Source organism: Homo sapiens, chromosome 21 (assembly GCF_000001405.40).
Source record: "Homo sapiens chromosome 21, GRCh38.p14 Primary Assembly".
NCBI lineage: Eukaryota > Metazoa > Chordata > Mammalia > Primates > Hominidae > Homo > Homo sapiens.
The window spans coordinates 12,729,114-12,801,202 of NC_000021.9; the positions used below are offsets into that span (position 1 = coordinate 12,729,114).

Consider the following 72,089-nt stretch of genomic DNA (forward strand, 5'->3'; position numbering starts at 1 on the left):
GATATTTGGATTGCTTTGAGGATTTCGTTGGAAGCGGGAATTCGTATAAACACTAGACAGCAGCATTCCCAGAAATTTCTTTCGGATATTTCCATTCAACTCATAGAGATGAACATCGCCTTTCATAGAGCAGGTTTGAAACACTCTTTTTGTAGTTTGTGGAAGTGGACATTTCGATCGCCTTGACGCCTACGGTGAAAAAGGAAATATCTTCCCATAAAAAATAGACAGAAGCATTCTCAGAAACTTGTTGGTGATATGTGTCCTCAACTAACAGAGTTGAACTTTGCCATTGATAGAGAGCAGTTTTGAAACACTCTTTTTGTGGAATCTGCAAGTGGATATTTGGATAGCTTGGAGGATTTCGTTGGAAGCGGGAATTCAAATAAAAGGTAGACAGCAGCATTCTCAGAAATTTCTTTCTGATGTCTGCATTCAACTCATAGAGTTGAAGATTCCCTTTCATAGAGCAGGTTTGAAACACTCTTTCTGGAGTATCTGGATGTGGACATTTGGAGCGCTTTGATGCCTACGGTGAAAAAGTAAATATCTTCCCATAAAAACGAGACTGAAGGATTCTGAGAAACAAGTTTGTGATGTGTGTACTCAGCTAACAGAGTGGAACCTCTCTTTTGAAGCAGCAGTTTGGAAACACTCTTTTTGTGGAAACTGTAAGTGGATATTTGGATAGCTCTAATGATTTCGTTGGAAACGGGAATATCATCATCTAAAATCTAGACAGAAGCCCTCTCAGAAACTACTTTGTGATATCTGCATTCAAGTCACAGAGTTGAACATTCGCTTTCTTAGAGCACGTTGGAAACACACTTTTTGTAGTGTCTGGAAGTGGACATTTGGAGCGCTTTGATGCCTTTGGTGAAAAAGGGAATGTCTTCCCATAAAAACTAGACAGAAGCATTCTCAGAAACTTGTTTGTGATGTGTGTACCCAGCCAAAGGAGTTGAACATTTCTATTGATAGAGCAGTTTTGAAACACTCTTGTTGTGGAAAATGCAGGTGGATATTTGGATAGCTTGGAGGATTTCGTTGGAAGCGGGAATTCAAATAAAAGGTAGACAGCAGCATTCTCAGAAATTTCTTTCTGATGTCTGCATTCAACTCATAGAGTTGAAGATTCCCTTTCATAGAGCAGGTTTGAAACACTCGTTCTGGAGTATCTGGATGTGGACATTTGGAGCGCTTTGATGCCTACGGTGGAAAAGTAAATATCTTCCCATAAAAACGACACAGAAGGATTCTGAGAAACAAGTTTGTGATGTGTGTACTCAGCTAACAGAGTGGAACCTTTCTTTTTACAGAGCAGCTTTGAAACTCTATTTTTGTGGATTCTGCAAATGGATATTTAGATTGCTTTAATGATATCGCTGGAAAAGGGAATATGGTCATACAAAATCTAGACAGAAGCATTCTCACAAACTTCTTTGTGACGTGTGACCTCAACTAACAGAGTTGAACCTTTCTTTTGATGCAGCAGTTTGGAAACACTGTTTTTGTAGCAACTGTAAGTGGATATTTGGATAGCTCTAACGATTTCGTTGGAAACGGGAATATCATCATCTAAAATCTAGACAGAAGCACTATTAGAAACTACTTGGTGATATCTGCATTCAAGTCACAGAGTTGAACATTCCCTTACTTTGAGCACGTTTCAAACACTCTTTTGGAAGAATCTGGAAGTGGACATTTGGAGCGCTTTGATGCCTTTGGTGAAAAGGAAACGTCTTCCAATAAAAGCCAGACCGAAGCATTCTCAGAAACTTGTTTGTGATGTGTGTACTCAACTAAAAGAGTTGAACCTTTCTATTGATAGAGCAGTTTTGAAACACTCTTTTTGTGGATTCTGCAAGTGGATATTTGGATTGCTTTGAGGATTTCGTTGGAAGCGGGAATTCGTATAAAAACTAGACAGCAGCATTCCCAGAAATTTCTTTCTGATATTTCCATTCAACTCATAGAGATGAACATGGCCTTTCATAGAGCAGGTTTGAAACACTCTTTTTGTAGTTTGTGGAAGTGGACATTTCGATCGCCTTGACGCCTACGGTGAAAAAGGAAATATCTTCCCATAAAAAATAGACAGAAGCATTCTCAGAAACTTGTTGGTGATATGTGTCCTCAACTAACAGAGTTGAACTTTGCCATTGATAGAGAGCAGTTTTGAAACACTCTTTTTGTGGAATCTGCAAGTGGATATTTGGATAGCTTGGAGGATTTCGTTGGAAGCGGGAATTCACATAAAAGGTAGACAGCAGCATTCTCAGCAAATTTCTTTCTGATGTCTGCATTCAACTCATAGAGTTGAAGATTCCCTTTCATAGAGCAGGTTTGAAACACTCTTTCTGGAGTATCTGGATGTGGACATTTGGAGCGCTTTGATGCCTACGGTGAAAAAGTATAATCTTCCCATAAAAACGAGACAGAAGGATTCTGAGAAACAAGTTTGTGATGTGTGTACTCAGCTAACAGAGTGGAACCTCTCTTTTGATGCAGCAGTTTGGAAACACTCTTTTTGTAGAAACTGTAAGTGGATATTTGGATAGCTCTAATGATTTCGTTGGAAACGGGAATATCATCATCTAAAATCTAGACAGAAGCCCTCTCAGAAACTACTTTGTGATATCTGCATTCAAGTCACAGGGTTGAACATTCGCTTTCTTAGAGCACGTTTGAAACACTCTTTTTGTAGTGTATGGAAGTGGACATTTGGAGCGCTTTGATGCCTTTGGTGAAAAAGGGAACGTCTTCCCATAAAAACTAGACAGAAGCATTCTCAGAAACTTGTTTGTGATGTGTGTACCCAGCCAAAGGAGTTGAACATTTCTATTGATAGAGCAGTTTTGAAACACTTGTTGTGGAAAATGCAGGTGGATATTTGGATAGCTTGGAGGATTTCGTTGGAAGCGTTAATTCAAATAAAAGGTAGACAGCAGCATTCTGAGAAATTTCTTTCTGATGTCTGCATTCAACTCATAGAGTTGAAGATTCCCTTTCATAGAGCAGGTTTGAAACACTCGTTCTGGAGTATCTGGATGTGGACATTTGGAGCGCTTTGATGCCTACGGTGGAAAAGTAAATATCTTCCCATAAAAACGAGACAGAAAGATTCTCAGAAACAAGTTTGTGATGTGTGTACTCAGCTAACAGAGTGGAACCTTTCTTTTTACAGAGCAGCTTTGAAACTCTATTTTTGTGGATTCTGCAAATTGATATTTAGATTGCTTTAACGATATCGTTGGAAAAGGGAATATCGTCATACAAAATCTAGACAGAAGCATTCTCACAAACTTCTTTGTGATGTGTGTCCTCAACTAACAGAGTTGAACCTTTCTTTTGATGCAGCAATTTGGAAACACCCTTTTGGTAGAAACTGTAACTGGATATTTGGATAGCTCTAACGATTTCGTTGGAAACGGGAATATCATCATCAAAAGGTAGACAGAAGCACTATTAGAAACTACTTGGTGATATCTGCATTCAAGTCACAGAGTAGAACATTCCCTTACTTCGAGCACGTTTGAAACACTCTTTTGGAAGAATCTGGAAGTGGACATTTGGAGCGCTTTGATGCCTTTGGTGAAAAGGAAACGTCTTCCAATAAAAGCCAGACAGAAGCATTCTCAGAAACTTGTTCGTGATATGTGTACTCAACTAAAAGAGTTGAACCTTTCTATTGATAGCGCAGTTTTGAAACACTCTTTTTGTGGATTCTGCAAGTGGATATTTGGATTGCTTTGAGGATTTCGTTGGAAGCGGGAATTCATATAAAAACTAGACAGCAGCATTCCCAGAAATTTCTTTCGGATATTTCCATTCAACTCATAGAGATGAACATGGCCTTTCATAGAGCAGGTTTGAAACACTCTTTTTGTAGTTTGTGGAAGTGGACGTTTCGATCGCCTTGACGCCTACGGTGAAAAAGGAAATATCTTCCCATAAAAAATAGACAGAAGCATTCTCAGAAACTTGTTGGTGATATGTGTCCTCAACTAACAGAGTTGAACTTTGCCATTGATAGAGAGCAGTTTTGAAACACTCTTTTTGTGGAATCTGCAAGTGGATATTTGGATAGCTTGGAGGATTTCGTTGGAAGCGGGAATTCAAATAAAAGGTAGACAGCAGCATTCTCAGAAATTTCTTTCTGATGTCTGCATTCAACTCATAGAGTTGAACATTCCCTTTCATAGAGCAGGTTTGAAACACTCTTTCTGGAGTATCTGGATGTGGACATTTGGAGCGCTTTGATGCCTACGGTGAAAAAGTAAATATCTTCCCATAAAAAGCGAGACAGAAGGATTCTCAGAAACAAGTTTGTGATGTGTGTACTCAGCTAACAGAGTGGAACCTCTCTTTTGATGCAGCAGTTTGGAAACACTCTTTTTGTAGAAACTGTAAGTGGATATTTGGATAGCTCTAATGATTCCGTTGGAAACGGGAATATCATCATCTAAAATCTAGACAGAAGCCCTCTCAGAAACTACTTTGTGATATCTGCATTCAAGTCACAGTAGTTGAACATTCGCTTTCTTAGGGCACGTTGGAAACACTCTTTTTGTAGTGTCTGGAAGTGGACATTTGGAGCGCTTTGATGCCTTTGGTGAAAAAGGGAACGTCTTCCCATAAAAACTAGACAGAAGCATTCTCAGAAACTTGTTTGTGATGTGTGTACCCAGCCAAAGGAGTTGAACATTTCTATTGATAGAGCAGTTTTGAAACACTCTTGTTGTGGAAAATGCAGGTGGATATTTGGATAGCTTGGAGGATTTCGTTGGAAGCGGGAATTCAAATAAAAGGTAGACAGCAGCATTCTCAGAAATTTCTTTCTAATGTCTGCATTCAACTCATAGAGTTGAAGATTCCCTTTCATAGAGCAGGTTTGAAACACTCTTTCTGGAGTATCTGGATGTGGACATTTGGAGCGCTTTGATGCCTACGGTGAAAAAGTAAATATCTTCCCATAAAAACGAGACAGAAGGATTCTGAGAAACAAGTTTGTGATGTGTGTACTCAGCTAACAGAGTGGAACCTTTCTTTTTACAGAGCAGCTTTGAAACTCTATTTTTGTGGATTCTGCAAATGGATATTTAGATTGCTTTAATGATATCGCTGGAAAAGGGAATATGGTCATACAAAATCTAGACAGAAGCATTCTCACAAACTTCTTTGTGATGTGTGTCCTCAACTAACAGAGTTGAACCTTTCTTTGGATGCAGCAGTTTGGAAACACTCTTTTTGTAGAAACTGTAAGTGGATATTTGGATAGCTCTAACGATTTCGTTGGAAACGGGAATATCATCATCTAAAATCTAGACAGAAGCACTATTAGAAACTACTTGGTGATATCTGCATTCAAGTCACAGAGTTGAACATTCCCTTACTTTGAGCACGTTTCAAACACTCTTTTGGAAGAATCTGGAAGTGGACATTTGGAGCGCTTTGATGCCTTTGGTGAAAAGGAAACGTCTTCCAATAAAAGCCAGACAGAAGCATTCTCAGAAACTTGTTCGTGATGTGTGTACTCAACTAAAAGAGTTGAACCTTTCTATTGATAGAGCAGTTTTGAAACACTCTTTTTGTGGATTCTGCAAGTGGATATTTGGATTGCTTTGAGGATTTCGTTGAAAGCGGGAATTCGTATAAACACTAGACAGCAGCATTCCCAGAAATTTCTTTCGGATATTTCCATTCAACTCATAGAGATGAACATGGCCTTTCATAGAGCAGGTTTGAAACACTCTTTTTGTAGTTTGTGGAAGTGGACATTTCGATCGCCTTGACGCCTACGGTGAAAAAGGAAATATCTTCCCATAAAAAATAGACAGAAGCATTCTCAGAAACTTGTTGGTGATATGTGTCCTCAACTAACAGAGTTGAACTTTGCCATTGATAGAGAGCAGTTTTGAAACACTCTTTTTGTGGAATCTGCAAGTGGATATTTGGATAGCTTGGAGGATTTCGTTGGAAGCGGGAATTCAAATAAAAGGTAGACAGCAGCATTCTCAGAAAATTTCTTTCTGATGTCTGCATTCAACTCATAGAGTTGAAGATTCCCTTTCATAGAGCAGGTTTGAAACACTCTTTCTGGAGTATCTGGATGTGGACATTTGGAGCGCTTTGATACCTACGGTGTAAAAGTAAATATCTTCCCATAAAAACGAGACAGAAGGATTCTGAGAAACAAGTTTGTGATGTGTGTACTCAGCTAACAGAGTGGAACCTCTCTTTTGATGCAGCAGTTTGGAAACACTCTTTTTGTAGAAACTGTAAGTGGATATTTGGATAGCTCTAATGATTTCGTTGGAAACGGGAATATCATCATCTAAAATCTAGACAGAAGCCCTCTCAGAAACTACTTTTTGATATCTGCATTCAAGTCACAGAGTTGAACATTCGCTTTCTTAGAGCACGTTTGAAACACTCTTTTTGTAGTGTCTGGAAGTGGACATTTGGAGCGCTTTGATGCCTTTGGTGAAAAAGGGAACGTCTTCCCATAAAAACTAGACAGAAGCATTCTCAGAAACTTGTTTGTGATGTGTGTACCCAGCTAAAGGAGTTGAACATTTCTATTGATAGAGCAGTTTTGAAACACTCTTTTTGTGGAAAATGCAAGTGGATATTTGGATAGCTTGGAGGATTTCGTTGGAAGCGGCAATTCAAATAAAAGGTAGACAGCAGCATTCTCAGAAATTTCTTTCTGATGTCTGCATTCAACTCATAGAGTTGAAGATTCCCTTTCATAGAGCAGGTTTGAAACACTCTTTCTGGAGTATCTGGATGTGGACATTTGGAGCGCTTTGATGCCTACGGTGAAAAAGTAAATATCTTCCCATAAAAACGAGACAGAAGGATTCTGAGAGACAAGTTTGTGATGTGTGTACTCAGCTAACAGAGTGGAACTTTTCTTTTTACAGAGCAGCTTTGAAACTCTATTTTTGTGGATTCTGCAAATGGATATTTAGATTGCTTTAACGATATCGTTGGAAAAGGGAATATCGTCATACAAAATCTGGACAGAAGCATTCTCACAAACTTCTTTGTGATGTGTGTCCTCAACTAACAGAGTTGAACCTTTCTTTTGATGCAGCAGTTTGGAAACACTCTTTTTGTAGAAACTGTAAGTGGATATTTGGATAGCTCTAACGATTTCATTGGAAACGGGAATATCATCATCTAAAATCTAGACAGAAGCACTATTAGAAACTACTTGGTGATATCTGCATTCAAGTCACAGATTTGAACATTCCCTTACTTTGAGCACGTTTGAAACACTCTTTTGGAAGAATCTGGAAGTGGACATTTGGAGCGCTTTGATGCCTTTGGTGAAAAGGAAACGTCTTCCAGTAAAAGCCAGACAGAAGCATTCTCAGAAACTTCTTTGTGATGTGTGTACTCAACTAAAAGAGTTGAACCTTTCTATTGATAGAGCAGTTTTGAAACACTCTTTTTGTGGATTCTGCAAGTGGATATTTGGATTGCTTTGAGGATTTCGTTGGAAGCGGGAATTCGTATAAAAACTAGACAGCAGCATTCCCAGAAATTTCTTTCGGATATTTCCATTCAACTCATAGAGATGAACATGGCCTTTCATAGAGCAGGTTTGAAACACACTTTTTGTAGTTTGTGGAAGTGGACATTTCGATCGCCTTGACGCCTACGGTGAAAAAGGAAATATCTTCCCATAAAAAATAGACAGAAGCATTCTCAGAAACTTGTTGGTGATATGTGTCCTCAACTAACAGAGTTGAACTTTGCCATTGATAGAGAGCAGTTTTGAAACACTCTTTTTGTGGAATCTGCAAGTGGATATTTGGATAGCTTGGAGGATTTCGTTGGAAGCGGGAATTCAAATAAAAGGTAGACAGCCAGCATTCTCAGAAATTTCTTTCTGATGTCTGCATTCAACTCATAGAGTTGAAGATTCCCTTTCATAGAGCAGGTTTGAAACACTCTTTCTGGAGTATCTGGATGTGGACATTTGGAGCGCTTTGATGCCTACGGTGAAAAAGTAAATATCTTCCCATAAAAACGAGACAGAGGATTCTGAGAAACAAGTTTGTGATGTGTGTACTCAGCTAACAGAGTGGAACCTCTCTTTTGATGCAGCAGTTTGGAAACACTCTTTTTGTAGAAACTGTAAGTGGATATTTGGATAGCTCTAATGATTTCGTTGGAAACGGGAATATCATCATCTAAAATCTAGACAGAAGCACTCTCAGAAACTACTTTGTGATATCTGCATTCAAGTCACAGAGTTGAACATTCGCTTTCTTAGAGCACGTTTGAAACACTCTTTTTGTAGTGTCTGGAAGTGGACATTTGGAGCGCTTTGATAACTTTGGTGAAAAAGGGAATGTCTTCCCATAAAAACTAGACAGAAGCATTCTCAGAAACTTGTTTGTGATGTGTGTACCCAGCCAAAGGAGTTGAACATTTCTATTGATAGAGCAGTTTTGAAACACTCTTGTTGTGGAAAATGCAAGTGGATATTTGGATAGCTTGGAGGATTTCGTTGGAAGCGGGAATTCAAATAAAAGGTAGACAGCAGCATTCTCAGAAATTTCTTTCTGATGTCTGCATTCAACTCATAGAGTTGAAGATTCCCTTTCATAGAGCAGGTTTGAAACACTCGTTCTGGAGTATCTGGATGTGGACATTTGGAGCGCTTTGATGCCTACGGTGGAAAAGTAAATCTCTTCCCATAAAAACGAGACAGAAGGATTCTGAGAAACAAGTTTGTGATGTGTGTACTCAGCTAACAGAGTGGAACCTTTCTTTTTACAGAGCAGCTTTGAAACTCTATTTTTGTGGATTCTGCAAATTGGTATTTAGATTGCTTTAACGATATCGTTGGAAAAGGGAATATCGTCATACAAAATCTAGACAGAAGCATTCTCACAAACTTCTTTGTGATGTGTGTCCTCAACTAACAGAGTTGAACCTTTCTTTTGATGCAGCAATTTGGAAGCACCCTTTTGGTAGAAACTGTAACTGGATATTTGGATAGCTACTAACGATTTCGTTGGAAACGGGAATATCATCATCTAAAATGTAGACAGAAGCACTATTAGAAACTACTTGGTGATATCTGCATTCAAGTCACAGAGTTGAACATTCCCTTACTTTGAGCACGTTTCAAACACTCTTTTGGAAGAATCTGGAAGTGGACATTTGGAGCGCTTTGATGCCTTTGGTGAAAAGGAAACGTCTTCCAATAAAAGCCAGACAGAAGCATTCTCAGAAACTTGTTTGTGATGTGTGTACTCAACTAAAAGAGTTGAACCTTTCTATTGATAGAGCAGTTTTGAAACACTCTTTTTGTGGATTCTGCAAGTGGATATTTGGATTGCTTTGAGGATTTCGTTGGAAGCGGGAATTCATATAAAAACTAGACAGCAGCATTCCCAGAAATTTCTTTCGGATATTTCCATTCAACTCATAGAGATTAACATGGCCTTTCATAGAGCAGGTTTGAAACACTCTTTTTGTAGTTTGTGGAAGTGGACATTTCGATCGCCTTGACGCCTACGGTGAAAAAGGAAATATCTTCCCATAAAAAATAGACAGAAGCATTCTCAGAAACTTGTTGGTGATATGTGTCCTCAACTAACAGAGTTGAACTTTGCCATTGAGAGAGCAGTTTTGAAACACTCTTTTTGTGGAATCTGCAAGTGGATATTTGGATAGCTTGGAGGATTTCGTTGGAAGCGGGAATTCAAATAAAAGGTAGACAGCAGCATTCTCAGAAATTTCTTTCTGATGTCTGCATTCAACTCATAGAGTTGAACATTCCCTTTCATAGAGCAGGTTTGAAACACTCTTTCTGGAGTATCTGGATGTGGACATTTGGAGCGCTTTGATGCCTACGGTGAAAAAGTAAATATCTTCCCATAAAAACGAGACAGAAGGATTCTGAGAAACAAGTTTGTGATGTGTGTACTCAGCTAACAGAGTGGAACCTCTCTTTTGATGCAGCAGTTTGGAAACACTCTTTTTGTAGAAACTGTAAGTGGATATTTGGATAGCTCTAATGATTTCCTTGGAAACGGGAATATCATCATCTAAAATCTAGACAGAAGCCCTCTCAGAAACTACTTTGTGATATCTGCATTCAAGTCACAGAGTTGAACATTCGCTTTCTTAGAGCACGTTTGAAACACTCTTTTTGTAGTGTCTGGAAGTGGACATTTGGAGCGCTTTGATGGCTTTGGTGAAAAAGGGAACGTCTTCCCATAAAAACTAGACAGAAGCATTCTCAGAAACTTGTTTGTGATGTGTGTACCCAGCCAAAGGAGTTGAACATTTCTTTTGATAGCGCAGTTTTGAAACACTCTTTTTGTGGATTCTGCAAGTGGATATTTGGATTGCTTTGAAGATTTCGTTGGAAGCGGGAATTCGTATAAACACTAGACAGCAGCATTCTCAGAAAATTTCTTTCTGATGTCTGCATTCAACTCATAGAGTTGAAGATTCCCTTTCATAGAGCAGGTTTGAAACACTCTTTCTGGAGTATCTGGATGTGGACATTTGGAGCGCTTTGATGCCTACGGTGAAAAAGTAAATATCTTCCCATAAAAACGAGACAGAAGGATTCTCAGAAACAAGTTTGTGATGTGTGTACTCAGCTAACAGAGTGGAACCTTTCTTTTTACAGAGCAGCTTTGAAACTCTATTTTTGTGGATTCTGCAAATTGATATTTAGATTGCTTTAACGATATTGTTGGAAAAGGGAATATCGTCATACAAAATCTAGACAGAAGCATTCTCACAAACTTCTTTGTGATGTGTGTCCTCAACTTACAGAGTTGAACCTTTCTTTTGATGCAGCAGTTTGGAAACACTCTTTTTGTAGAAACTGTAAGTGGATATTTGGATAGCTCTAACGATTTCGTTGGAAACGGGAATATCATCATCTAAAATCTAGACAGAAGCACTATTAGAAACTACTTGGTGATATCTGCATTCAAGTCACAGAGTAGAACATTCCCTTACTTCGACCACGTTTGAAACACTCTTTTGGAAGAATCTGGAAGTGGACATTTGGAGCGCTTTGATGCCTTTGGTGAAAAGGAAACGTCTTCCAATAAAAGCCAGACAGAAGCATTCTCAGAAACTTGTTTGTGATGTGTGTACTCAACTAAAAGAGTTGAACCTTTCTATTGATAGAGCAGTTTTGAAACACTCTTTTTGTGGATTCTGCAAGTGGATATTTGGATTGCTTTGAGGATTTCGTTGGAAGCGGGAATTCGTATAAAAACTAGACAGCAGCATTCCCAGAAATTTCTTTCGGATATTTCCATTCGACTCATAGAGATGAACATGGCCTTTCATAGAGCAGGTTTGAAACACTCTTTTTGTAGTTTGTGGAAGTGGACATTTCGATCGCCTTGACGCCTACGGTGAAAAAGGAAATATCTTCCCATAAAAAATAGACAGAAGCATTCTCAGAAACTTGTTGGTGATATGTGTCCTCAACTAACAGAGTTGAACTTTGCCATTGATAGAGAGCAGTTTTGAAACACTCTTTTTGTGGAATCTGCAAGTGGATATTTGGATAGCTTGGAGGATTTCGTTGGAAGCGGGAATTCAAATAAAAGGTAGACAGCAGCATTCTCAGGAAATTTCTTTCTGATGTCTGCATTCAACTCATAGAGTTGAAGATTCCCTTTCATAGAGCAGGTTTGAAACACTCTTTGTGGAGTATCTGGATGTGGACATTTGGAGCGCTTTGATGCCTACGGTGAAAAAGTAAATATCTTCCCATAAAAACGAGACAGAAGGATTCTGAGAAACAAGTTTGTGATGTGTGTACTCAGCTAACAGAGTGGAACCTCTGTTTTGATTCAGCAGTTTGGAAACACTCTTTTTGTAGAAACTGTAAGTGGATATTTGGATAGCTCTAATGATTTCGTTGGAAAAGGGAATATCATCATCTAAAATCTAGACAGAAGCCCTCTCAGAAACTACTTTGTGATATCTGCATTCAACTCACAGAGTTGAACATTCGGTTTCTTAGAGCACGTTTGAAACACTCTTTTTGTAGTGTCTGGAAGTGGACATTTGGAGCGCTTTGATGCCTTTGGTGAAAAAGGGAATGTCTTCCCATAAAAACTAGACAGAAGCATTCTCAGAAACTTGTTTGTGATGTGTGTACCCAGCCAAAGGAGTTGAACATTTCTATTGATAGAGCAGTTTTGAAACGCTCTTTTTGTGGAAAATGCAGGTGGATATTTGGATAGCTTGGAGGATTTCGTTGGAAGCGGGAATTCAAATAAAAGGTAGACAGCAGGATTCTCAGAAACAAGTTTGTGATGTGTGTACTCAGCTAACAGAGTGGAACCTTTCTTTTTACAGAGCAGCTTTGAAACTCTATTTTTGTGGATTCTGCAAATTGATATTTAGATTGCTTTAATGATATCGTTGGAAAAGGGAATATGGTCATACAAAATCTAGACAGAAGCATTCTCACAAACTTCTTTGTGATGTGTGTCCTCAACTAACAGAGTTGAACCTTTCTTTTGATGCAGCAGTTTGGAAACGCTCTTTTTGTAGAAACTGTAAGTGGATATTTGGATAGCTCTAACGATTTTGTTGGAAACGGGAATATCATTATCTAAAATCTAGACAGAAGCACTCTCAGAAACTACTTTTTGATATCTGCATTCAAGTCATAGAGTTGAACATTCGCTTTCTTAGAGCACTTTTGAAACACTCTTTTTGTAGTATCTGGAATTGGACATTTGGAGCTCTTTGATGCCTTTGGTGAAAAAGGAAATGTCATCCCATAAAAACTAGACAGAAGCATTCTCAGAAACTTGTTTGTGATGTGTGTACCTCAACTAAAAGAGTTGAACCTTTCTATTGATAGAGCAGTTTTGAAACACTCTTTTTGTGGATTCTGCAAGTGGATATTTGGATTGCTTTGAGGATTTCGTTGGAAGCGGGAATTCATATAAAAACTAGACAGCAGAAATCTCAGAAACTTGTTTGTGATGTGTATCCTCAACTGACAGAGTTGAACCTTGCCATTGATAGAGCAGTTTTGAAACACTCTTTTTGTGGAATCTGCAAGGGGATATTTGGATAGCCTGGAGGATTTCGTTGGAAGCGGGAATTCAAATAAAAGGTAGACAGCAGCATTCTCAGAAACTTGTTGGTGATATGTGTCCTCAACTAACAGAGTTGAACTTTGCCATTGATAGAGAGCAGTTTTGAAACACTCTTTTTGTGGAATCTGCAAGTGGATATTTGGATAGCTTGGAGGATTTCGTTGGAAGCGGGAATTCAAATAAAAGGTAGACAGCAGAGCATTCTCAGAAATTTCTTTCTGATGTCTGCATTCAACTCATAGAGTTGAAGATTCCCTTTCATAGAGCACGTTTGAAACACTCTTTCTGGAGTATCTGGATGTGGACATTTGGAGCGCTTTGATGCCTACGGTGAGAAAGTAAATATCTTCCCATAAAAACGAGACAGAAGGATTCTGAGAAACAAGTTTGTGATGTGTATACTCAGCTAACAGAGTGGAACCTCTCTTTTGATGCAGCAGTTTGGAAACACTCTTTTTGTAGAAACTGTAAGTGGATATTTGGATAGCTCTAATGATTTCGTTGGAAACGGGAATATCATCATCTAAAATCTAGACAGAAGCCCTCTCAGAAACTACTTTGTGATATCTGCATGCAAGTCACAGAGTTGAACATTCGCTTTCTTAGAGCACGTTGGAAACACTCTTTTTGTAGTGTCTGGAAGTGGACATTTGGAGCGCTTTGATGCCTTTGGTGAAAAAGGGAATGTCTTCCCATAAAAACTAGACAGAAGCATTCTCAGAAACTTGTTTGTGATGTGTGTACCCAGCCAAAGGAGTTGACCATTTCTATTGATAGAGCAGTTTTGAAACACTCTTGTTGTGGAAAATGCAGGTGGATATTTGGATAGCTTGGAGGATTTCTTTGGAAGCGGGAATTCAAATAAAAGGTACACAGCAGCATTCTCAGAAATTTCTTTCTGATGTCTGCATTCAACTCATAGAGTTGAAGATTCCCTTTCATAGAGCAGGTTTGAAACAGTCTTTCTGGAGTATCTGGATGTGGACATTTGGAGCGCTTTGATGCCTACGGTGAAAAAGTAACTATCTTCCCATAAAAACGAGACAGAAGGATTCTCAGAAACAAGTTTGTGATGTGTGTACTCAGCTAACAGAGTGGAACCTTTCTTTTTACAGAGCAGCTTTGAAACTCTATTTTTGTGGATTCTGCAAATTGATATTTAGTTTGCTTTAACGATATCGTTGGAAAAGGGAATATCGTCATACAAAATCTAGACAGAAGCATTCTCACAAACTTCTTTGTGATGTGTGTCCTCAACTAACAGAGTTGAACCTTTCTTTTGATGCAGCAGTTTGGAAACACCCTTTTGGTAGAAACTGTAACTGGATATTTGGATAGCTCTAACGATTTCGTTGGAAACGGGAATATCATCATCTAAAATCTAGACAGAAGCACTATTAGAAACTACTTGGTGATATCTGCATTCAAGTCAAAGAGTTGAACATTCCCTTACTTTGAGCACGTTTGAAACACTCTTTTGGAAGAATCTGGAAGTGGACATTTGGTGCGCTTTGATGCCTTTGGTGAAAAGGAAACGTCTTCCAATAAAAGCCAGACAGAAGCATTCTCAGAAACTTGTTCTTGATGTGTGTACTCAACTAAAAGAGTTGAACCTTTCTATTGATAGAGCAGTTTTGAAACACTCTTTTTGTGGATTCTGCAAGTGGATATTTGGATTGCTTTGAGGATTTCGTTGGAAGCGGGAATTCGTATAACAACTAGACAGCAGCATTCCCAGAAATTTCTTTCGGATATTTCCATTCAACTCATAGAGATGAACATGGCCTTTCATAGAGCAGGTTTGAAACACTCTTTTTGTAGTTTGTGGAAGTGGACATTTCGATCGCCTTGACGCCTACGGTGAAAAAGGAAATATCTTCCCATAAAAAATAGACAGAAGCATTCTCAGAAACTTGTTGGTGATATGTGTCCTCAACTAACAGAGTTGAACTTTGCCATTGATAGCAGTTTTGAAACACTCTTTTTGTGGAATCTGCAAGTGGATATTTGGATAGCTTGGAGGATTTCGTTGGAAGCGGGAATTCAAATAAAAGGTAGACAGCAGCATTCTCAGAAATTTCTTTGTGATGTTTGCATTCAACTCATAGAGTTGAACATTCCCTTTCATAGAGCAGGTTTGAAACACTCTTTCTGTACTATCTGGATGTGGACATTTGGAACGCTTTGATGCCTACGGTGAAAAAGTAAATATCTTCCCATAAAAGCTAGACAGAAGGATTCTGAGAAACAAGTTTGTGATGTGTGTACTCAGCTAACAGAGTGGAACCTCTCTTTTGATGCAGCAGTTAGGAAACACTCTTTTTGTAGAAACTGTAAGTGGATATTTGGATAGCTCTAATGATTTCGTTGGAAACGGGAATATCATCATCTAAAATCTAGACAGAAGCCCTCTCAGAAACTACTTTGTGATATCTGCATTCAAGTCACAGAGTTGAACATTCGCTTTCTTAGAGCACGTTGGAAACACTCTTTTTGTAGTGTCTGGAAGTGGACATTTGGAGCGCTTTGATGCCTTTGGTGAAAAAGGGAACGTCTTCCCATAAAAACTAGACAGAAAGCATTCTCAGAAACTTGTTTGTGATGTGTGTACCCAGCTAAAGGAGATGAACATTTCTATTGATAGAGCAGTTTTGAAACACTCTTTTTGTGGAAAATGCAAGTGGATATTTGGATAGCTTGGAGGATTTCGTTGGAAGCGGGAATTCAAATAAAAGGTAGACAGCAGCATTCTCAGAAATTTCTTTCTGATGTCTGCATTCAACTCATAGAGTTGAAGATTCCCTTTCATAGAGCAGGTTTGAAACACTGTTTCTGGAGTATCTGGATGTGGACATTTGGAGCGCTTTGATGCCTACGGTGAAAAAGTAAATATCTTCCCATAAAAACGAGACAGAAGGATTCTCAGAAACAAGTTTGTAATGTGTGTACTCAGCTAACAGAGTGGAACCTTTCTTTTTACAGAGCAGCTTTGAAACTCTATTTTTGTGGATTCTGCAAATGGATATTTAGATTGCTTTAACGATATCGTTGGAAAAGGGAATATCGTCATACAAAATCTGGACAGAAGCATTCTCACAAACTTCTTTGTGATGTGTGTCCTCAACTAACAGAGTTGAACCTTTCTTTTGATGCAGCAATTTGGAAACACCCTTTTGGTAGAAACTGTAACTGGATATTTGGATAGCTCTAACGATTTCGTTGGAAACGGGAATATCATCATCTAAAATGTAGACAGAAGCACTATTAGAAACTACTTGGTGATATCTGCATTCAAGTCACAGAGTTGAACATTCGCTTTCTTAGAGCACGTTTGAAACACTCTTTTTGTAGTGTCTGGAAGTGGACATTTGGAGCGCTTTGATGCCTTTGGTGAAAAAGGGAACGTCTTCCCATAAAAACTAGACAGAAGCATTCTCAGAAACTTGTTTGTGATGTGTGTACTCAACTAAAAGAGTTGAACCTTTCTATTGAAAGAGCAGTTTTGAAACACTCTTTTTGTGGATTCTGCAAGTGGATATTTGGATTGCTTTGAGGATTTCGTTGGAAGCGGGAATTCGTATAAAAACTAGACAGCAGCATTCCCAGGAAATTTCTTTCGGATATTTCCATTCGACTCATAGAGATGAACATGGCCTTTCATAGAGCAGGTTTGAAACACTCTTTTTGTAGTTTGTGGAAGTGGACATTTCGATCGCCTTGACGCCTACGGTGAAAAAGGAAATATCTTCCCATAAAAAATAGACAGAAGCATTCTCAGAAACTTCTTGGTGATATGTGTCCTCAACTAACAGAGTTGAACTTTGCCATTGATAGAGAGCAGTTTTGAAACACTCTTTTTGTGGAATCTGCAAGTGGATATTTGGATAGCTTGGAGGATTTCGTTGGAAGCGGGAATTCAAATTAAAGGTAGACAGCAGCATTCTCAGTAAATTTCTTTCTGATGTCTGCATTCAACTCATAGAGTTGAAGATTCCCTTTCATAGAGCAGGTTTGAAACACTCGTTCTGGAGTATCTGGATGTGGACATTTGGAGCGCTTTGATGCCTACGGTGGAAAAGTAAATATCTTCCCATAAAAACGAGACAGAAGGATTCTCAGAAACAAGTTTGTGATGTGTGTACTCAGCTAACGGAGTGGAACCTTTCTTTTTACAGAGCAGCTTTGAAACTCTATTTTTCTGGATTCTGCAAATTGATATTTAGATTGCTTTAACGATATCGTTGGAAAAGGGAATATCGTCATACAAAATCTAGACAGAAGCACTCTCAGAAACTACTTTGTGATATCTGCATTCAAGTCACAGAGTTGAACATTCGCTTTCTTAGAGCACGTTTGAAACACTCTTTTTGTAGTGTCTGGAAGTGGACATTTGGAGCGCTTTGATTCCTTTGGTGAAAAAGGGAATGTCTACCCATAAAAACTAGACAGAAGCATTCTCAGAAACTTGTTTGTGATGTGTGTACCCAGCCAAAGGAGTTGAACATTTCTATTGATAGAGCAGTTTTGAAACGCTCTTTTTGTGGAAAATGCAGGTGGATATTTGGATAGCTTGGAGGATTTCGTTGGAAGCGGGAATTCAAATAAAAGGTAGACAGGAGCATTCTCAGAAATTACTTTCTGATGTCTGCATTCAACTCATAGAGTTGAAGATTCCCTTTCATAGAGCAGGTGTGAAACACTCTTTCTGTAGTATCTGGATGTGGACATTTGTTGCGCTTTGATACCTACTGTGAAAAAGTAAATATCTTCCCATAAAAACTAGACAGAAGGATTCTCAGAAACAAGTTTGTGATGTGTGTACTCAGCTAACAGAGTGGATACTTTCTTCTTACAGAGCAGCTTTGAAACTCTATTTCTGTGGATTCTGCAAATTGATATTTGGGTTGATTTAGCGACATCGTTGGAAAAGGGAATATCTTCATACAAAATCCAGACAGAAAGCATTCTCACAAACTTCTTTGTGATGTGTGTCCTCAACTAACAGAGTTGAACTTTTCTTTTGATGCAGCAGTTTGGAAACACTGTTTTTGTAGAAACTGTAAGTGGATATTTGGATAGCTCTAACGATTTCGTTGGAAACGGGAATATCATCATCTAAAATCTAGACAGAAGCACTATTAGAAACTACTTGGTGATATCTGCATTCAAGTCACAGAGTAGAACATTCCCTTACTTCGAGCACGTTTGAAACACTCTTTTGGAAGAATCTGGAAGTGGACATTTGGAGCGCTTTGATGTCTTTGGTGAAAAGGAAACGTCTTCCAATAAAAGCCAGACAGAAGCATTCTCAGTAAACTTGTTGGTGATGTGTGTACTCAACTAAAAGAGTTGAACCTTTCTATTGATAGAGCAGTTTTGAAACACTCTTTTTGTGGATTCTGCAAGTGGATATTTGGATTGCTTTGAGGATTTCGTTGGAAGCGGGAATTCGTATAAACACTAGACAGCAGCATTCCCAGAAATTTCTTTCGGATATTTCCATTCAACTCATAGAGATGAACATGGCCTTTCATAGAGCAGGTTTGAAACACTCTTTTTGTAGTTTGTGGAAGTGGACATTTCGATCGCCTTGACGCCTACGGTGAAAAAGGAAATATCTTCCCATAAAAAATAGACAGAAGCATTCTCAGAAACTTGTTGGTGATATGTGTCCTCAACTAACAGAGTTGAACTTTGCCATTGATAGAGAGCAGTTTTGAAACACTCTTTTTGTGGAATCTGCAAGTGGATATTTGGATAGCTTGGAGGATTTCGTTGGAAGCGGGAATTCAAATAAAAGGTAGACAGCAGCATTCTCAGAAATTTCTTTCTGATGTCTGCATTCAACTCATAGAGTTGAGCATTCCCTTTCATAGGGCAGGTTTGAAATACTCTTTCTGTAGTATCTGGTTGTGGACATTTGGAGCGCTTTGATGCCTACGGTGAAAAAGTAAATATCTTCCCATAAAAACGAGACAGAAGGATTCTGAGAAACAAGTTTGTGATGTGTGTACTCAGCTAACAGAGTGGAACCTCTCTTTTGATGCAGTAGTTTGGAAACACTCTTTTTGTAGAAACTGTAAGTGGATATTTGGATAGCTCTAATGATTTCGTTGGAAACGGGAATATCATCATCTAAAATCTAGACAGAAGCACTCTCAGAAACTACTTTGTGATATCTGCATTCAAGTCACAGAGTTGAACATTCGCTTTCTTAGAGCACGTTTGAAACACTCTTTTTGTAGTGTCTGGAAGTGGACATTTGGAGTGCTTTGATTCCTTTGGTGAAAAAGGGAATGTCTACCCATAAAAACTAGACAGAAGCATTCTCAGAAACTTGTTTGTGATGTGTGTACCCAGCTAAAGGAGTTGAACGTTTCTATTGATAGAGCAGTTTTGAAACACTCTTTTTGTGGAAAATGCTAGTGGATATTTCGATAGCTTGGAGGATTTCCTTGGAAGCGGGAATTCAAATAAAAGGTAGACAGCAGCATTCTCAGAAATTTCTTTCTGATGTCTGCATTCAACTCATAGAGTTGAAGATTCCCTTTCATAGAGCAGGTTTGAAACACTCGTTCTGGAGTATCTGGATGTGGACATTTGGAGCGCTTTGATGCCTACGGTGGAAAAGTAAATATCTTCCCATAAAAACGAGACAGAAGGATTCTCAGAAACAAGTTTGTGATGTGTGTACTCAGCTAACAGAGTGGAACCTTTCTTTTTACAGAGCAGCTTTGAAACTCTATTTTTGTGGATTCTGCAAATGGATATTTAGATTGCTTTAACGATATCGTTGGAAAAGAGAATATCGTCATACAAAATCTGGACAGAAGCATTCTCACAAACTTCTTTGTGACGTGTGTCCTCAACTAACAGAGTTGAACCTTTCTTTTGATGCAGCAGTTTGGAAACACTGTTTTTGTAGCAACTGTAAGTGGATATTTGGATAGCTCTAACGATTTCGTTGGAAACGGGAATATCATCATCTAAAATCTAGACAGAAGCACTATTAGAAACTACTTGGTGATATCTGCATTCAAGTCACAGAGTGGAACATTCCCTTACTTTGAGCACGTTTCAAACACTCTTTTGGAAGAATCTGGAAGTGGACATTTGGAGCGCTTTGATGCCTTTGGTGAAAAGGAAACGTCTTCCAATAAAAGCCAGACAGAAGCATTCTCAGAAACTTGTTTGTGATGTGTGTACTCAACTAAAAGAGTTGAACCTTTCTATTGATAGAGCAGTTTTGAAACACTCTTTTTGTGGATTCTGCAAGTGGATATTTGGATTGCTTTGAGGATTTCGTTGGAAGCGGGAATTCGTATAAAAACTAGACAGCAGCATTCCCAGAAATTTCTTTCGGATATTTCCATTCAACTCATAGAGATGAACATCGCCTTTCATAGAGCACGTTTGAAACACTCTTTTTGTAGTTTGTGGAAGTGGACATTTGGATCGCCTTGACGCCTACGGTGAAAAAGGAAATATCTTCCCATAAAAAATAGACAGAAGCATTCTCAGAAACTTGTTGGTGATATGTGTCCTCAACTAACAGAGTTGAACTTTGCCATTGATAGAGAGCAGTTTTGAAACACTCTTTTTGTGGAATCTGCAAGTGGATATTTGGATAGCTTGGAGGATTTTGTTGGAAGCGGGAATTCAAATAAAAGGTAGACAGCAGCATTCTCAGAAATTTCTTTCTGATGTCTGCATTCAACTCATAGAGTTGAAGATTCCCTTTCATAGAGCAGGTTTGAAACACTCTTTCTGGAGTATCTGGATGTGGACATTTGGAGCGCTTTGATGCCTACGGTGAAAAAGTAAATATCTTCCCATAAAAACGAGACAGAAGGATTCTGAGAAACAAGTTTGTGATGTGTGTACTCAGCTAACAGAGTGGAACCTCTCTTTTGATGCAGCAGTTTGGAAACACTCTTTTTGTAGAAACTGTAAGTGGATATTTGGATAGCTCTAATGATTTCGTTGGAAACGGGAATATCATCATCTAAAATCTAGACAGAAGCCCTCTCAGAAACTACTTTGTGATATCTGCATTCAAGTCACAGAGTTGAACATTCACTTTCTTAGAGCACGTTTGAAACACTCTTTTTGTAGTGTCTGGAAGTGGACATTTGGAGCGCTTTGATGCCTTTGGTGAAAAAGGGAACGTCTTCCCATAAAAACTAGACAGAAGCATTCTCAGAAACTTGTTTGTGATGTGTGTACCCAGCCAAAGGAGTTGAACATTTCTATTGATAGAGCAGTTTTGAAACACTCTTTTTGTGGAAAATGCAGGTGGATATTTGGATAGCTTGGAGGATTTCGTTGGAAGCGGGAATTCAAATAAAAGGTAGACAGCAGCATTCTCAGAAATTTCTTTCTGATGTCTGCATTCAACTCATAGAGTTGAACATTCCCCTTTCATAGAGCAGGTTTGAAACACTCTTTCTGGAGTATCTGGATGTGGACATTTGGAGCCCTTTGATGCCTACGGTGAAAAAGTAAATATCTTCCCATAAAAACGAGACAGAAGGATTCTGAGAGACAAGTTTGTGATGTGTGTACTCAGCTAACAGAGTGGAACCTTTCTTTTTACAGAGCAGCTTTGAAACTCTATTTTTGTGGATTCTGCAAATGGATATTTAGATTGCTTTAATGATATCGTTGGAAAAGGGAATATCGTCATACAAAATCTGGACAGAAGCATTCTCACAAACTTCTTTGTGATGTGTGTCCTCAACTAACAGAGTTGAACCTTTCTTTTGATGCAGCAATTTGGAAACACCCTTTTGGTAGAAACTGTAACTGGATATTTGGATAGCTCTAACGATTTCGTTGGAAACGGGAATATCATCATCTAAAATGTAGACAGAAGCACTATTAGAAACTACTTGGTGATATCTGCATTCAAGTCACAGAGTTGAACATTCCCTTACTTTCGAGCACGTTTGAAACACTCTTTTGGAAGAATCTGGAAGTGGACATTTGGAGCGCTTTGATGCCTTTGGTGAAAAGGAAACGTCTTCCAATAAAAGCCAGACAGAAGCATTCTCAGAAACTTGTTTGTGATGTGTGTACTCAACTAAAAGAGTTGAACCTTTCTATTGATAGAGCAGTTTTGAAACACTCTTTTTGTGGATTCTGCAAGTGGATATTTGGATTGCTTTGAGGATTTCGTTGGAAGCGGGAATTCATATAATAACTAGACAGCAGCATTACCAGAAATTTCTTTCGGATATTTCCATTCAACTCATAGAGAAGAACATGGCCTTTCATAGAGCAGGTTTGAAACACTCTTTTTGTAGTTTGTGGAAGTGGACATTTCGATCACCTTGACGCCTACGGTGAAAAAGGAAATATCTTCCCATAAAAAATAGACAGAAGCATTCTCAGAAACTTGTTGGTGATATGTGTCCTCAACTAACAGAGTTGAACTTTGCCATTGATAGAGAGCAGTTTTGAAACACTCTTTTTGTGGAATATGCAAGTGGATATTTGGATAGCTTGGAGGATTTCGTTGGAAGCGGGAATTCAAATAAAAGGTAGACAGCAAGCATTCTCAGAAATTTCTTTGTGATGCTTGCATTCAACTCATAGAGTTGAACATTCCCTTTCATACAGCAGGTTTGAAACACTCTTTCTGTACTATCTGCATGTGGACATTTGGAACTCTTTGATGCCTACGGTGAAAAAGTAAATATCTTCCCATAAAAACTAGACAGAAGGATTCTGAGAAACAAGTTTGTGATGTGTGTACTCAGCTAACAGAGGTGGAACCCCTCTTTTGATGCAGCAGTTTGGAAACACTCTTTTTGTAGAAACTGTAAGTGGATATTTGGATAGCTCTAATGATTTCGTTGGAAACGGGAATATCATCATCTAAAATCTAGACAGAAGCACTATTAGAAACTACTTGGTGATATCTGCATTCAAGTCACAGAGTTGAACATTCCCTTACTTCGACCACGTTTGAAACACTCTTTTTGTAGTGTCTGGAAGTGGACATTTGGAGCGCTTTGATGCCTTTGGTGAAAAAGGGAATGTCTTCCCATAAAAACTAGACAGAAGCATTCTCAGAAACTTGTTTGTGATGTGTGTACCCAGCCAAAGGAGTTGAACATTTCTATTGATAGAGCAGTTTTGAAACACTCTTTTTGTGGAAAATGCAGGTGGATATTTGGATAGCTTGGAGGATTTCGTTGGAAGAGGGAATTCAAATAAAAGGTAGACAGCAGCATTCTCAGAAATTTCTTTCTGATGTCTGCATTCAACTCATAGAGTTGAAGATTCCCTTTCATAGAGCAGGTTTGAAACACTCTTTCTGGAGTATCTGGATGTGGACATTTGGAGCGCTTTGATGCCTACGGTGAAAAAGTAAATATCTTCCCATAAAAACGAGACAGAAGGATTCTCAGAAACAAGTTTGTGATGTGTGTACTCAGCTAACAGAGTGGAACCTTTCTTTTTACAGAGCAGCTTTGAAACTCTAGTTTTGTGGATTCTGCAAATTGATATTTAGATTGCTTTAACGATATCGTTGGAAAAGGGAATATCGTCATACAAAATCTAGACAGAAGCATTCTCACAAACTTCTTTGTGATGTGTGTCCTCAACTAACAGAGTTGAACCTTTCTTTTGATGCAGCAATTTGGAAACACCCTTTTGGTAGAAACTGTAACTGGATATTTGGATAGCTCTAACGATTTCGTTGGAAACGGGAATATCATCATCTAAAATGTAGACAGAAGCACTATTAGAAACTACTTGGTGATATCTGCATTCAAGTCACAGAGTAGAACATTCCCTTACTTCGAGCACGTTTGAAACACTCTTTTGGAAGAATCTGGAAGTGGACATTTGGAGCGCTTTGATGCCTTTGGTGAAAAGGAAACGTCTTCCAATAAAAGCCAGACAGAAGCATTCTCAGAAACTTGTTTGTGATGTGTGTACTCAACTAAAAGAGTTGAACCTTTCTATTGATAGAGCAGTTTTGAAACACTCTTTTTGTGGATTCTGCAAGTGGATATTTGGATTGCTTTGAGGATTTCGTTGGAAGCGGGAATTCGTATAAAAACTAGACAGCAGCATTCCCAGAAATTTCTTTCAGATATTTCCATTCGACTCATAGAGATGAACATGGCCTTTCATAGAGCAGGTTTGAAACACTCTTTTTGTAGTTTGTGGAAGTGGACATTTCGATCGCCTTGACGCCTACGGTGAAAAAGGAAATATCTTCCCATAAAAAATAGACAGAAGCATTCTCAGAAACTTGTTGGTGATATGTGTCCTCAACTAACAGAGTTGAACTTTGCCATTGATAGAGAGCAGTTTTGAAACACTCTTTTTCCTGAATCTGCAAGTGGATATTTGGATAGTTTGGAGGATTTCGTTGGAAGCGGGAATTCAAATAAAAGGTAGACAGCAGGATTCTGAGAAACAAGTTTGTGATGTGTGTACTCAGCTAACAGAGTGGAACCTCTGTTTTGATACAGCAGTTTGGAAACACTCTTTTTGTAGAAACTGTAAGTGGATATTTGGATAGCTCTAATGATTTCGTTGGAAAAGGGAATATCATCATCTAAAATCTAGACAGAAGCCCTCTCAGAAACTACTTTGTGATATCTGCATTCAAGTCACAGAGTTGAACATTCGCTTTCTTAGAGCACGTTGGAAACACTCTTTTTGTAGTGTCTGGAAGTGGACATTTGGAGCGCTTTGATGCCTTTGGTGAAAAAGAGAATGTCTTCCCATAAAAACTAGACAGAAGCATTCTCAGAAACTTGTTTGTGATGTGTGTACCCAGCCAAAGGAGTTGAACATTTCTATTGATAGAGCAGTTTTGAAACGCTCTTTTTGTGGAAAATGCAGGTGGATATTTGGATAGCTTGGAGGATTTCGTTGGAAGCGGGAATTCAAATAAAAGGTAGACAGCAGCATTCTCAGAAATTTCTTTCTGATGTCTGCATTCAACTCATAGAGTTGAAGATTCCCTTTCATAGAGCAGGTTTGAAACAGTCTTTCTGGAGTATCTGGATGTGGACATTTGGAGTGCTTTGATGCCTACGGTGAAAATGTAAATATCTTCCCATAAAAACGAGACAGAAGGATTCTGAGAAACAAGTTTGTGATGTGTGTACTCAGCTAACAGAGTGGAACCTTTCTTTTTACAGAGCAGCTTTGAAACTCTATTTTTGTGGATTCTGCAAATGGATATTTAGATTGCTTTAACGATATCGCTGGAAAAGGGAATATCGTCATACAAAATCTAGACAGAAGCATTCTCACAAACTTCTTTGTGATGTGTGTCCTCAACTAACAGAGTTGAACCTTTCTTTTGATGCAGCAATTTGGAAACACCCTTTTGGTAGAAACTGTAACTGGATATTTGGATAGCTCTAACGATTTCGTTGGAAACGGGAATATCATCATCTAAAATCTAGACAGAAGCACTATTAGAAACTACTTGGTGATATCTGCATTCAAGTCACAGAGTTGAACATTCCCTTACTTTGAGCACGTTTGAAACACTCTTTTGGAAGAATCTGGAAGTGGACATTTGGAGCGCTTTGATGATGCCTTTGGTGAAAAGGAAACGTCTTCCAATAAAAGCCAGACAGAAGCATTCTCAGAAACTTGTTTGTGATGTGTGTACTCAACTAAAAGAGTTGAACCTTTCTATTGATAGAGCAGTTTTGAAACACTCTTTTTGTGGATTCTGCAAGTGGATATTTGGATTGCTTTGAGGATTTCGTTGTAAGCGGGAATTCGTATAAAAACTAGACAGCAGCATTCCCAGAAATTTCTTTCGGATATTTCCATTCGACTCATAGAGATGAACATGGCCTTTCATAGAGCAGGTTTGAAACACTCTTTTTGTAGTTTGTGGAAGTGGACATTTCGATCGCCTTGACGCCTACGGTGAAAAAGGAAATATCTTCCCATAAAAAATAGACAGAAGCATTCTCAGAAACTTGTTGGTGATATGTGTCCTCAACTAACAGAGTTGAACTTTGCCATTGATAGAGAGCAGTTTTGAAACACTCTTTTTGTGGAATCTGCAAGTGGATATTTGGATAGCTTGGAGGATTTCGTTGGAAGCGGGAATTCAAATAAAAGGTAGACAGCAGGATTCTCAGAAACAAGTTTGTGATGTGTGTACTCAGCTAACAGAGTGGAACCTCTCTTTTGATGCAGCAGTTTGGAAACACTCTTTTTGTAGAAACTGTAAGTGGATATTTGGATAGCTCTAATGATTTCGTTGGAAACCGGAATATCATCATCTAAAATCTAGACAGAAGCCCTCTCAGAAACTACTTTGTGATATCTGCATTCAAGTCACAGAGTTGAACATTCGCTTTCTTAGAGCACGTTTGAAACACTCTTTTTGTAGTGTCTGGAAGTGGACATTTGGAGCGCTTTGATGTCTTTGGGGAAAAAGGGAATGTCTTCCCATAAAAACTAGACAGAAGCATTCTCAGAAACTTGTTTGTGATGTGTGTACCCAGCCAAAGGAGTTGAACATTTCTATTGATAGAGCAGTTTTGAAACACTCTTTTTGTGGAAAATGCAGGTGGATATTTGGATAGCTTGGAGGATTTCGTTGGAAGCGGGAATTCAAATAAAAGGTAGACAGCAGGATTCTCAGAAACAAGTTTGTGATGTGTGTACTCAGCTAACAGAGTGGAACCTTTCTTTTTACAGAGCAGCTTTGAAACTCTATTTTTGTGGATTCTGCAAATTGATATTTAGATTGCTTTAACGATATCGTTGGAAAAGGGAATATCGTCATACAAAATCTAGACAGAAGCATTCTCACAAACTTCTTTGTGATGTGTTTCCTCAACTAACAGAGTTGAACCTTTCTTTTGATGCAGCAATTTGGAAACACCCTTTTGGTAGAAACTGTAACTGGATATTTGGATAGCTCTAACGATTTTGTTGGAAACGGGAATATCATCATCTAAAATCTAGACAGAAGCACTATTAGAAACTACTTGGTGATATCTGCATTCAAGTCACAGAGTTGAACATTCCCTTACTTTGAGCACGTTTCAAACACTCTTTTGGAAGAATCTGGAAGTGGACATTTGGAGCGCTTTGATGCCTTTGGTGAAAAGGAAACGTCTTCCAATAAAAGCCAGACAGAAGCATTCTCAGAAACTTGTTTGTGATGTGTGTACTCAACTAAAAGAGTTGAACCTTTCTATTGATAGAGCAGTTTTGAAACACTCTTTTTGTGGATTCTGCAAGTGGATATTTGGATTGCTTTGAGGATTTCGTTGGAAGCGGGAATTCGTATAACAACTAGACAGCAGCATTCCCAGAAATTTCTTTCGGATATTTCCATTCAACTCATAGAGATGAACATGGCCTTTCATAGAGCAGGTTTGAAACACTCTTTTTTGTAGTTTGTGGAAGTGGACATTTCGATCGCCTTGACGCCTACGGTGAAAAAGGAAATATCTACCCATAAAAAATAGACAGAAGCATTCTCAGAAACTTGTTGGCGATATGTGTCCTCAACTAACAGAGTTGAACTTTGCCATTGATAGAGAGCAGTTTTGAAACACTCTTTTTCCTGAATCTGCAAGTGGATATTTGGATAGCTTGGAGGATTTCGTTGGAAGCGGGAATTCAAATAAAAGGTAGACAGCAGCATTCTCAGAAATTTCTTTCTGATGTCTGCATTCAACTCATAGAGTTGAAGATTCCCTTTCATAGAGCAGGTTTGAAACACTCTTTCTGGAGTATCTGGATGTGGACATTTGGAGCGCTTTGATGCCTACGGTGAAAAAGTAAATATCTTCCCAGAAAAACGAGACAGAAGGATTCTCAGAAACAAGTTTGTGATGTGTGTACTCAGCTAACAGAGTGGAACCTCTCTTCTGATGCAACAGTTTGGAAACACTCTTTTTGTAGAAACTGTAAGTGGATATTTGGATAGCTCTAATGATTTCGTTGGAAACGGGAATATCATCATCTAAAATCTAGACAGAAGCCCTCTCAGAAACTACTTTGTGATATCTGCATTCAAGTCACAGAGTTGAACATTCGCTTTCTTAGAGCACGTTTGAAACACTCTTTTTGCAGTGTCTGGAAGTGGACATTTGGAGCGCTTTGATGCCTTTGGTGAAAAAGGGAATGTCTTCCCATAAAAACTAGACAGAAGCATTCTCAGAAACTTGTTTGTGATGTGTGTACCCAGCCAAAGGAGTTGAACATTTCTATTGATAGAGCAGTTTTGAAACACTCTTGTTGTGGAAAATGCAGGTGGATATTTGGATAGCTTGGGGGATTTCGTTGGAAGCGGGAATTCAAATAAAAGGTAGACAGCAGCATTCTCAGAAATTTCTTTCTGATGTCTGCATTCAACTCATAGAGTTGAAGATTCCCTTTCATAGAGCAGGTTTGAAACACTCGTTCTGGAGTATCTGGATGTGGACATTTGGAGCGCTTTGATGCCTACGGTGGAAAAGTAAATATCTTCCCATAAAAACGAGACAGAAGGATTCTCAGAAACAAGTTTGTGATGTGTGTACTCAGCTAACAGAGTGGAACCTTTCTTTTTACAGAGCAGCTTTGAAACTCTATTTTTGTGGATTCTGCAAATTGATATTTAGATTGCTTTAACGATATCATTGGAAAAGGGAATATGGTCATACAAAATCTAGACAGAAGCATTCTCACAAACTTCTTTGTGATGTGTGTCCTCAACTAACAGAGTTGAACCTTTCTTTTGATGCAGCAATTTGGAAACACCCTTTTGGTAGAAACTGTAACTGGATATTTGGATAGCTCTAACGATTTCGTTGGAAACGGGAATATCATCATCTAAAATGTAGACAGAAGCACTATTAGAAACTACTTGGTGATATCTGCATTCAAGTCACAGAGTAGAACATTCCCTTACTTCGAGCACGTTTGAAACACTCTTTTGGAAGAATCTGGAAGTGGACATTTGGAGCGCTTTGATGCCTTTGGTGAAAAGGAAACGTCTTCCAATAAAAGCCAGAAAGAAGCATTCTCAGAAACTTGTTCGTGATGTGTGTACTCAACTAAAAGAGTTGAACCTTTCTATTGATAGAGCAGTTTTGAAACACTCTTTTTGTGGATTCTGCAAGTGGATATTTGGATTGCTTTGAGGATTTCGTTGGAAGCGGGAATTCGTATAAGCACTAGACAGCAGCATTCCCAGAAATTTCTTTCGGATATTTCCATTCAACTCATAGAGATGAACATGGCCTTTCATAGAGCAGGTTTGAAACACTCTTTTTGTAGTTTGTGGAAGTGGACATTTCGATCGCCTTGACGCCTACGGTGAAAAAGGAAATATCTTCCCATAAAAAATAGACAGAAGCATTCTCAGAAACTTGTTGGTGATATGTGTCCTCAACTAACAGAGTTGAACTTTGCCATTGATAGAGAGCAGTTTTGAAACACTCTTTTTGTGGAATCTGCAAGCGGATATTTGGATAGCTTGGAGGATTTCGTTGGAAGCGGGAATTCAAATAAAAGGTAGACAGCAGCATTCTCAGAAATTTCTTTCTGATGTCTGCATTCAACTCATAGAGTTGAACATTCCCTTTCATAGGGCAGGTTTGAAATACTCTTTCTGTAGTATCTGGATGTGGACATTTGGAGCGCTTTGATGCCTACGGTGAAAAAGTAAATATCTTCCCATAAAAACGAGACAGAAGGATTCTGAGAAACAAGTTTGTGATGTGTGTACTCAGCTAACAGAGTGGAACCTCTGTTTTGATGCAGCAGTTTGGAAACACTCTTTTTGTAGAAACTGTAAGTGGATATTTGGATAGCTCTAATGATTTCTTTGGAAACGGGAATATCATCATCTAAAATCTAGACAGAAGCACTCTCAGAAACTACTTTGTGATATCTGCACTCAAGTCACAGAGTTGAACATTCGCTTTCTTAGAGCACGTTTGAAACACTCTTTTTGTAGTGGCTGGAAGTGGACATTTGGAGCGCTTTGATGCCTTTGGTGAAAAAGGGAATGTCTTCCCATAAAAACTAGGCAGAAGCATTCTCAGAAACTTGTTTGTGATGTGTGTACCCAGCCAAAGGAGTTGAACATTTCTATTGATACAGCAGTTTTGAAACACTCTTGTTGTGGAAAATGCAGGTGGATATTTGGATAGCTTGGAGGATTTCGTTGGAAGCGGGAATTCAAATAAAAGCTAGACAGCAGCATTCTCAGAAATTTCTTTCTGATGTCTGCATTCAACTCATAGAGTTGAAGATTCCCTTTCATAGAGCAGGTTTGAAACACTCGTTCTGGAGTATCTGGATGTGGACATTTGGAGCGCTTTGATGCCTACGGTGGAAAAGTAAATATCTTCCCATAAAAACGAGACAGAAGGATTCTCAGAAACAAGTTTGTGATGTGTGTACTCAGCTAACAGAGTGGAACCTTTCTTTTAACAGAGCAGCTTTGAAACTCTAGTTTTGTGGATTCTGCAAATTGATATTTAGATTGCTTTAACGATATCGTTGGAAAAGGGAATATCCTCATACAAAATCTAGACAGAAGCATTCTCACAAACTTCTTTGTGATGTGTGTCCTCAACTAACAGAGTTGAACCTTTCTTTTGATGCAGCAATTTGGAAACACCCTTTTGGTAGAAACTGTAACTGGATATTTGGATAGCTCTAACGATTTCGTTGGAAACGGGAATATCATCATCTAAAATCTAGACAGAAGCACTATTAGAAACTACTTGGTGATATCTGCATTCAAGTCACAGAGTTGAACATTCCCTTACTTTGAGCACGTTTGAAACACTCTTTTGGAAGAATCTGGAAGTGGACATTTGGAGCGCTTTCATGCCTACGGTGGAAAAGTAAATATCTTCCCATAAAAACGAGACAGAAGCATTCTCAGAAACTTGTTTGTGATGTGTGTACTCAACTAAAAGAGTTGAACCTTTCTATTGATAGAGCAGTTTTGAAACACTCTTTTTGTGGATTCTGCAAGTGGATATTTGGATTGCTTTGAGGATTTCGTTGGAAGCGGGAATTCGTATAAAAACTAGACAGCAGCATTCCCAGAAATTTCTTTCGGATATTTCCATTCGACTCATAGAGATGAACATGGCCTTTCATAGAGCAGGTTTGAAACACTCTTTTTGTAGTTTGTGGAAGTGGACATTTCGATCGCCTTGACGCCTACGGTGAAAAAGGAAATTCTTCCCATAAAAAATAGACAGAAGCATTCTCAGAAACTTGTTGGTGATATGTGTCCTCAACTAACAGAGTTGAACTTTGCCATTGATAGAGAGCAGTTTTGAAACACTCTTTTTGTGGAATCTGCAAGTGGATATTTGGATAGCTTGGAGGATTTCGTTGGAAGCGGGAATTCAAATAAAAGGTAGACAGCAGCATTCTCAGAAATTTCTTTCTGATGTCTGCATTCAACTCATAGAGTTGAAGATTCCCTTTCATAGAGCAGGTTTGAAACACTCTTTCTGGAGTATCTGGATGTGGACATTTGGAGCGCTTTGATGCCTACGGTGAAAAAGTAAATATCTTCCCATAAAAACGAGAAAGAAGCATTCTCACAAACTTCTTTGTGATGTGTGTCCTCAACTAACAGAGTTGAACCTTTCTTTTGATTCAGCAGTTTGGAAACACTCTTTTTGTAGAAACTGTAAGTGGATATTTGGATAGCTCTAACGATTTCGTTGGAAACGGGAATATCATCATCTAAAATCTAGACAGAAGCACTATTAGAAACTACTTTGTGATATCTGCATTCAAGTCACAGAATTGAACATTCGCTTTCTTAGAGCACGTTGGAAACACTCTTTTTGTAGTGTCTGGAAGTGGACATTTGGAGCGCTTTGATGCCTTTGGTGAAAAAGGGAATGTCTTCCCATAAAAACTAGACAGAAGCATTCTCAGAAACTTGTTTGTGATGTGTGTACCCAGCCAAAGGAGTTGAACATTTCTATTGATAGAGCAGGTTTGAAACACTCTTTTTGTGGAAAATGCAGGTGGATATTTGGATAGCTTGGAGGATTTCGTTGGAAGCGGGAATTCAAATAAAAGGTAGACAGCAGCATTCTCAGAAATTTCTTTCTGATGTCTGCATTCAACTCATAGAGTTGAAGATTCCCTTTCATAGAGCAGGTTTGAAACACTCGTTCTGGAGTATCTGGATGTGGACATTTGGAGCGCTTTGATGCCTACGGTGGAAAAGTAAATATCTTCCCATAAAAACGAGACAGAAGGATTCTCAGAAACAAGTTTGTGATGTGTGTACTCAGCTAACAGAGTGGAACCTTTCTTTTTACAGAGCAGCTTTGAAACTCTATTTTTGTGGATTCTGCAAATTGATATTTAGGTTGCCTTAACGATATCGTTGGAAAAGGGAATATCGTCATACAAAATCTAGACAGAAGCATTCTCACAAACTTCTTTGTGATGTGTGTCCTCAACTAACAGAGTTGAACCTTTCTTTTGATGCAGCAGTTTGGAAACACTCTTTTTGTAGAAACTGTAAGTGGATATTTGGATAGCTCTAACGATTTCGTTGGAAACGGGAATATCATCATCTAAAATCTAGACAGAAGCACTATTAGAAACTACTTGGTGATATCTGCATTCAAGTCACAGAGTTGAACATTCCCTTACTTTGAGCACGTTTGAAACACTCTTTTGGAAGAATCTGGAAGTGGACATTTGGAGCGCTTTGATGCCTTTGGTGAAAAGGAAACGTCTTCCAATAAAAGCCAGACAGAAGCATTCTCAGAAACTTGTTTGTGATGTGTGTACCCAGCCAAAGGAGTTGAACATTTCTATTGATAGAACAGTTTTGAAATACTCTTTTTGTGGAAAATGCAGGTGGATATTTGGATACCTTGGAGGATTTCGTTGGAAGCGGGAATTCAAATAAAAGGTAGACAGCCAGCATTCCCAGGAAATTTCTTTCGGATATTTCCATTCAACTCATAGCAGGATGAACATGGCCTTTCATAGAGCAGGTTTGAAACACTCTTTTTGTAGTTTGTGGAAGTGGACATTTCGATCGCCTTGACGCCTACGCTGAAAAAGGAAATATCTTCCCATAAAAAATAGACAGAGCATTCTCAGAAACTTGTTGGTGATATGTGTCCTCAACTAACAGAGTTGAACTTTGCCATTGATAGAGAGCAGTTTTGAAACACTCTTTTTGTGGAATCTGCAAGTGGATATTTGGATAGCTTGGAGGATTTCGTTGGAAGCGGGAATTCAAATAAAAGGTAGACAGCAGCATTCTCAGAAATTTCTTTCTGATGTCTGCATTCAACTCATAGAGTTGAAGATTCCCTTTCATAGAGCATGTTTGAAACACTCTTTCTGGAGTATCTGGATGTGGACATTTGGAGCGCTTTGATGCCTACGGTGAAAAAGTAAATATCTTCCCATAAAAACGAGACAGAAGGATTCTGAGAAACAAGTTTGTGATGTGTGTACTCAGCTAACAGAGTGGAACCTCTCTTTTGATGCAGCAGTTTGGAAACACTCTTTTTGTAGAAACTGTAAGTGGATATTTGGATAGCTCTAATGATTTCGTTGGAAACGGGAATATCATCATCTAAAATCTAGACAGAAGCCCTCTCAGAAACTGCTTTGTGATATCTGCATTCAAGTCACAGAGTTGAACATTCGCTTTCTTAGAGCACGTTTGAAACACTCTTTTTGTAGTGTCTGGAAGTGGACATTTGGAGCGCTTTGATGCCTTTGGTGAAAAGGGGAATGTCTTCCCATAAAAACTAGACAGAAGCATTCTCAGAAACTTGTTTGTGATGTGTGTACCCAGCCAAAGGAGTTGAACATTTCTATTGATAGAGCAGTTTTGAAACGCTCTTTTTGTGGAAAATGCAGGAGGATATTTGGATAGCTTGGAGGATTTCGTTGGAAGCGGGAATTCAAATAAAATTTAGACAGCAGCATTCTCAGAAATTTCTTTCTGATGTCTGCATTCAACTCATAGAGTTGAAGATTCCCTTTCATAGAGCAGGTTTGAAACACTCTTTGTGGAGTATCTGGATGTGGACATTTGGAGCGCTTTGATGCCTACGGTGAAAAAGTAAATATCTTCCCATAAAAACGAGACAGAAGGATTCTGAGAAACAAGTTTGTGATGTGTGTACTCAGCTAACAGAGTGGAACCTTTCTTTTTACAGAGCAGCTTTGAAACTCTATTTTTGTGGATTCTGCAAATGGATATTTAGATTGCTTTAACGATATCGTTGGAAAAGGGAATATCGTCATACAAAATCTAGACAGAAGCATTCTCACAAACTTCTTTCTGATGTGTGTCCTCAACCAACAGAGTTGAACCTTTCTTTTGATGCAGCAGTTTGGAAACACTCTTTTTGTAGAAACTGTAAGTGGATATTTGGATAGCTCTAACGATTTCGTTGGAAACGGGAATATCATCATCTAAAATCTAGACAGAAGCACTATTAGAAACTACTTGGTGATATCTGCATTCAAGTCACAGAGTTGAACATTCCCTTACTTTGAGCACGTTTGAAACACTCTTTTGGAAGAATCTGGAAGTGGACATTTGGAGCGCTTTGATGCCTTTGGTGAAAAGGAAACGTCTTCCAATAAAAGCCAGACAGAAGCATTCTCAGAAACTTGTTCGTGATGTGTGTACTCAACTAAAAGAGTTGAACCTTTCTATTGATAGAGCAGTTTTGAAACACTCTTTTTGTGGATTCTGCAAGTGGATATTTGGATTGCTTTGAGGATTTCGTTGGAAGCGTGAATTCGTATAAACACTAGACAGCAGCATTCCCAGAAATTTCTTTCGGATATTTCCATTCAACTCATAGAGATGAACATGGCCTTTCATAGAGCAGGTTTGAAACACTCTTTTTGTAGTTTGTGGAAGTGGACATTTCGATCGCGTTGACGCCTACGGTGAAAAAGGAAATATCTTCCCATAAACAATAGACAGAAGCATTCTCAGAAACTTGTTGGTGATATGTGTCCTCAACTAACAGAGTTGAACTTTGCCATTGATAGAGAGCAGTTTTGAAACACTCTTTTTGTGGAATCTGCAAGTGGATATTTGGATAGCTTGGAGGATTTCGTTGGAAGCGGGAATTCAAATAAAAGGTAGACAGCAGCATTCTCAGAAATTTCTTTCTGATGTCTGCATTCAACTCATAGAGTTGAAGATTCCCTTTCATAGAGCAGGTTTGAAACACTCTTTCTGGAGTATCCGGATGTGGACATTTGGAGCGCTTTGATGCCTACGGTGAAAAAGTAAATATCTTCCCATAAAAACGAGACAGAAGGATTCTGAGAAACAAGTTTGTGATGTCTGTACTCGGCTAACAGAGTGGAACCTCTCTTTTGATGCAGCAGTTTGGAAACACTCTTTTTGTAGAAACTGTAAGTGGATATTTGGATAGCTCTAATGATTTCGTTGGAAACGGGAATATCATCATCTAAAATCTAGACAGAAGCACTCTCAGAAACCACTTTGTGATATCTGCATTCAAGTCACAGAGTTGAACATTCGCTTTCTTAGAGCACGTTTGAAACACTCTTTTTGTAGTGTCTGGAAGTGGACATTTGGAGCGCTTTGATGGCTTTGGTGAAAAAGGGAACGTCTTCCCATAAAAACTAGACAGAAGCATTCTCAGAAACTTGTTTGTGATGTGTGTACCCAGCCAAAGGAGTTGAACGTTTCTATTGATAGAGCAGTTTTGAAACACTCTTGTTGTGGAAAATGCAAGTGGATATTTGGATAGCTTGGAGGATTTCGTTGGAAGCGGGAATTCAAATAAAAGGTAGACAGCAGCATTCTCAGAAATTTCTTTCTGATGTCTGCATTCAACTCATAGAGTTGAAGATTCCCTTTCATAGAGCAGGTTTGAAACACTCTTTCTGGAGTATCTGGATGTGGACATTTGGAGCGCTTTGATGCCTACGGTGAAAAAGTAAATATCTTCCCATAAAAACGAGACAGAAGGATTCTCAGAAACAAGTTTGTGATGTGTGTACTCAGCTAAAAGAGTGGAACCTTTCTTTTTACAGAGCAGCTTTGAAACTCTATTTTTGTGGATTCTGCAAATTGATATTTAGATTGCTTTAACGATATCGTTGGAAAAGGGAATATCGTCATACAAATTCTAGACAGAAGCATTCTCACAAACTTCTTTGTGATGTGTGTCCTCAACTAACAGAGTTGAACCTTTCTTTTGATGCAGCAGTTTGGAAACACTCTTTTTGTAGAAACTGTAAGTGGATATTTGGATAGCTCTAACGATTTCGCTGGAAACGGGAATATCGTCATCTAAAATCTAGACAGAAGCACTATTAGAAACTACTTGGTGATATCTGCATTCAAGTCACAGAGTTGAACATTCCCTTACTTTGAGCACGTTTCAAACACTCTTTTGGAAGAATCTGGAAGTGGACATTTGGAGCGCTTTGATGCCTTTGGTGAAAAGGAAACGTCTTCCAATAAAAGCCAGACAGAAGCATTCTCAGAAACTTGTTGGTGATGTGTGTACTCAACTAAAAGAGTTGAACCTTTCTATTGATAGAGCAGTTTTGAAACACTCTTTTTGTGGATTCTGCAAGTGGATATTTGGATTGCTTTGAGGATTTCGTTGGAAGCGGGAATTCATATAAAAACTAGACAGCAGCATTCCCAGAAATTTCTTTCGGATATTTCCATTCAACTCATAGAGATGAACATCGCCTTTCATAGAGCAGGTTTGAAACACTCTTTTTGTAGTTTGTGGAAGTGGACATTTCGATCGCCTTGACGCCTACGGTGAAAAAGGAAATATCTTCCCATAAGAAAATAGACAGAAGCATTCTCAGAAACTTGTTGGTGATATGTGTCCTCAACTAACAGAGTTGAACTTTGCCATTGATAGAGAGCAGTTTTGAAACACTCTTTCTGTGGAATCTGCAAGTGGATATTTGGATAGCTTGGAGGATTTCGTTGGAAGTGGGAATTCAAATAAAAGGTAGACAGCAGCATTCTCAGAAATTTCTTTCTGATGTCTGCATTCAACTCATAGAGTTGAAGATTCCCTTTCATAGAGCAGGTTTGAAACACTCTTTCTCGAGTATCTGGATGTGGACATTTGGAGCGCTTTGGTACCTTCGGTGAGAAAGTAAATATCTTCCCATAAAACCGAGACAGAAGGATTCTGAGAAACAAGTTTGTGATGTGTGTACTCAGCTAACAGAGTGGAACCTCTCTTTTGATGCAGCAGTTTGGAAACACTCTTTTTGTAGAAACTGTAAGTGGATATTTGGATAGCTCTAATGATTTCGTTGGAAACGGGAATATCATCATCTAAAATCTAGACAGAAGCCCTTTCAGAAACTACTTTGTGATATCTGCATTCAAGTCACAGAGTTGAACATTCGGTTTCTTAGAGCACGTTTGAAACACTCTTTTTGTAGTGTCTGGAAGTGGACATTTGGAGCGCTTTGATGCCTTTGGTGAAAAAGGGAATGTCTTCCCATAAAAACTAGACAGAAGCATTCTCAGAAACTTCTTTGTGATGTGTGTACCCAGCCAAAGGAGTTGAACATTTCTATTGATAGAGCAGTTTTGAAACACTCTTGTTGTGGAAAATGCAGGTGGATATTTGGATAGCTTGGAGGATTTCGTTGGAAGCGGGAATTCAAATAAAAGGTAGACAGCAGCATTCTCAGAAATTTCTTTCTGATGTCTGCATTCAACTCATAGAGTTGAAGATTCCCTTTCATAGAGCAGGTTTGAAACACTCGTTCTGGAGTATCTGGATGTGGACATTTGGAGCGCTTTGATGCCTACGGTGGAAAAGTAAATATCTTCCCATAAAAACGAGACAGAAGGATTCTGAGAAACAAGTTTGTGATGTGTGTACTCAGCTAACAGAGTGGAACCTTTCTTTTTACAGAGCAGCTTTGAAACTCTATTTTTGTGGATTCTGCAAATGGATATTTAGATTGCTTTAACGATATCGTTGGAAAAGGGAATATCGTCATACAAAATCTGGACAGAAGCATTCTCACAAACTTCTTTGTGATGTGTGTCCTCAACTAACAGAGTTGAACCTTTCTTTTGATGCAGCAATTTGGAAACACCCTTTTGGTAGAAACTGTAACTGGATATTTGGATAGCTCTAACGATTTCGTTGGAAACGGGAATATCATCATCTAAAATCTAGACAGAAGCACTATTAGAAACTACTTGGTGATATCTGCATTCAAGTCACAGAGTAGAACATTCCCTTACTTCGACCACGTTTGAAACACTCTTTTAGAAGAATCTGGAAGTGGACATTTGGAGCGCTTTGATGCCTTTGGTGAAAAGGAAACGTCTTCCAATAAAAGCCAGACAGAAGCATTCTCAGAAACTTGTTTCTGATGTGTGTACTCAACTAAAAGAGTTGAACCTTTCTATTGATAGAGCAGTTTTGAAACACTCTTTTTGTGGATTCTGCAAGTGGATATTTGGATTGCTTTGAGGATTTCGTTGGAAGCGGGAATTCGTATAAAAACTAGACAGCAGCATTCCCAGAAATTTCTTTCGGATATTTCCATTCAACTCATAGAGATGAACATGGCCTTTCATAGAGCAGGTTTGAAACACTCTTTTTGTAGTTTGTGGAAGTGGACATTTCGATCGCCTTGACGCCTACGGTGAAAAAGGAAATATCTTCCCATAAAAAATAGACAGAAGCATTCTCAGAAACTTGTTTGTGATATGTGTCCTCAACTAACAGAGTTGAACTTTGCCATTGATAGAGAGCAGTTTTGAAACACTCTTTTTGTGGAATCTGCAAGTGGATATTTGGATAGCTTGGAGGATTTCGTTGGAAGCGGGAATTCAAATAAAAGGTAGACAGCAGCATTCTCAGAAATTTCTTTCTGATGTCTGCATTCAACTCATAGAGTTGAAGATTCCCTTTCATAGAGCAGGTTTGAAACACTCTTTCTGGAGTATCTGGATGTGGACATTTGGAGCGCTTTGAGGCCTACGGTGAGAAAGTAAATATCTTCCAATAAAAACGAGAGAGAAGGATTCTGAGAAACAAGTTTGTGATGTGTGTACTCAGCTAACAGAGTGGAACCTCTCTTTTGATGCAGCAGTTTGGAAACACTCTTTTTGTAGAAACTGTAAGTGGATATTTGGATAGCTCTAATGATTTCGTTGGAAACGGGAATATCATCATCTAAAATCTAGACAGAAGCCCTCTCAGAAACTACTTTGTGATATCTGCATTCAAGTCACAGAGTTGAACATTCGCTTTCTTAGAGCACGTTTGAAACACTCTTTTTGTAGTGTCTGGAAGTGGACATTTGGAGCGCTTTGATGTCTTTGGTGAAAAAGGGAATGTCTACCCATAAAAACTAGACAGAAGCATTCTCAGAAACTTGTTTGTGATGTGTGTACCCAGCCAAAGGAGTTGAACATTTCTATTGATAGAGCAGTTTTGAAACACTCTTGTTGTGGAAAATGCAGGTGGATATTTGGATAGCTTGGAGGATTTCGTTGGAAGCGGGAATTCAAATAAAAGGTAGACAGCAGCATTCTCAGAAATTTCTTTCTGATGTCTGCATTCAACTCATAGAGTTGAAGATTCCCTTTCATAGAGCAGGTTTGAAACACTCGTTCTGGAGTATCTCGATGTGGACATTTGGAGCGCTTTGATGCCTACGGTGGAAAAGTAAATATCTTCCCATAAAAACGAGACAGAAAGGATTCTCAGAAACAAGTTTGTAATGTGTGTACTCAGCTAACAGAGTGGAACCTTTCTTTTTACAGAGCAGCTTTGAAACTCTATTGTTGTGGATTCTGCAAATTGATATTTAGATTGCTTTAACGATATCGTTGGAAAAGGGAATACCGTCATACAAAATCTAGACAGAAGCATTCTCACAAACAGCTTTGAGATGTGTGTCCTCAACTAACAGAGTTGAACTTTTCTTTTGATGCAGCAGTTTCGAAACACCCTTTTGGTAGAAACTGTAAGTGGATATTTGGATAGCTCTAACGATTTCGTTGGAAACGGGAATATCATCATCTAAAATCTAGACAGAAGCACTATTAGAAACTACTTGGTGATATCTGCATTCAAGTCACAGAGTTGAACATTCCCTTACTTTGAGCACGTTTGAAACACTCTTTTGGAAGAATCTGGAAGTGGACATTTGGAGCGCTTTGATGCCTTTGGTGAAAAGGAAACGTCTTCCAATAAAAGCCAGACAGAAGCATTCTCAGAAACTTGTTCGTGATGTGTGTACTCAACTAAAAGAGTTGAACCTTTCTATTGATAGAGCAGTTTTGAAACACTCTTTTTGTGGATTCTGCAAGTGGATATTTGGATTGCTTTGAGGATTTCGTTGGAATCGGGAATTCGTATAAAAACTAGACAGCAGCATTGCCAGAAATTTCTTTCGGATATTTCCATTCAACTCATAGAGATGAACATGGCCTTTCATAGAGCAGGTTTGAAACACTCTTTTTGTAGTTTGTGGAAGTGGACATTTCGATCGCCTTGACGCCTACGGTGAAAAAGGAAATATCTTCCCATAAAAAATAGACAGAAGCATTCTCAGAAACTTGTTGGTGATATGTGTCCTCAACTAACAGAGTTGAACTTTGCCATTGATAGAGAGCAGTTTTGAAACACTCTTTTTGTGGAATCTGCAAGTGGATATTTGGATAGCTTGGAGGATTTCGTTGGAAGCGGGAATTCAAATAAAAGGTAGACAGCAGCATTCTCAGAAATTTCTTTGTGATGTTTGCATTCAACTCATAGAGTTGAACATTCCCTGTCATAGAGCAGGTTTGAAACACTCTTTCTGTACTATCTGGATGTGGACATTTGGAACGCTTTGATGCCTACGGTGAAAAAGTAAATATCTTCCCATAAAAGCTAGACAGAAGGATTCTGAGAAACAAGTTTGTGATGTGTGTACTCAGCTAACAGAGTGGAACCTCTCTTTTGATGCAGCAGTTTGGAAACACTCTTTTTGTAGAAACTGTAAGTGGATATTTGGATAGCTCTAATGATTTCGTTGGAAACCGGAATATCATCATCTAAAATCTAGACAGAAGCCCTCTCAGAAACTACTTTGTGATATCTGCATTCAAGTCACAGAGTTGAACATTCGCTTTCTTAGAGCACGTTGGAAACACTCTTTTTGTAGTGTCTGGAAGTGGACATTTGGAGCGCTTTGATGCCTTTGGTGAGAAAGGGAACGTCTTCCCATAAAAACTAGACAGAAGCATTCTCAGAAACTTGTTTGTGATGTGTGTACCCAGCCAAAGGAGTTGAACATTTCTATTGATAGAGCAGGTTTGAAACACTCTTTTTGTGGAAAATGCAAGTGGATATTTGGATAGCTTGGAGGATTTCGTTGGAAGCGGGAATTCAAATAAAAGGTAGACAGCAGCATTCTCAGAAATTTCTTTCTGATGTCTGCATTCAACTCATAGAGTTGAAGATTCCCTTTCATAGAGCAGGTTTGAAACACTCGTTCTGGAGTATCTGGATGTGGACATTTGGAGCGCTTTGATGCCTACGGTGGAAAAGTAAATATCTTCCCATAAAAACGAGACAGAAGGATTCTCAGAAACAAGTTTGTGATGTGTGTACTCAGCTAACAGAGTGGAACCTTTATTTTTACAGAGCAGCTTTGAAACTCTATTTTCGTGGATTCTGCAAATTGATATTTAGATTGCTTTAACGATATCGTTGGAAAAGGGAATATCGTCATACAAAATCTAGACAGAAGCATTCTCACAAACTTCTTTGTGATGTGTGTCCTCAACTAACAGAGTTGAACCTTTCTTTTGATGCAGCAATTTGGAAACACCCTTTTGGTAGAAACTGTAACTGGATATTTGCTTAGCTCTAACGATTTCGTTGGAAACGGGAATATCATCATCTGAAATCTAGACAGAAGCACTATTAGAAACTACTTGGTGATATCTGCATTCAAGTCACGGAGTTGAACATTCCCTTACTTTGAGCACGTTTCAAACACTCTTTTGGAAGAATCTGGAAGTGGACATTTGGAGCGCTTTGATGCCTTTGGTGAAAAGGAAACATCTTCCAATAAAAGCCAGACAGAAGCATTCTCAGAAACTTGTTTGTGATGTGTGTACTCAACTAAAAGAGTTGAACCTTTCTATTGATAGAGCAGTTTTGAAACACTCTTTTTGTGGATTCTGCAAGTGGATATTTGGATTGCTTTGAGGATTTCGTTGGAAGCGGGAATTCGTATAAAAACTAGACAGCAGCATTCCCAGAAATTTCTTTCGGATATTTCCATTCGACTCATAGAGATGAACATGGCCTTTCATAGAGCAGGTTTGAAACACTCTTTTTGTAGTTTGTGGAAGTGGACATTTCGATCGCCTTGACGCCTACGGTGAAAAAGGAAATATCCTTCCCATAAAAAATAGACAGAAGCATTCTCAGAAACTTGTTAGTGATATGTGTCCTCAACTAACAGAGTTGAACTTTGCCATTGATAGAGAGCAGTTTTGAAACACTCTTTTTGTGGAATCTGCAAGTGGATATTTGGATAGCTTGGAGGATTTCGTTGGAAGCGGGAATTCAAATAAAAGGTAGACAGCAGCATTCTCAGAAATTTCTTTCTGATGTCTGTATTCAACTCATAGAGTTGAACATTCCCTTTCATAGGGCAGGTTTGAAATACTCTTTCTGTAGTATCTGGATGTGGACATTTGGAGCGCTTTGAGGCCTACGATGAAAAAGTAAATATCTTCCCATAAAAACGAGACAGAAAGGATTCTGAGAAACAAGTTTGTGATGTGTGTACTCAGCTAACAGAGTGGAACCTCTCTTTTGATGCAGCAGTTTGGAAACACTCTTTTTGTAGAAACTGTAAGTGGATATTTGGATAGCTCTAATGATTTCGTTGGAAACGGGAATATCATCATCTAAAATCTAGACAGAGCCCTCTCAGAAACTACTTTGTGATATCTGCATTCAAGTCACAGAGTTGAACATTCGCTTTCTTAGAGCACGTTTGAAACACTCTTTTTATAGTGTCTGGAAGTGGACATTTGGAGCGCTTTGATGCCTTTGGTGAAAAAGGGAATGTCTTCCCATAAAAAATAGACAGAAGCATTCTCAGAAACTTGTTTGTGATGTGTGTACCCAGCTAAAGGAGTTGAACATTTCTATTGATAGAGCAGTTTTGAAACACTCTTTTTGTGGAAAATGCAAGTTGATATTTGGATAGCTTGGAGGATTTCGTTGGAAGCGGGAATTCAAATAAAAGGTAGACAGCAGCATTCTCAGAAATTTCTTTCTGATGTCTGCATTCAACTCATAGAGTTGAAGATTCCCTTTCATAGAGCAGGTTTGAAACACTCGTTCTGGAGTATCTGGATGTGGACATTTGGAGCGCTTTGATGCCTACGGTGGAAAAGTAAGTATCTTCCCATAAAAACGAGACAGAAGGATTCTGAGAAACAAGTTTGTGATGTGTGTACTCAGCTAACAGAGTGGAACCTTTCTTTTTACAGAGCAGCTTTGAAACTCTATTTTTGTGGATTCTGCAAATGGATATTTAGATTGCTTTAACGATATCGCTGGAAAAGGGAATATGGTCATACAAAATCTAGACAGAAGCATTCTCACAAACTTCTTTGTGATGTGTGTCCTCAACTAACAGAGTTGAACCTTTCTTTTGATGCAGCAGTTTGGAAACACTGTTTTTGTAGAAACTGTAAGTGGATATTTGGATAGCTCTAACGATTTCGTTGGAAACGGGAATATCATCATCTAAAATCTAGACAGAAGCACTATTAGAAACTACTTGGTGATATCTGCATTCAAGTCACAGAGTTGAAGATTCCCTTACTTTGAGCACGTTTGAAACACTCTTTTGGAAGAATCTGGAAGTGGACATTTGGAGCGCTTTGATGCCTTTGGTGAAAAGGAAACGTCTTCCAATAAAAGCCAGACAGAAGCATTCTCAGAAAGTTGTTTGTGATGTGTGTACTCAACTAAAAGAGTTGAACCTTTCTATTGATAGAGCTGTTTTGAAACACTCTTTTTGTGGAATCTGCAAGTGGATATTTGGATTGCTTTGAGCATTTCGTTGGAAGCGGGATTTCATATAAAAACTAGACAGCAGCATTCCCAGAAATTTCTTTCGGATATTTCCATTCAACTCATAGAGATGAACATGGCCTTTCATAGAGCAGGTTTGAAACACTCTTTTTGTAGTTTGTGGAAGTGGACATTTCGATCGCCTTGACTCCTACGCTGAAAAAGGAAATATCTTCCCATAAAAAATAGACAGAAGCATTCTCAGAAACTCGTTGGTGATATGTGTCCTCAACTAACAGAGTTGAACTTTGCCATTGATAGAGAGCAGTTTTGAAACACTCTTTTTGTGGAATCTGCAAGTGGATATTTGGATAGCTTGGAGGATTTCGTTGGAAGCGGGAATTCAAATAAAAGGTAGACAGCAGCATTCTCAGAAATTTCTTTCTGATGTCTGCATTCAACTCATAGAGTTGAACATTCCCTTTCATAGAGCAGGTTTGAAATACTCTTTCTGTGGTATCTGGATGTGGACATTTGGAGCGCTTTGAGGCCTACGGTGAAAAAGTAAATATCTTCCCATAAAAACGAGACAGAAGGATTCTGAGAAACAAGTTTGTGATGTGTGTACTCAGCTAACAGAGTGGAACCTCTCTTTTGATGCAGCAGTTTGGAAACACTCTTTTTGTAGAAACTGTAAGTGGATATTTGGATAGCTCTAATGATTTCGTTGGAAACGGGAATATCATCATCTAAAATCTAGACAGAAGCCGTCTCAGAAACTACTTTGTGATATCTGCATTCAAGTCACAGAGTTGAACATTCGGTTTCTTAGAGCACGTTTGAAACACTCTTTTTGTAGTGTCTGGAAGAGGACATTTGGAGCGCTTTGATGCCTTTGGTGAAAAAGGGAATGTCTTCCCATAAAAACTAGACAGAAGCATTCTCAGAAACTTGTTTGTGATGTGTGTACCCAGCCAAAGGAGTTGAACATTTCTATTGATAGAGCAGTTTTGAAACACTCTTTTTGTGGAAAATGCAGGTGGATATTTGGATAGCTTGGAGGATTTCGTTGGAAGCGGGAATTCAAATAAAAGGTAGACAGCAGCATTCTCAGAAATTTCTTTCTGATGTCTGCATTCAACTCATAGAGTTGAAGATTCCCTTTCATAGAGCAGGTTTGAAACACTCGTTCTGGAGTATCTGGATGTGGACATTTGGAGCACTTTGATGCCTACGGTGGAAAAGTAAATATCTTCCCATAAAAACGAGACAGAAGGATTCTCAGAAACAAGTTTGTGATGTGTGTACTCAGCTAACAGAGTGGAACCTTTCTTTTTACAGAGCAGCTTTGAAACTCTATTTTTGTGGATTCTGCAAATTGATATTTAGATTGCTTTAACGATATCGTTGGAAAAGGGAATATCGTCATACAAAATCTAGACAGAAGCATTCTCACAAACTTCTTTGTGATGTGTGTCCTCAACTAACAGAGTTGAACCTTTCTTTTGATGCAGCAATTTGGAAACACCCTTTTGGTAGAAACTGTAACTGGATATTTGGATAGCTCTAACGATTTCGTTGGAAACGGGAATATCATCATCTAAAATGTAGAGAGAAGCACTATTAGAAACTACTTGGTGATATCTGCATTCAAGTCACAGAGTTGAACATTCCCTTACTTTGAGGACGTTTGAAACACTCTTTTGGAAGAATCTGGAAGTGGACATTTGGAGCGCTTTGATGCCTTTGGTGAAAAGGAAACGTCTTCCAATAAAAGCCAGACAGAAGCATTCTCAGAAACTTGTTCGTGATGTGTGTACTCAACTAAAAGAGTTGAACCTTTCTATTGATAGAGTAGTTTTGAAACACTCTTTTTGTGGATTCTGCAAGTGGATATTTGGATTGCTTTGAGGATTTCGTTGGAAGCGGGAATTCGTATAAACACTAGACAGCAGCATTCCCAGAAATTTCTTTCGGATATTTCCATTCAACTCATAGAGATGAACATGGCCTTTCATAGAGCAGGTTTGAAACACTCTTTTTGTAGTTTGTGGAAGTGGACATTTCGATCGCCTTGACGCCTACGGTGAAAAAGGAAATATCTTCCCATAAAAAATAGACAGAAGCATTCTCAGAAACTTGTTGGTGATATGTGTCCTCAACTAACAGAGTTGAACTTTGCCATTGGTAGAGAGCAGTTTTGAAACACTCTTTTTGTGGAATCTGCAAGTGGATATTTGGATAGCTTGGAGGATTTCGTTGGAAGCGGGAATTCAAATAAAAGGTAGACAGCAGCATTCTCAGAAATTTCTTTCTGATGTCTGCATTCAACTCATAGAGTTGAACATTCCCTTTCATAGAGCAGGTTTGAAACACTCTTTCTGGAGTATCTGGATGTGGACATTTGGAGCGCTTTGATGCCTACGGTGAAAAAGTAAATATCTTCCCATAAAAACGAGACAGAAGGATTCTGAGAAACAAGTTTGTGATGTGTGTACTCAGCTAACAGAGTGGAACCTCTCTTTTGATGCAGCAGTTTGGAAACACTCTTTTTGTAGAAACTGTAAGTGGATATTTGGATAGCTCTAACGATTTCGTTGGAAACGGGAATATCATCATCTAAAATCTAGACAGAAGCACTATTAGAAACTACTTGGTGTTATCTGCATTCATGTCACAGAGTAGAACATTCCCTTACTTCGAGCACGTTTGAAACACTCTTTTGGAAGAATCTGGAAGTGGACATTTGGAGCGCTTTGATGCCTTTGGTGAAAAGGAAACGTCTTCCAATAAAAGCCAGACAGAAGCATTCTCAGAAACTTGTTTGTGATGTGTGTACCCAGCAAAAGGAGTTGAACATTTCTATTGATAGAGCAGTTTTGAAACACTCTTTTTGTGGAAAATGCAGGTGGATATTTGGATAGCTTGGAGGATTTCGTTGGAAGCGGGAATTCAAATAAAAGGTAGACAGCAGCATTCTCAGAAATTTCTTTCTGATGTCTGCATTCAACTCATAGAGTTGAAGATTCCCTTTCATAGAGCAGGTTTGAAACACTCGTTCTGGAGTATCTGGATGTGGACATTTGGAGCGCTTTGATGCCTACGGTGGAAAAGTAAATATCTTCCCATAAAAACGAGACAGAAGGATTCTCAGAAACAAGTTTGTGATGTGTGTACTCAGCTAACAGAGTGGAACCTTTCTTTTAACAGAGCAGCTTTGAAACTCTAGTTTTGTGGATTCTGCAAATTGATATTTAGATTGCTTTAACGATATCGTTGGAAAAGGGAATATCGTCATACAAAATCTAGACAGAAGCATTCTCACAAACTTCTTTGTGATGTGTGTCCTCAACTAACAGAGTTGAACCTTTCTTTTGATGCAGCAATTTGGAAACACCCTTTTGGTAGAAACTGTAACTGGATATTTGGATAGCTCTAACGATTTCGTTGGAAACGGGAATATCATCATCTAAAATCTAGACAGAAGCACTATTAGAAACTACTTGGTGATATCTGCATTCAAGTCACAGAGTTGAACATTCCCTTACTTTGAGCACGTTTCAAACACTCTTTTGGAAGAATCTGGAAGTGGACATTTGGAGCTGCTTTGATGCCTTTGGTGAAAAGGAAACGTCTTCCAATAAAAGCCAGACAGAAGCATTCTCAGAAACTTGTTTGTGATGTGTGTACTCAACTAAAAGAGTTGAACCTTTCTATTGATAGAGCAGTTTTGAAACACTCTTTTTGTGGATTCTGCAAGTGGATATTTGGATTGCTTTGAGGATTTCGTTGGAAGCGGGAATTCGTATAAAAACTAGACAGCAGCATTCCCAGGAATTTCTTTCGGATATTTCCATTCAACTCATAGAGATGAACATGGCCTTTCATAGAGCAGGTTTGAAACACACTTTTTGTAGTTTGTGGAAGTGGACATTTCAATCGCCTTGATGCCTACGGTGAAAAAGGAAATATCTTCCCATAAAAAATAGAGAGAAGCATTCTCAGAAACTTGTTGGTGATATGTGTCCTCAACTAACAGAGTTGAACTTCGCCATTGATAGAGAGCAGTTTTGAGACACTCTTTTTGTGGAATCTGCAAGTGGATATTTGGATAGCTTGGAGGATTTCGTTGGAAGCAGGAATTCAAATAAAAGGTAGACAGCCAGCATTCTCAGAAATTTCTTTCTGATGTCTGCATTCAACTCATAGAGTTGAACATTCTCTTTCATAGAGCAGGTTTGAAACACTCTTTCTGGAGTATCTGGATGTGGACATTTGGAGCGCTTTGATGCCTACGGTGAAAAAGTAAATATCTTCCCATAAAAACGAGACAGTAAGGATTCTCAGAATCAAGTTTGTGATGTGTGTACTCAGCTAACAGAGTGGAACCTCTCTTTTGATGCAGCAGTTTGGAAACACTCTTTTTGTAGAAACTGTAAGTGGATATTTAGATAGCTCTAATGATTTCGTTGGAAACGGGAATATCATCATCTAAAATCTAGACAGAAGCACTATTAGAAACTACTTTGTGATATCTGCATTCAAGTCACAGAGTTGAACATTCGCTTTCTTAGAGCACGTTGGAAACACTCATTTTGTAGTGTCTGGAAGTGGACATTTGGAGCGCTTTGATGCCTTTGGTGAAAAAGGAAACGTCTTCCAATAAAAGCCAGACAGAAGCATTCTCAGAAACTTGTTTGTGATGTGTGTACCCAGCCAAAGGAGTTGAACATTTCTATTGATAGAGCAGTTTTGAAACGCTCTTTTTGTGGAAAATGCAGGTGGATATTTGGATAGCTTGGAGGATTTCGTTGGAAGCGGGAATTCAAATAAAAGGTAGACAGCAGCATTCTCAGAAATTTCTTTCTCATGTCTGCATTCAACTCATAGAGTTGAAGATTCCCTTTCATAGAGCAGGTTTGAAACACTCTTTCTGGAGTATCTGGATGTGGACATTTGGAGCGCTTTGATGCCTACGGTGAAAAAGTAAATATCTTCCCATAAAAACGAGACAGAAGGATTCTGAGAGACAAGTTTGTGATGTGTGTACTCAGCTAACAGAGTGGAACCTTTCTTTTTACAGAGCAGCTTTGAAACTCTATTTTTGTGGATTCTGCAAATGGATATTTAGATTGCTTTAATGATATCGTTGGAAAAGGGAATATCGTCATACAAAATCTGGACAGAAGCATTCTCACAAACTTCTTTGTGATGTGTGTCCTCAACTAACAGAGTTGAAACTTTCTTTTGATGCAGCAGTTTGGAAACACTCTTTTTGTAGAAACTGTAAGTGGATATTTGGATAGCTCTAACGATTTCGTTGGAAACGGGAATATCATCATCTAAAATCTAGACAGAAGCACTATTAGAAACTACTTGGTGATATCTGCATTCAAGTCACAGAGTTGAACATTCCCTTACTTTGAGCACGTTTGAAACACTCTTTTGGAAGAATCTGGAAGTGGACATTTGGAGCGCTTTGATGCCTTTGGTGAAAAGGAAACGTCTTCCAATAAAAGCCAGACAGAAGCATTCTCAGAAACTTGTTCGTGGTGTGTGTACTCAACTAAAAGAGTTGAACCTTTCTATTGATAGAGCAGTTTTGAAACACTCTTTTTGTGGATTCTGCAAGTGGATATTTGGATTGCTTTGAGGATTTCGTTGGAAGCGGGAATTCGTATAAACACTAGACAGCAGCATTCCCAGAATTTTCTTTCGGATATTTCCATTCAACTCATAGAGATGAACATGGCCTTTCATATTGAAACACTCTTTTTGTAGTTTGTGGAAGTGGACAGTTCGATCGCCTTGACGCCTACGGTGAAAAAGGAAATATCTTCCCATAAAAAATAGACAGAAGCATTCTCAGAAACTTGTTGGTGATATGTGTCCTCAACTAACAGAGTTGAACTTTGCCATTGATAGAGAGCAGTTTTGAAACACTCTTTTTGTGGAATCTGCAAGTGGATATTTGGATAGCTTGGAGGATTTCGTTGGAAGCGGGAATTCAAATAAAAGGTAGACAGCAGGATTCTGAGAAACAAGTTTGTGATGTGTGTACTCAGCTAACAGAGTGGAACCTCTCTTTTGATGCAGCAGTTTGGAAACACTCTTTTTGTAGAAACTGTAAGTGGATATTTGGATAGCTCTAATTATTTCGTTGGAAACGGGAATATCATCATCTAAAATCTAGACAGAAAGCACTCTCAGGAAACTACTTTGTGATATCTGCATTCAAGTCACAGAGTTGAACATTCGCTTTCTTAGAGCACGTTTGAAACACTCTTTTTGTAGTGTCTGGAAGTGGACATTTGGAGCGCTTTGATGGCTTTGGTGAAAAAGGGAACGTCTTCCCATAAAAACTAGACAGAAGCATTCTCAGAAACTTGTTTGTGATGTGTGTACCCAGCCAAAGGAGTTGAACGTTTCTATTGATAGAGCAGTTTTGAAACACTCTTGTTGTGGAAAATGCAAGTGGATATTTGGATAGCTTGGAGGATTTCGTTGGAAGCGGGAATTCAAATAAAAGGTAGACAGCAGCATTCTCAGAAATTTCTTTCTGATGTCTGCATTCAACTCATAGAGTTGAAGATTCCCTTTCATAGAGCAGGTTTGAAACACTCGTTCTGGAGTATCTGGATGTGGACATTTGGAGCGCTTTCGATGCCTACGGTGGAAAAGTAAATATCTTCCCATAAAAACGAGACAGAAGGATTCTCAGAAACAAGTTTGTGATGTGTGTACTCAGCTAACAGAGTGGAACCTTTCTTTTTACAGAGCAGCTTTGAAACTCTATTTTTGTGGATTCTGCAAATTGATATTTAGATTGCTTTAACGATATCGTTGGAAAAGGGAATATGGTCATACAAAATCTAGACAGAAGCATTCTCACAAACTTCTTTGTGATGTGTGTCCTCAACTAACAGAGTTGAACCTTTCTTTTGATGCAGCAATTTGGAAACACCCTTTTGGTAGAAACTGTAAGTGGATATTTGGATAGCTCTAACGATTTCGTTGGAAACGGGAATATCATCATCTAAAATCTAGACAGAAGCACTATTAGAAACTACTTGGTGATATCTGCATTCAAGTCTCAGAGTTGAACATTCCCTTACTTCGAACACGTTTGAAACACTCTTTTGGAAGAATCTGGAAGTGGACATTTGGAGCGCTTTGATGCCTTTGGTGAAAAGGAAACGTCTTCCAATAAAAGCCAGACAGAAGCATTCTCAGAAACTTGTTTGTGATGTGTGTACTCAACTAAAAGAGTTGAACCTTTCTATTGATAGAGCAGTTTTGAAACACTCTTTTTGTGGATTCTGCAAGTGGATATTTGGATTGCTTTGAGGATTTCGTTGGAAGCGGGAATTCGTATAAAAACTAGACAGCAGCATTCCCAGAAATTTCTTTCGGATATTTCCATTCGACTCATAGAGATGAACATGGCCTTTCATAGAGCAGGTTTGAAACACTCTTTTTGTAGTTTGTGGAAGTGGACATTTCGATCGCCTTGACGCCTACGGTGAAGAAGGAAATATCTTCCCATAAAAAATAGACAGAAGCATTCTCAGAAACTTGTTGGTGATATGTGTCCTCAACTAACAGAGTTGAACTTTGCCATTGATAGAGAGCAGTTTTGAAACACTCTTTTTGTGGAATCTGCAAGTGGATATTTGGATAGCTTGGAGGATTTCGTTGGAAGCGGGAATTCAAATAAAAGGTAGACAGCAGCATTCTCAGAAATTTCTTTCTGATGTCTGCATTCAACTCATAGAGTTGAAGATTCCCTTTCATAGAGCAGGTTTGAAACACTCTTTCTGGAGTATCTGGATGTGGACATTTGGAGCGCTTTGATGCCTACGGTGAAAAAGTAAATATCTTCCAATAAAAACGAGACAGAAGGATTCTGAGAAACAAGTTTGTGATGTGTGTACTCAGCTAACAGAGTGGAACCTCTCTTTTGATGCAGCAGTTTGGAAACACTCTTTTTGTAGAAACTGTAAGTGGATATTTGGATAGCTCTAATGATTTCGTTGGAAACGGGAATATCATCATCTAAAATCTAGACAGAGGCACTCTCAGAAACTACTGTGTGATATCTGCATTCAAGTCACAGAGTTGAACATTCGCTTTCTTAGAGCACGTTTGAAACACTCTTTTTGTAGTGTCTGGAAGTGGACATTTGGAGCGCTTTGATTCCTTTGGTGAAAAAGGGAATGTCTACCCATAAAAACTAGACAGAAGCATTCTCAGAAACTTGTTTGTGATGTGTGTACCCAGCCAAAGGAGTTGAACATTTCTATTGATAGAGCAGTTTTGAAACACTCTTGTTGTGGAAAATGCAGGTGGATATTTGGATAGCTTGGAGGATTTCGTTGGAAGCGGGAATTCAAATAAAAGGTAGACAGCAGCATTATCAGAAATTTCTTTCTGATGTCTGCATTCAACTCATAGAGTTGAAGATTCCCTTTCATAGAGCAGGTTTGAAACACTCGTTCTGGAGTATCTGGATGTGGACATTTGGAGCGCTTTGATGCCTACGGTGGAAAAGTAAATATCTTCCCATAAAAACGAGACAGAAGGATTCTGAGAGACAAGTTTGTGATGTGTGTACTCAGCTAACAGAGTGGAACCTTTCTTTTTACAGAGCAGCTTTGAAACTCTATTTTTGTGGATTCTGCAAATGGATATTTAGATTGCTTTAACGATATCGTTGGAAAAGGGAATATCGTCATACAAAATCTGGACAGAAGCATTCTCACAAACTTCTTTGTGATGTGTGTCCTCAACTAACAGAGTTGAACCTTTCTTTTGATGCAGCAGTTTGGAATCACCCTTTTGGTAGAAACTGTAACTTGATATTTGGATAGCTCTAACGATTTCGTTGGAAACGGGAATATCATCATCTAAAATCTAGACAGAAGCACTATTAGAAACTACTTGGTGATATCTGCATTCAAGTCACAGAGTTGAACATTCCCTTACTTTGAGCACGTTTCAAACACTCTTTTGGAAGAATCTGGAAGTGGACATTTGGAGCGCTTTGATGCCTTTGGTGAAAAGGAAACGTCTTCCAATAAAAGCCAGACAGAAGCATTCTCAGGAAACTTGTTTGTGATGTGTGTACTCAACTAAAAGAGTTGAACCTTTCTATTGATAGAGCAGTTTTGAAACACTCTTTTTGTGGATTCTGCAAGTGGATATTTGGATTGCTTTGAGGATTTCGTTGGAAGCGGGAATTCGTATAACAACTAGACAGCAGCATTCCCAGAAATTTCTTTCGGATATTTCCATTCAACTCATAGAGATGAACATGGCCTTTCATAGAGCAGGTTTGAAACACTCTTTTTGTAGTTTGTGGAAGTGGACATTTCGATCGCCTTGACGCCTACGGTGAAAAAGGAAATATCTTCCCATAAAAAATAGACAGAAGCATTCTCAGAAACTTGTTGGTGATATGTGTCCTCAACTAACAGAGTTGAACTTTGCCATTGATAGAGAGCAGTTTAGAAACACTCTTTTTGTGGAATCTGCAAGTGGATATTTGGATAGCTTGGAGGATTTCGTTGGAAGCGGGAATTCAAATAAAAGGTAGACAGCAGCATTCTCAGAAATTTCTTTCTGATGTCTGCATTCAACTCATAGAGTTGAAGATTCCCTTTCATAGAGCAGGTTTGAAACACTCTGGAGTATCTGGATGTGGACATTTGGAGCGCTTTGATGCCTACGGTGAAAAAGTAAATATCTTCCCATAAAAACGACACAGAAGGATTCTCAGAAACAAGTTTGTGATGTGTGTACTCAGCTAACAGAGTGGAACCTCTCTTTTGATGCAGCAGTTTGGAAACACTCTTTTTGTAGAAACTGTAAGTGGATATTTGGATAGCTCTAATGATTTCGTTGGAAACGGGAATATCATCATCTAAAATCTAGACAGAAGCACTCTCAGAAACTACTTTGTGATATCTGCATTCAAGTCACAGAGTTGAACGTTCGCTTTCTTAGAGCACGTTTGAAACACTCTTTTTGTAGTGTCTGGAAGTGGACATTTGGAGTGCTTTGATTCCTTTGGTGAAAAAGGGAATGTCTACCCATAAAAACTAGACAGAAGCATTCTCAGAAACTTGTTTGTGATGTGTGTACCCAGCCAAAGGAGTTGAACATTTCTATTGATAGAGCAGTTTTGAAACACTCTTGTTGTGGAAAATGCAGGTGGATATTTGGATAGCTTGGAGGATTTCGTTGGAAGCGCGAATTCAAATAAAAGGTAGACAGCAGCATTCTCAGAAATTTCTTTCTGATGTCTGCATTCAACTCATAGAGTTGAAGATTCCCTTTCATAGAGCAGGTTTGAAACACTCGTTCTGGAGTATCTGGATGTGGACATTTGGAGCGTTTGATGCCTACGGTGGAAAAGTAAATATCTTCCCATAAAAACGAGACAGAAGGATTCTGAGAAACAAGTTTGTGATGTGTGTACTCAGCTAACAGAGTGGAACCTTTCTTTTTACAGAGCAGCTTTGAAACTCTATTTTTGTGGATTCTGCAAATGGATATTTAGATTGCTTTAACGATATCGTTGGAAAAGGGAATATCGTCATACAAAATCTAGACAGAAGCATTCTCACAAACTTCTTTGTGATGTGTGTCCTCAACTAACAGAGTTGAACCTTTCTTTTGATGCAGCAGTTTGGAAACACTCTTTTTGTAGAAACTGTAAGTGGATATTTGGATAGCTCTAACGATTTCGTTGGAAACGGGAATATCATCATCTAAAATCTAGACAGAAGCACTATTAGAAACTACTTGGTGATATCTGCATTCAAGTCACAGAGTTGAACATTCCCTTACTTTGAGCACGATTGAAACACTCTTTTGGAAGAATCTGGAAGTGGACATTTGGAGCGCTTTGATGCCTTTGGTGAAAAGGAAACGTCTTCCAATAAAAGCCAGACAGAAGCATTCTCAGAAACTTGATCGTGATGTGTGTACTCAACTAAAAGAGTTGAACCTTTCTATTGATAGAGCAGTTTTGAAACACTCTTTTTGTGGATTCTGCAAGTGGATATTTGGATTGCTTTGAGGATTTTGTTGGAAGCGGGAATTCGTATAAACACTAGACAGCAGCATTCCCAGAAATTTCTTTTGGATATTTCCATTCAACTCATAGAGATGAACATGGCCTTTCATATTGAAACACTCTTTTTGTAGTTTGTGGAAGTGGACATTTCGATCGCCTTGACGCCTACGGTGAAAAAGGAAATATCTTCCCATAAAAAATAGACAGAAGCATTCTCAGAAACTTGTTGGTGATATGTGTCCTCAACTAACAGAGTTGAACTTTGCCATTGATAGAGAGCAGTTTTGAAACACTCTTTTTGTGGAAAATGCAGGTGGATATTTGGATAGCTTGGAGGATTTCGTTGGAAGCGGGAATTCAAATAAAAGGTAGACAGCAGCATTCTCAGAAATTTCTTTCTGATGTCTGCATTCAACACATAGAGTTGAAGATTCCCTTTCATAGAGCAGGTTTGAAACACTCTTTCTGGAGTATCTGGATGTGGACATTTGGAGCGCTTTGATGCCTACGGTGAAAAAGTAAATATCTTCCCATAAAAACGAGACAGAAGGATTCTGAGAAACAAGTTTGTGATGTGTGTACTCAGCTAACAGAGTGGAACCTCTCTTTTGATGCAGCAGTTTGGAAACACTCTTTTTGTAGAAACTGTAAGTGGATATTTGGATAGCTCTAATGATTTCGTTGGAAACGGGAATATCATCATCTAAAATCTAGACAGAAGCCCTCTCAGGAAACTACTTTGTGATATCTGCATTCAAGTCACAGAGTTGAACATTCACTTTCTTAGAGCACGTTTGAAACACTCTTTTTGTAGTGTCTGGAATTGGACATTTGGAGCGCTTTGATGCCTTTGGTGAAAAAGGGAACGTCTTCCCATAAAAACTAGACAGAAGCATTCTCAGAAACTTGTTTGTGATGTGTGTACCCAGCCAAAGGAGTTGAACATTTCTATTGATAGAGCAGTTTTGAAACACTCTTTTTGTGGAAAATGCAGGTGGATATTTGGATAGCTTGGAGGATTTCGTTGGAAGCGGGAATTCAAACAAAAGGTAGACAGCAGCATTCTCAGAAATTTCTTTCTGATGTCTGCATTCAACTCATAGAGTTGAAGATTCCCTTTCATAGAGCAGGTTTGAAACACTCTTTCTGGAGTATCTGGATGTGGACATTTGGAGCGCTTTGATGCCTACGGTGAAAAAGTAAATATCTTCCCATAAAAACGAGACAGAAGGATTCTGAGAGACAAGTTTGTGATGTGTGTACTCAGCTAACAGAGTGGAACCTTTCTTTTTACAGAGCAGCTTTGAAACTCTATTTTTGTGGATTCTGCAAATGGATATTTAGATTGCTTTAACGATATCGTTGGAAAAGGGAATATCGTCATACAAAATGCTGGACAGAAGCATTCTCACAAACTTCTTTGTGACGTGTGTCCTCAACTAACAGAGTTGAACCTTTCTTTTGATGCAGCAGTTTGGAAACACTGTTTTTGTAGCAACTGTAAGTGGATATTTGGATAGCTCTAACGATTTCGTTGGAAACGGGAATATCATCATCTAAAATCTAGACAGAAGCACTATTAGAAACTACTTGGTGATATCTGCATTCAAGTCACAGAGTAGAACATTCCCTTACTTCGAGCACGTTTGAAACACTCTTTTGGAAGAATCTGGAAGTGGACATTTGGAGCGCTTTGATGCCTTTGGTGAAAAGGAAACGTCTTCCAATAAAAGCCAGACAGAAGCATTCTCAGAAACTTGTTTGTGATGTGTGTACTCAACTAAAAGAGTTGAACCTTTCTATTGATAGAGCAGTTTTGAAACACTCTTTTTGTGGATTCTGCAAGTGGATATTTGGATTGCTTTGAGGATTTCGTTGGAAGCGGGAATTCGTATAAACACTAGACAGCAGCATTCCCAGAAATTTCTTTCGGATATTTCCATTCAACTCATAGAGATGAACATGGCCTTTCATAGAGCAGGTTTGAAACACTCTTTTTGTAGTTTGTGGAAGTGGACATTTCGATCGCCTTGACGCCTACGGTGAAAAAGGAAATATCTTCCCATAAAAATAGACAGAAGCATTCTCAGAAACTTGTTGGTGATATGTGTCCTCAACTAACAGAGTTGAACTTTGCCATTGATAGAGAGCAGTTTTGAAACACTCTTTTTGTGGAATCTGCAAGTGGATATTTGGATAGCTTGGAGGATTTCGTTGGAAGCGGGAATTCAAATAAAAGGTAGACAGCAGCATTCTCAGAAATTTCTTTGTGATGTCTGCATTCAACTCATAGAGTTGAAGATTCCCTTTCATAGAGCAGGTTTGAAACACTCGTTCTGGAGTATCTGGATGTGGACATTTGGAGCGCTTTGATGCCTACGGTGGAAAAGTAAATATCTTCCCATAAAAACGAGACAGAAGGATTCTGAGAAACAAGTTTGTGATGTGTGTACTCAGCTAACAGAGTGGAACCTCTCTTCTGATGCAGCAGTTTGGAAACACTCTTTTTGTAGAAACTGTAAGTGGATATTTGGATAGCTCTAATGATTTCGTTGGAAATGGGAATATCATCAACTAAAATCTAGACAGAAGCCCTCTCAGAAACTACTTTGTGATATCTGCATTCAAGTCACAGAGTTGAACATTCGCTTTCTTAGAGCACGTTGGAAACACTCTTTTTATAGTGTCTGGAAGTGGACATTTGGAGCGCTTTGATGCCTTTGGTGAAAAAGGGAATGTCTTCCCATAAAAACTAGACAGAAGCATTCTCAGAAACTTGTTTGTGATGTGTGTACCCAGCCAAAGGAGTTGAACATTTCTATTGATAGAGCAGTTTTGAAACACTCTTTTTGTGGAAAATGCAGGTGGATATTTGGATAGCTTGGAGGATTTCGTTGGAAGCGGGAATTCAAATAAAAGGTAGACAGCAGCATTCTCAGAAATTTCTTTCTGATGTCTGCATTCAACTCATAGAGTTGAAGATTCCCTTTCATAGAGCAGGTTTGAAACACTCTTTCTGGAGTATCTGGATGTGGACATTTGGAGCGCTTTGATGCCTACGGTGAAAAAGTAAATATCTTCCCATAAAAACGAGACAGAAGGATTCTCAGAAACAAGTTTGTGATGTGTGTACTCAGCTAACAGAGTGGAACCTTTCTTTTTACAGAGCAGCTTTGAAACCCTATTTTTGTGGATTCTGCAAATGGATATTTAGATTGCTTTAATGATATCGCTGGAAAAGGGAATATGGTCATACAAAATCTAGACAGAAGCATTCTCACAAACTTCTTTGTGATGTGTGTCCTCAACTAACAGAGTTGAACCTTTCTTTTGATGCAGCAATTTGGAAACACCCTTTTGGTAGAAACTGTAACTGGATATTTGGATAGCTCTAACGATTTCGTTGGAAACGGGAATATCATCATCAAAAGGTAGACAGAAGCACTATTAGAAACTACTTGGTGATATCTGCATTCAAGTCACAGAGTTGAACATTCCCTTACTTTGAGCACGTTTCAAACACTCTTTTGGAAGAATCTGGAAGTGGACATTTGGAGCGCTTTGATGCCTTTGGTGAAAAGGAAACGTCTTCCAATAAAAGCCAGACAGAAGCATTCTCAGAAACTTGTTTGTGATGTGTGTACTCAACTAAAAGAGTTGAACCTTTCTATTGATAGAGCAGTTTTGTAACACTCTTTTTGTGGATTCTGCAAGTGGATATTTGGATTGCTTTGAGGATTTCGTTGGAAGCGGGAATTCGTATAAAAACTAGACAGCCAGCATTCCCAGAAATTTCTTTCGGATATTTCCATTCAACTCATAGAGATGAACATGGCCTTTCATAGAGCAGGTTTGAAACACTCTTTTTGTAGTTTGTGGAAGTGGACATTTCGATCGCCTTGACGCCTACGGTGAAAAAGGAAATATCTTCCCATAAAAAATAGACAGAAGCATTCTCAGAAACTTGTTGGTGATATGTGTCCTCAACTAACAGAGTTGAACTTTGCCATTGATAGAGAGCAGTTTTGAAACACTCTGTTTGTGGAATCTGCAAGTGGATATTTGGATAGCTTGGAGGATTTCGTTGGAAGCGGGAATTCAAATAAAAGGTAGACAGCAGCATTCTCAGAAATTTCCTTCTGATGTCTGCATTCAACTCATAGAGTTGAAGATTCCCTTTCATAGAGCAGGTTTGAAACACTCTTTCTGGAGTATCTGGATGTGGACATTTGGAGCGCTTTGATGCCTACGGTGAAAAAGTAAATATCTTCCCAGAAAAACGAGACAGAAGGATTCTGAGAAACAAGTTTGTGATGTGTGTACTCAGCTAACAGAGTGGAACCTCTCTTTTGATGCAGCAGTTTGGAAACACTCTTTTTGTAGAAACTGTAAGTGGATATTTGGATAGCTCTAATGATTTCGTTGGAAACGGGAATATCATCATCTAAAATCTAGACAGAAGCCCTCTCAGAAACTACTTTGTGATATCTGCATTCAAGTCACAGAGTTGAACATTCGCTTTCTTAGAGCACGTTGGAAACACTCTTTTTGTAGTGTCTGGAAGTGGACATTTGGAGTGCTTTGATGCCTTTGGTGAAAAAGGGAATGTCTTCCCATAAAAACTAGACAGAAGCATTCTCAGAAACTTGTCTGCGATGTGTGTACCCAGCTAAAGGAGTTGAACATTTCTATTGATAGAGCAGTTTTGAAACACTCTTTTTGTGAAAAATGCAAGTGGATATTTGGATAGCTTGGAGGATTTCGTTGGAAGCGGGAATTCAAATAAAAGGTAGACAGCAGCATTCTCAGAAAATTTCTTTCTGATGTCTGCATTCAACTCATAGAGTTGAAGATTCCCTTTCATAGAGCAGGTTTGAAACACTCTTTCTGGAGTATCTGGATGTGGACATTTGGAGCGCTTTGATGCCTACGGTGAAAAAGTAAATATCTTCCCATAAAAACGAGACAGAAGGATTCTGAGAAACAAGTTTGTGATGTGTGTACTCAGCTAACAGAGTGGAACCTTTCTTTTTACAGAGCAGCTTTGAAACTCTATTTTTGTGGATTCTGCAAATTGATATTTAGATTGCTTTAACGATATCGTTGGAAAAGGGAATATCGTCATACAAAATCTAGACAGAAGCATTCTCACAAACTTCTTTGTGATGTGTGTCCTCAACTAACAGAGTTGAACCTTTCTTTTGATGCAGCAGTTTGGAAACACTCTTTTTGTAGAAACTAAGTGGATATTTGGATAGCTCTAACGATTTCGTTGGAAACGGGAATATCATCATCTAAAATCTAGACAGAAGCACTATTAGAAACTACTTGGTGATATCTGCATTCAAGTCACAGAGTTGAACATTCCCTTACTTTGAGCACGTTTCAAACACTCTTTTGGAAGAATCTGGAAGTGGACATTTGGAGCGCTTTGATGCCTTTGGTGAAAAGGAAACGTCTTCCAATAAAAGCCAGACAGAAGCATTCTCAGAAACTTGTTTGTGATGTGTGTACTCAACTAAAAGAGTTGAACCTTTCTATTGATAGAGCAGTTTTGAAACACTCTTTTTGTGGATTCTGCAAGTGGATATTTGGATTGCTTTGAGGATTTCGTTGGAAGCGGGAATTCGTATAAAAACTAGACAGCAAGCATTCCCAGAAATTTCTTTCGGATATTTCCATTCAACTCATAGAGATGAACATCGCCTTTCATAGAGCAGGTTTGAAACACTCTTTTTGTAGTTTGTGGAAGTGGACATTTCGATCGCCTTGACGCCTATGGTGAAAAAGGAAATATCTTCCCATAAAAAATAGACAGAAGCATTCTCAGAAACTTGTTGGTGATATGTGTTCTCAACTAACAGAGTTGAACTTTGCCATTGATAGAGAGCAGTTTTGAAACACTCTTTTTGTGGAATCTGCAAGTGGATATTTGGATAGCTTGGAGGATTTCGTTGGAAGCGGGAATTCAAATAAAAGGTAGACAGCAGCATTCTCAGAAATTTCTTTCTGATGTCTGCATTCAACTCATAGAGTTGAAGATTCCCTTTCATAGAGCAGGTTTGAAACACTCTTTCTGGAGTATCTGGATGTGGACATTTGGAGCGCTTTGATGCCTACGGTGGAAAAGTAAATATCTTCCCATAAAAACGAGACAGAAGGATTCTCAGAAACAAGTTTGTGATGTGTGTACTCAGCTAACAGAGTGGAACCTCTCTTCTGATGCAGAAGTTTGGAAACACTCTTTTTGTAGAAACTGTAAGTGGATATTTGGATAGCTCTAATGATTTCGTTGGAAACGGGAATATCATCATCTAAAATCTAGACAGAAGCCCTCTCAGAAACTACTTTGTGATATCTGCATTCAAGTCACAGAGTTGAACATTCGCTTTCTTAGAGCACGTTTGAAACACTCTTTTTGTAGTGTCTGGAAGTGGACATTTGGAGCGCTTTGATTCCTTTTGTGAAAAAGGGAATGTCTACCCATAAAAACTAGACAGAAGCATTCTCAGAAACTTGTTTGTGATGTGTGTACCCAGCCAAAGGAGTTGAACATTTCTATTGATAGAGCAGTTTTGAAACACTCTTGTTGTGGAAAATGCAGGTGGATATTTGGATAGCTTGGAGGATTTCGTTGGAAGCGGGAATTCAAATAAAAGGTAGACAGCAGCATTCTCAGAAATTTCTTTCTGATGTCTGCATTCAACTCATAGAGTTGAAGATTCCCTTTCCTAGAGCAGGTTTGAAACACTCTTTCTGGAGTATCTGGATGTGGACATTTGGAGCGCTTTGATGCCTACGGTGAAAAAGTAAATATCTTCCCATAAAAACGAGACAGAAGGATTCTCAGAAACAAGTTTGTGATGTGTATACTCAGCTAACAGAGTGGAACCTTTCTTTTTACAGAGCAGCTTTGAAACTCTATTTTTGTGGATTCTGCAAATTGATATTTAGATTGCTTTAACGATATCGTTGGAAAAGGGAATATCGTCATACAAAATCTAGACAGAAGCATTCTCAGAAACTTCTTTGTGATGTGTGTCCTCAACTAACAGAGTTGAACCTTTCTTTTGATGCAGCAGTTTGGAAACACTCTTTTTGTAGAAACTGTAAGTGGATATTTGGATAGCTCTAACGATTTCATTTGAAACGGGAATATCATCATCTAAAATCTAGACAGAAGCAGTATTAGCAACTACTTGGTGATATCTGCATTCAAGTCAGAGAGTAGAACGTTACCATAGTTTGAGCACGTTTGAAACACTCTTTTTGTAGAATCTGGAATTGGACATTTGGAGCGCTTTGATGCCATTGGTGAAAAGGAAACGTCTTCCCATAAAAGCTAGACAGAAGCATTCTCAGAAACTTGTTTGTGATGTGTGTACTCAACTAAAAGAGTGGAACCTTTCTATTGATAGAGCAGTTTTGAAACACTCTTTTTGTGGATTCTGCAAGTGGATATTTGGATTGCTTTGAGGATTTCGTTGGAAGCGGGAATTCGTATAAAAACTAGACAGCAGCATTCCCAGAAATTTCTTTCGGATATTTCCATTCAACTCATAGAGATGAACATGGCCTTTCATAGAGCAGGTTTGAAACACTCTTTTTGTAGTTTGTGGAAGTGGACATTTCGATCGCCTTGACGCCTACGGTGAAAAAGGAAATATCTTCCCATAAAAAATAGACAGAAGCATTCTCAGAAACTTGTTGGTGATATGTGTCCTCAACTAACAGAGTTGAACTTTGCCATTGATAGAGAGCAGTTTTGAAACACTCTTTTTGTGGAATCTGCAAGTGGATATTTGGATAGCTTGGAGGATTTCGTTGGAAGCGGGAATTCAAATAAAAGGTAGACAGCAGCATTCTCAGAAATTTCTTTCTGATGTCTGCATTCAACTCATAGAGTTGAAGATTCCCTTTCATAGAGCAGGTTTGAAACACTCTTTCTGGAGTATCTGGATGTGGACATTTGGAGCGCTTTGATGCCTACGGTGAAAAAGTAAATATCTTCCCATAGAAACGAGACAGAAGGATTCTGAGAAACAAGTTTGTGATGTGTGTACTCAGCTAACAGAGTGGAACCTCTCTTTTGATGCAGCAGTTTGGAAACACTCTTTTTGTAGAAACTGTAAGTGGATATTTGGATAGCTCTAATGATTTCGTTGGAAACGGGAATATCATCATCTAAAATCTAGACAGAAGTCCTCTCAGAAACTACTTTGTGATATCTGCATTCAAGTCACAGAGTTGAACATTCGCTTTCTTAGAGCACGTTGGAAACACTCTTTTTGTAGTGTCTGGAAGTGGACATTTGGAGCGCTTTGATGCCTTTGGTGAAAAAGGGAATGTCTTCCCATAAAAACTAGACAGAAGGATTCTCAGAAACTTGTTTGTGATGTGTGTACCCAGCTAAAGGAGTTGAACATTTCTATTGATAGAGCAGTTTTGAAACACTCTTTTTGTGGAAAATGCAAGTGGATATTTGGATAGGTTGGAGGATTTCGTTGGAAGCGGGAATTCAAATAAAAGGTAGACAGCAGCATTCTCAGAAATTTCTTTCTGATGTCTGCATTCAACTCATAGAGTTGAAGATTCCCTTTCATAGAGCAGGTTTGAAACACTCTTTCTGGAGTATCTGGATGTGGACATTTGGAGCGCTTTGATGCCTACGGTGAAAAAGTAAATATCTTCCCATAAAAACGAGACAGAAGGATTCTGAGAGACAAGTTTGTGATGTGTGTACTCAGCTAACAGAGTGGAACCTTTCTTTTTACAGAGCAGCTTTGAAACTCTATTTTTGTGGATTCTGCAAATGGATATTTAGATTGCTTTAATGATATCGCTGGAAAAGGGAATATGGTCATACAAAATCTAGACAGAAGCATTCTCACAAACTTCTTTGTGATGTGTGTCCTCAACTAACAGAGTTGAACCTTTCTTTTGATGCAGCAGTTTGGAAACACTCTTTTTGTAGAAACTGTAAGTGGATATTTGGATAGCTCTAACGATTTCGTTGGAAACGGGAATATCATCATCTAAAATCTAGACAGAAGCACTATTAGAAACTACTTGGTGATATCTGCATTCAAGTCACAGAGTTGAACATTCCCTTACGTTGAGCACGTTTGAAACACTCTTTTGGAAGAATCTGGAAGTGGACATTTGGAGCGCTTTGATGCCTTTGGTGAAAAGGAAACGTCTTCCAATAAAAGCCAGACAGAAGCATTCTCAGAAACTTGTTTGTGATGTGTGTACTCAACTAAAAGAGTTGAACCTTTCTATTGATAGAGCAGTTTTGAAACACTCTTTTTGTGGATTCTGCAAGTGGATATTTGGATTGCTTTGAGGATTTCGTTGGAAGCGGGAATTCGTATAAAAACTAGACAGCAGCATTCCCAGAAATTTCTTTCGGATATTTCCATTCGACTCATAGAGATGAACATGGCCTTTCATAGCAGCAGGTTTGAAACACTCTTTTTGTAGTTTGTGGAAGTGGACATTTCGATCGCCTTGACGCCTACGGTGAAAAAGGAAATATCTTCCCATAAAAAATAGACAGAAGCATTCTCAGAAACTTGTTTGTGATGTGTGTACCCAGCCAAAGGAGTTGAACATTTCTATTGATAGAGCAGTTTTGAAACACTCTTGTTGTGGAAAATGCAGGTGGATATTTGGATAGCTTGGAGGATTTCGTTGTAAGCGGGAATTCAAATAAAAGGTAGACAGCAGCATTCTCAGAAATTTCTTTCTGATGTCTGCATTCAACTCATAGAGTTGAACATTCCCTTTCATAGAGCAGGTTTGAAACAGTCTTTCTGGAGTATCTGGATGTGGACATTTGGAGCGCTTTGATGCCTACGGTGAAAAAGTAAATATCTTCCCATAAAAACGAGACAGAAGGATTCTGAGAAACAAGTTTGTGATGTGTGTACTCAGCTAACAGAGTGGAACCTCTCTTTTGATGCAGCAGTTTGGAAACACTCTTTTTGTAGAAACTGTAATTGGATATTTGGATAGCTCTAATGATTTCGTTGGAAACGGGAATATCATCATCTAAAATCTAGACAGAAGCCCTCTCAGAAACTACTTTGTGATATCTGCATTCAAGTCACAGAGTTGAACATTCGCTTTCTTAGGGCACGTTGGAAACACTCTTTTTGTAGTGTCTGGAAGTGGACATTTGGAGCGCTTTGATGCCTTTGGTGAAAAAGGGAACGTCTTCCCATAAAAACTAGACAGAAGCATTCTCAGAAACTTGTTTGTGATGTGTGTACCCAGCTAAAGGAGTTGAACATTTCTATTGATAGAGCAGTTTTGAAACACTCTTTTTGTGGAAAATGCAAGTGGATATTTGGATAGCTTGGAGGATTTCGTTGGAAGCGGGAATTCAAATAAAAGGTAGACAGCAGGATTCTCAGAAACAAGTTTGTGATGTGTGAACTCAGCTAACAGAGTGGAACCTTTCTTTTTACAGAGCAGCTTTGAAACTCTATTTTTGTGGATTCTGCAAATTGATATTTAGATTGCTTTAACGATATCGTTGGAAAAGGGAATATGGTCATACAAAATCTAGACAGAAGCATTCTCACAAACTTCTTTGTGATGTGTGTCCTCAACTAACAGAGTTGAACCTTTCTTTTGATGCAGCAATTTGGAAACACCCTTTTGGTAGAAACTGTAACTGGACATTTGGATAGCTCTAACGATTTCGTTGGAAACGGGAATATCATCATCTAAAATCTAGACAGAAGCACTATTAGAAACTACTTGGTGATATCTGCATTCAAGTCACAGAGTAGAACATTCCCTTACTTCGAGCACGTTTGAAACACTCTTTTGGAAGAATCTGGAAGTGGACATTTGGAGCGCTTTGATGCCTTTGGTGAAAAGGAAACGTCTTCCAATAAAAGCCAGACAGAAGCATTCTCAGAAACTTGTTTGTGATGTGTGTACCCAGCCAAAGGAGTTGAACATTTCTATTGATAGAGCAGTTTTGAAACACTCTTGTTTTGGAAAATGCAGGTGGATATTTGGATAGCTTGGAGGATTTCGTTGGAAGCGGGAATTCAAATAAAAGGTAGACAGCAGCATTCCCAGAAATTTCTTTCGGATATTTCCATTCGACTCATAGAGATGAACATGGCCTTTCATAGAGCAGGTTTGAAACACTCTTTTTGTAGTTTGTGGAAGTGGACATTTCGATCGCCTTGACGCCTACGGTGAAAAAGGAAATATCTTCCCATAAAAAATAGACAGAAGCATTCTCAGAAACTTGTTGGTGATATGTGTCCTCAACTAACAGAGTTGAACTTTGCCATTGATAGAGAGCAGTTTTGAAACACTCTTTTTGTGGAATCTGCAAGTGGATATTTGGATAGCTTGGAGGATTTCGTTGGAAGCGGGAATTCAAATAAAAGGTAGACAGCAGCATTCTCAGAAATTTCTTTCTGATCTCTGCATTCAACTCATAGAGTTGAAGATTCCCTTTCATAGAGCAGGTTTGAAACACTCTTTCTGGAGTATCTGGATGTGGACATTTGGAGCGCTTTGATGCCTACGGTGAAAAAGTAAATATCTTCCCATAAAAACGAGACAGAAGGATTCTGAGAAACAAGTTTGTGATGTGTGTACTCAGCTAACAGAGTGGAACCTCTCTTTTGATGCAGCAGTTTGCAAACACTCTTTTTGTAGAAACTGTAAGTGGATATTTGGATAGCTCTAATGATTTCGTTGGAAACGGGAATATCATCATCTAAAATCTAGACAGAAGCACTCTCAGAAACTACTGTGTGATATCTGCATTCAAGTCACAGAGTTGAACATTCGCTTTCTTAGAGCACGTTTGAAACACTCTTTTTGTAGTGTCTGGAAGTGGACATTTGGAGCGCTTTGATGCCTTTGGTGAAAAAGGGAATGTCTACCCATAAAAACTAGACAGAAGCATTCTCAGAAACTTGTTTGTGATGTGTGTACCCAGCCAAAGGAGTTGAACATTTCTATTGATAGAGCAGTTTTGAAACACTCTTGTTGTGGAAAATGCAGGTGGATATTTGGATAGCTTGGAGGATTTCGTTGGAAGCGGGAATTCAAATAAAAGGTTGACAGCGGCATTCTCAGAAATTTCTTTCTGATGTCTGCATTCAACTCATAGAGTTGAAGATTCCCTTTCATAGAGCAGGTTTGAAACACTCTTTCTGGAGTATCTGGATGTGGACATTTGGAGCGCTTTGATGCCTACGGTGAAAAAGTAAATATCTTCCCATAAAAACGAGACAGAAGGATTCTGAGAAACAAGTTTGTGATGTGTGTACTCAGCTAACAGAGTGGAACCTTTCTTTTTACAGAGCAGCTTTGAAACTCTATTTTTGTGGATTCTGCAAATGGATATTTAGATTGCTTTAATGATATCGCTGGAAAAGGGAATATGGTCATACAAAATCTAGACAGAAGCACTCTCACAAACTTCTTTGTGATGTGTGTCCTCAACTAACAGAGTTGAACCTTTCTTTTGATGCAGCAATTTGGAAACACCCTTTTGGTAGAAACTGTAACTGGATATTTGGATAGCTCTAACGATTTCGTTGGAAACGGGAATATCATCATCTAAAATGTAGACAGAAGCACTATTAGAAACTACTTGGTGATATCTGCATTCAAGTCACAGAGTTGAACATTCCCTTACTTCGAGCACGTTTGAAACACTCTTTTGGAAGAATCTGGAAGTGGACATTTGGAGCGCTTTGATGCCTTTGGTGAAAAGGAAACGTCTTCCAATAAAAGCCAGACAGAAGCATTCTCAGAAACTTGTTCGTGATGTGTGTACTCAACTAAAAGAGTTGAACCTTTCTATTGATAGAGCAGTTTTGAAACACTCTTTTTGTGGATTCTGCAAGTGGATATTTGGATTGCTTTGAGGATTTCGTTGGAAGCGGGAATTCATATAAAAACTAGACAGCAGCATTCCCAGAAATTTCTTTCGGATATTTCCATTCAACTCATAGAGATGAACATGGCCTTTCATAGAGCAGGTTTGAAACACTCTTTTTGTAGTTTGTGGAAGTGGACATTTCGATCGCCTTGACGGCTACGGTGAAAAAGGAAATATCTTCCCATAAAAAATAGACAGAAGCATTCTCAGAAACTTGTTGGTGATATGTGTCCTCAACTAACAGAGTTGAACTTTGCCATTGATAGAGAGCAGTTTTGAAACACTCTTTTTGTGGAATCTGCAAGTGGATATTTGGATAGCTTGGAGGATTTCGTTGGAAGCGGGAATTCAAATAAAAGGTAGACAGCAGGATTCTGAGAAACAAGTTTGTGATGTGTGTACTCAGCTAACAGAGTGGAACCTCTCTTTTGATGCAGCAGTTTGGAAACACTCTTTTTGTAGAAACTGTAAGTGGATATTTGGATAGCTCTAATGATTTCGTTGGAAACGGGAATATCATCATCTAAAATCTAGACAGAAGCCCTCTCAGAAACTACTTTGTGATATCTGCATTCAAGTCACAGAGTTGAACATTCGCTTTCTTAGAGCACGTTTGAAACACTCTTTTTGTAGTGTCTGGAAGTGGACATTTGGAGCGCTTTGATGCCTTTGTGAAAAAGGGAACGTCTTCCCATAAAAACTAGACAGAAGCATTCTCAGAAACCTGTTTGTGATGTGTGTACCCAGCCAAAGGAGTTGAACATTTCTATTGATAGAGCAGTTTTGAAACGCTCTTTTTGTGGAAAATGCAGGTGGATATTTGGATAGCTTGGAGGATTTCGTTGGAAGCGGGAATTCAAATAAAAGGTAGACAGCAGCATTCTCAGAAATTTCTTTCTGATGTCTGCATTCAACTCATAGAGTTGAAGATTCCCTTTCATAGAGCAGGTTTGAAACACTCTTTCTGGAGTATCTGGATGTGGACATTTGGAGCGCTTTGATGCCTACGGTGAAAAAGTAAATATCTTCCCATAAAAACGAGACAGAAGGATTCTGAGAGACAAGTTTGTGATGTGTGTACTCAGCTAACAGAGTGGAACCTTTCTTTTTACAGAGCAGCTTTGAAACTCTATTTTTGTGGATTCTGCAAATGGATATTTAGATTGCTTTAATGATATCGTTGGAAAAGGGAATATGGTCATACAAAATCTAGACAGGATAAGCATTCTCACAAACTTCTTTGTGATGTGTGTCCTCAACTAACAGAGTTGAACCTTTCTTTTGATGCAGCAATTTGGAAACACCCTTTTGGTAGAAACTGTAACTGGATATTTGGATAGCTCTAACGATTTCGTTGGAAACGGGAATATCATCATCTAAAATCTAGACAGAAGCACTATTAGAAACTACTTGGTGATATCTGCATTCAAGTCACAGAGTTGAACATTCCCTTACTTCGACCACGTTTGAAACACTCTTTTGGAAGAATCTGGAAGTGGACATTTGGAGCGCTTTGATGCCTTTGGTGAAAAGGAAACGTCTTCCAATAAAAGCCAGACAGAAGCATTCTCAGAAACTTGTTCGTGATGTGTGTACTCAACTAAAAGAGTTGAACCTTTCTATTGATAGAGCAGTTTTGAAACACTCTTTTTGTGGATTCTGCAAGTGGATATTTGGATTGCTTTGAGGATTTCCGTTGGAAGCGGGAATTCGTATAAACACTAGACAGCAGCATTCCCAGAAATTTCTTTCGGATATTTCCATTCAACTCATAGAGATGAACATGGCTTTTCATAGAGCAGGTTTGAAACACTCTTTTTGTAGTTTGTGGAAGTGGACATTTCGATCGCCTTGACGCCTACGCTGAAAAAGGAAATATCTTCCCATAAAAAATAGACAGAAGCATTCTCAGAAACTTGTTGGTGATATGTGTCCTCAACTAACAGAGTTGAACTTTGCCATTGATAGAGAGCAGTTTTGAAACACTCTTTTTGTGGAATCTGCAAGTGGATATTTGGATAGCTTGGAGGATTTCGTTGGAAGCGGGAATTCAAATAAAGGGTAGACAGCAGGATTCTGAGAAACAAGTTTGTGATGTGTGTACTCAGCTAACAGAGTGGAACCTCTCTTTTGATGCAGCAGTTTGGAAACACTCTTTTTGTAGAAACTGTAAGTGGATATTTGGATAGCTCTAATGATTTCGTTGGAAACGGGAATATCATCATCTAAAATCTAGACAGAAGCCCTCTCAGAAACTACTTTGTGATATCTGCATTCAAGTCACAGAGTTGAACATTCGCTTTCTTAGAGCACGTTTGAAACACTCTTTTTGTAGTGTCTGGAAGTGGACATTTGGAGCGCTTTGATGACTTTGGTGAAAAAGGGAACGTCTTCCCATAAAAACTAGACAGAAGCATTCTCAGAAACTTGTTTGTGATGTGTGTACCCAGCCAAAGGAGTTGAACATTTCTATTGATAGAGCAGTTTTCAAACACTCTTTTTGTGGAAAATGCAGGTGGATATTTGGATAGCTTGGAGGATTTCGTTGGAAGCGGGAATTCAAATAAAAGGTAGACAGCAGCATTCTCAGAAATTTCTTTCTGATGTCTGCATTCAACTCATAGCAGTTGAAGATTCCCTTTCATAGAGCAGGTTTGAAACACTCTTTCTGGAGTATCTGGATGTGGACATTTGGAGCGCTTTGATGCCTACGGTGAAAAAGTAAATATCTTCCCATAAAAACGAGACAGAAGGATTCTCAGAAACAAGTTTGTGATGTGTGTACTCAGCTAAAAGAGTGGAACCTTTCTTTTTACAGAGCAGCTTTGAAACTCTATTTTTGTGGATTCTGCAAATTGATATTTAGATTGCTTTAACGATATCGTTGGAAAAGGGAATATCGTCATACAAAATCTAGACAGAAGCATTCTCACAAACTTCTTTGTGATGTGTGTCCTCAACTAACAGAGTTGAACCTTTCTTTTGATGCAGCAGTTTGGAAACACTCTTTTTGTAGAAACTGTAAGTGGACATTTGGATAGCTCTAACGATTTCGTTGGAAACGGGAATATCATCATCTAAAATCTAGACAGAAGCATTCTCAGAAACTTGTTGGTGATGTGTGTACTCAACTAAAAGAGTTGAACCTTTCTATTGATAGAGCAGTTTTGAAACACTCTTTTTGTGGATTCTGCAAGTGGATATTTGGATTGCTTTGAGGATTTCGTTGGAAGCGGGAATTCATATAAACACTAGACAGCAGCATTCCCAGAAATTTCTTTCGGATATTTCCATTCAACTCATAGAGATGAACATCGCCTTTCATAGAGCAGGTTTGAAACACTCTTTTTGTAGTTTGTGGAAGTGGACATTTCGATCGCCTTGACGCCTACGGTGAAAAAGGAAATATCTTCCCATAAAAAATAGACAGAAGCATTCTCAGAAACTTGTTGGTGATATGTGTCCTCAACTAACAGAGTTGAACTTTGCCATTGATAGAGAGCAGTTTTGAAACACTCTTTTTGTGGAATCTGCAAGTGGATATTTGGATAGCTTGGAGGATTTCGTTGGAAGCGGGAATTCAAATAAAAGGTAGACAGCAGCATTCTCAGGAATTTCTTTCTGATGTCTGCATTCAACTCATAGAGTTGAAGATTCCCTTTCATAGAGCAGGTTTGAAACACTCTTTCTGGAGTATCTGGATGTGGACATTTGGAGCGCTTTGATGCCTACGGTGAAAAAGTAAATCTCTTCCCATAAAAACGAGACAGAGGATTCTGAGAAACAAGTTTGTGATGTGTGTACTCAGCTAACAGAGTGGAACCTCTCTTTTGATGCAGCAGTTTGGAAACACTCTTTTTGTAGAAACTGTAAGTGGATATTTGGATAGC

General features: G+C 38.7%; 1 annotated feature.

The window, feature by feature from the left end:
- Positions 1 to 72,089: part of a centromere (Linear centromere model derived predominantly from reads generated in PMID: 17803354. This region does not represent an actual centromere sequence, as long-range ordering of repeats and unmapped WGS contigs is not provided by the model. For details of model production, see http://arxiv.org/abs/1307.0035.) that runs on past both edges of the window.